Genomic DNA, 72,089 nt, shown 5'->3' on the forward strand with positions numbered 1-72,089 from the left:
TTTTTTATTCCTACTTTTTACATTCTTGTCATTTATTGCTTTTGTTTCATCCTCATTTAAGTCATTTAATCCTTAATTGCTCATCATCCCAATATGAATTGTCTGACTAGAATACTCAACCAATTATTACTTGCTTAATCTCTTCCTCGTGGAAATGATAACCTACTTATCGTGGTATTACTTGATGCGACCAGGTGCACTTCTCGATAGCTCTATGGACATTGAATTGTAAATTTCGTATCAAATTTTTCGTGTCGTTGTCGGGGATTAATTACGATTAACAACCTCCACGTTAGTTGATTACCTAGATTAGACATTTTTTCTTTTTTCTGTCTCTATAAAAAAAAGTTAATTAAGTAAAAAAAAGCGAAAAAATGAAAAAATTATTATTTAATTTCTTTTGTTTCATTTAAATAAGCTATTGCATCATTCATTAGCTTTCACTAGATAATCATGATTATTTATAGTTCCATCACCACTATTGTTCTTTGTTGCTTGAGGATAATCAATTACTTTAAGTTTGGTGTTGGAGGCAATGTAAAACATAGCCTAGAAGGAAAAAAACAAGGGAAAACTCCATTTTGAGCTTTAATTCTTTAAATATATTTTTGTCTTTGGTTGATAATCATGATTTATTTCTACCCTACTTTTGAGATTGCTTGCACCCAATATCTTTAAATATGCAATAAAGAAATTTCGAATGAAAAAAGTTGAAGAAAATTTTATGATTTAGGATAAACAAAGATTAAGAGAAATGGAGGTTCTGACAGTGTGATTGTGTAATGAGGTTTCATGCTTGTGAAAACTTGCATGAGAGCTCTGAGACATAGAATGAAGTTTAGAGAAGTATTATGGAGGTTCTCAAAAATCTATATAACTAAGAAGCAACAAGGAAAAAAAACAAAGACCAAAGCCCAAGGTTCTGAGCATCAATTACTGTGAAAATCAAGAAAGAAACAAGTACTCAAAGAGTTATTATCCTAGTTAAATACTTGTGGTGAACTTGTGTCAAAGAGAGAGGCTTGAGCAAGTAAATTCTAAGGGGTGCTTCAACAACTAACACCTTGAACCATCTGGTTTGGAAGTGTTGATTGAAAGCTTATCTTAAAAGCCGCTTTGAGACGGAACACTTAGAGTCAAGGGCAAAGTGCAAAAAAATTAAAACAATGATGCAAAAAATTGGAATGTTGCTTCAAGGTGATAATCTATAAAGAGACCTTCATAATATTATCCGAATGAAATTCCTAACTTCCAAGACTTCCAATGTAAGGACTAATAAGCACTGGAATCTTTACATAAGCATACGATTTGGAGCTCACCCCACTGTTACTTTATCACTTCACCCACTAAGACATCATAAGAAATTCTTCAACTGCTTCAATCAAAGGAATCCTTTATGCATAGTTTTCTTCTTGCTTGGGGACAAGCAAGATCTTAAGTTTGGTGTTGTGATACATGAGCATCTTTAGTTCTTTTTAGTTATTATTTTTTTGAATAAAGGTAGTGATATCTTTCTTTCATTAAGATTTCATGCTTTTAATCAATTTTTTTGGAACTTCTCTCTCTGAACAAAATTAGTGATTTTCTTGTTTTAGTTGAGATTTTTGGTGCTTTAATCAATGTTTCTTGGAGTTTCTTTGTGCTTTGATTATTATAGGAAATTAGTGAAAGATGTTAGATATAAACAAAGGAGGAGATAGGCAATCAAAGAGGCCTTTGGAGAAGCAAAAAAAAAGGGCAAAGTTTGTAAACAAGCCCAAAAGAAATTCAAAAAGAATTTGCAACCTTAACCTCTTCATACTTAAACACGGATAGTATGAGGTATAAAGCTCTAAATGAGGTGATTCCAATACTATTAGAAAGCTGACATCTAGCACTTTTCAATGATATATAATAGTCTATAGTGGACACTAAATCTGAGGATGCAATTCATCATTCTTTGCCATGGGAAGAAAGCTGAGCATAGTACCAACCGTCACCTTGACCTCTTCACCTTCAAAGGGACATAACTTGAGTTACAGAGATCCAAATGATTCGCTTTTAGTAGCATTAAAAAGATAACGTTCAGGGCTTTCGAAAAATATATAATAGTTTATGATGGAGATTCATTTGGGCAACGAACAACAAGAATCTTACATCTCATAAAACTCACCATGAAACACGTCCAAACCTTCATCCAAGTCACAATTTACAATCAACCAAAGCCACAAAGGACCCACTAACAAGCAAGAATCTTCTAGAAATAGTTAGAAAATTTGAATTTGATGTAATTTGAATTTAGTTTGCATTTGAATTTGACTTCTAGAGTATTATAAAAGCCCAAAAATGATAATGTTAGGGGCACCTCTTTACCCATTTCTTTGGGCACATTCTTCATACATTCTCTTCTTCTTTACCATTCTTCCCTTGTACATACTCCATACCCATTTTTCTTTTCTTTCATTGTGAATAATTAACTCCTCTATTAAGGAGAGGAGCTCTATTGAATAATAATGAATTGATATTATCTTTCTCTTCTTCTTCATTCAAGCTTTGTTGTTCTAAGAGAGAGTTTCATTCTTCATTACAAGGATTCAAATCTATTAGAAAATAGTTTGAATCTCACATGAATTTTATGAGAACTTGAAAAATGGATCATAGGAATTAAGCTTGAAACTCTTCTCTCATCATTCTTTTGATTTTGGAATTAGAATTTGATACGTGACACATAATCAATCTAAATCTAAATCTCAAGAATGATGTGGTTTTAAATTAGAAATCAAGCTTCACCTCTTCTCATGAACAACTTATCAAGGAATTGGCAATTGATCAAGTCAAGAAAACTTGAATCACCAAGAAATTGGAGTTCAATTACTTATTATTTGCCATAGATCTAAATTTGCATGATTGAGAAGGGAGTGGGTCTCATTGATTCATGAAGATTCAATATCTCCAATCCTTAATGTTTTAATTCATATTACTCTTCTAATTCATTTATGCTTTCTTAAGATTCATGTCATTTACTATCTTTCATTTAATTCTTATCCTTTAATTCTTGTCCTTTACTTTTTATCTTTAATTCTTGTCATTTATTTATGCACATTTATGTCTTCCAAATATTTGTAAAAATGCTTCTCTTATTCTTACTTCAAGTCATTTAAATTCCAATTATTTAATTTATTTCTAGTTATTTACTTTAATGCCAAGTTATTTAGTTTTATACTTATGTTCTTTGATTAATTCTCACTTTCATTCTCTTCTCTTCCATTTTCTTTCATATCTATTTTGTAATTTCTAGTTATAAATTTCTAATTTTTTTTATTAGGGGAGAGAGCTCTATTGTATTTCAATGGATTAATATGATTTCTTCTTCATCTTTAATTTATCTTTCATTTGCTTTTTTACAAAGAATCTTCGTTCTTCATCTCAAGGATTCAAATATATTGAAAAAGAATTTGAATGTAATTTGAATTCTATGAAAATTTGGAAAAAAGACCAAAGGACTTGAGCTTGAAGATCTTTCTCCCAATTATTGTGATTTTGGATATAGAATTGATACGTGACATATAATCAACCAATATTTGGATTCATGAAATTGTATGACTCTAAATCAGAGAGTATTCTTCATCTCTTTTCAAGAACAATTGATCAAGTCAATAGAAATTGGATTGCCAAGGAATTAGAATTTAATTACTTATGATTTACCAAGAGATCAATGATTGCATGATTACAGTGGAGATGAGAGCTATTGATCCGAAGAATGCAATATCTCTTGATCCCAATGTTCTTTCCATTCTTAATTTCTATTATTTACTTTACAGTCATTTACATTTTTACAATTTAATTTCCAGCAATTTATAATCCCATCATTTATTTTCTTGTCATTTATTGCTTTCATTTCATTCTTTACAAGTCATTTAGATTCTAGCTTTCGTTTACTTGCTCATTACTCGAATATGAATCGTCTAATTAGAATAATCAATTAATCATAGTTGCTTACTCCGTTAATCCTCGTGGATCGACATTCACTTACCGTGTGTTTATTATTTGATATGACTCGGTGCACTTGTTGGTAGTTATGCAAAAATTTCGTATCATCAAATAGTCAGCTCACTCGTTCGTTTAAGCGAGTACTGTAGGTTCGAATTCCATTTTGTATATGTAGCAACCTATTATTCATTAATAGATCCTTAAATAGAACTCAAATTCGCGACGAATTAGTTGTTAACCTGTTGGGTTGGAAAATATCGTGACCAACAAAAAAAATATGGTAAACAATCAAGAATGGATGTGGATTGGGAAGAGAAAAGCTGGCGCTGGGTGAATATGGTTGTAAAATACTGAGTGTTGACGCTGTCAACTTGGCAGAGAGGGGGTACACGCTTAAGGATTGCTACTACTTGACCCAAAAAAAAGGATTACTACTATATTTTATTATGCCAATTTTATGGTGTCTATGAATTGGTGGTTAAATTTTGCTTAACTTACCTTTTGTAGTAAGTTTTGATTTTTTAAAAATTATTTATTATTATATCTTTTAAATTAAATATTATTTTTTAACTTTTTTTAATAAATAAGCAACATCTTTTAGGCACCATAACATTTACCATTTTATTATCAAGAGATTAATGGCCGCTTTTGTTTTATATAATATGATGTGTAAAGTTATTGAACTGGGTTTTATTTCGTTAATAATAATAATAATAATAATAATAATAATAATAATAATAATATGTTTGAATTGCTAAATTGCTACGTAAGAAAATATATAATTGGACTCTAGTACAAGATCACATAAATGGAATGTTGTTGATTTAGTTTATAAAATATGGAAGAATTTAACTATTTAGAACGTTCGCTGTGTATGCTAGATCTATTCATTCTACCTATCATAATGAGGGAAATGATAAAATGGAATAGAAGAAAGGGAAAGCATCGATATTTTATCAGCATCTTAAATATCTTACATTATCATATGATAATGATATAGCATGACGTTTGTAGTGTACTACTGTACATGGAAAATATCGGATAGGTGCATGTACTCATTTGTCCCTCACTCTCACACTAAATATCATATCCAGTTTTCTACCAGCTACCTGCTTGCTTGGCGTTCTGCTAAGTGGGCAATGTGGTCCATCGTTGACACCTATGAAGTGTGAGTGGAATCATGTTTTTCTTTATGAAATCCTTCCTTCGTTCATCTGATAAGAGAAAAAAAAAGGAAAAGGGTTTGGGCTTCGATCAAAGTGAACTGCTTTCGTGAGAGTCAGAGACTACTAGGCCTTTGTTTCATGAACTGTTTTGTATCATGGTCTTTACTTGTTTATCTCCTACTTCATGGGCCTTATTTGTAGAGGATCTGGAATTAAGAAAATTTTGATATGGATTCAGATTTCATACAAATTTTTAAATTATCTTTTCTAATTATTGTTTGACCAAAACATGGCACGTTGTTGCCTACATGAGGGGAAATGGAAATTCTCTCTCGCTTGGAGAGGTTCCAGAACACCAAGTTCTATTGTTCTAACCGTTTTTGTCCTCCTGTAGTCTGGTTTTCTTTCAACATCTTCTTTTACATCTTGTAATAAAAATCAGCACATACTTTAATAAGTTTTCTATTGTCACTATATTAACACAACCTTACTCTCATAAGCTTTTCCCAAGTTTAAACCTGTAACATAAAAGATATTAATCAAAACCTCAATTGTTACACCAAGTCTTTCACATAACCAGCTAGTAATATGTAATTATAGTTTTATTTTTTCTGTTACAGTCTGATCCCCAACATCCTCTTAGTTTTTTCACCTTAACCAAGATCTTTTGCATCCTCTTTCTAACCCTTAGCCCAACAACCAAATCTTGGAAATTACATCATGACTATGCCATACATGGGAATCATCCCTATTGATGGCAAAACCATCACTTTAACACGAACCCAAGCCTAGAATTCAAAAAAGATTATTTCAACATAGTAGGAAAAGTTATCTCTGACAGAAATCAATTTCAAAGTCATAAAAAATTCAATCCTTGGCATGTGGAAAAATCCTACGGATGTCTCAATTTCAGAAGTTGGAGGGAACAAAGTCCTTATTAGTATCAAGGATAAACAAAGAAGAAAAGAGATACATAGACAATGGACAATGGAATGTCAAGGGAAGCTTACTAAACCTTTAACGATGGCTCTATGGCAAATCCATTTTGGACATTAGCCACGACCATATGATTTTTGGGGTATAATTTCATGGTATTCCAGTTGAATATTTAAATGCAGAATCCACAAGGGCAATAGGAGACATGATTGAAATCTTGGAGGAGGTTGAAAACTCCATGGTGGAAGAAACTCTAGAGAGGAATTTCCTCAAGTTTAGAGTTGCCATTGATGTAACAAAACCACTCAAAACTAACTTTTGGCTTAATAGAGGCGAAAACTCAACTACATAGGTGCACTTCAAGTATGAAAGGCTTCAAGACCGTCATTGTTTCAACTACGACATTCTTGGTCATGAGAAAAGAAACTACTGCAGACCAACAGCTATGCCTCACTGGGATCCCTCCATACCCCAGTATAGTGATAGAGTTGGAGCGAAAAGCCTTAGGCCACTAAGCATGGGAGAAACAAAAAAAAGAACAAAAAGTTGGGAGCAGCAACATAGAGAGAAAGAAAGTCGCACATACAGTGCAAACTTTGTAGAAAAAGTGCGATAACCGAGGTGGAACAGAGGATAGTAGTAATAACCAACAGTTCCTAGGTTTATTCGAAGAAATTTCTTGTGGAAGGTTGAGAATACAAGAAACGGGCAGTAGGAACGGTGACATGATGAAAGAAGATACGGAAAGAAATCTGCTGCAACAAGTAAAACTCTCAGATGAAGGAAACTTAGACCTCACCAATCTCATCGATCCTATCATTAAAAATCTAAAAGAATGCAAAGCAAGGGTAAGAAAAAAAGAAGGAAGTAAAAGAAGGAGACAAAATCATATATTGATTAAGAATATCAATCTGGACCTTCAAGGATTAGGCCCAACCCAAACCAACTAGAGAGAGAGAGAGAGAGAGAGGAAATTAAAAAATTAATAAACCCAAATAAAGGAGAGAAGCGATTGACTAAATACAATATCCTAAGAAAAAGTTATGATCCAGCTAAAATCAATGACCTAGGAACAAACAAAAAAGATGCGCCATTAATTAAAGAAAATCAAGAAGAGGCCCAAAAGAACAAAGGCGACATCTCTGAAAATCACAATATAAGCCTAGTTGCAAGAAAAGTGGTGGAAGCTATGAAGAACATAATCAGCAACACAAAACAGGGACTAGGGAAAGAGCTTGAGCTAAAATGCGCAATCAGAAGCCACAAGAACATGAAGGAGAAATAGGTTTACAAGGATGGAAGTGGGGAATTGTATTATGTAGAGCTAGCACCTGATGATGAAGATAAAGAGTCCAATACAAGTAATCATCCTGACAATAGTCGAAATTATTGGGAGAAAACTCTCAATAAAGAAATTTAGCACAATTTGAATCTTAAAGAAAAAGAAGTAATGATGAAAGACCGAAGCTTACTGAATTTATCTAGAAAGAGGAGCAGGAGTCAAGAACAACCAAGAGAGGAAAAAAATGTGAGTAACAAATAATTCCATCTGTCACAGCAACTGCTGCAGAGTACAATTTGGATATGGAGGGGGCCTTACCATGCCCTACATTAGCCATGATCGTCCTAAGCTAGAATTGTTACGAATAGGGGCGGCCACAACTGTTGTCGAACTGCAAATAGAACAAGCTCGCAATAGTCTACCTTATATAAACTAGAGGTAAGAAAGATAGGATTAGTAAATTAGCTAAGAGATTGTAGTTTGAAAAGTTTCATGTAGAATCTCAGAGCATGTCCTGAGGTCAATGTATTTTATGGAAAGAATATATTAATATTTTCGTTTACTCTTGGTGTCAAAATTTTATTATGACCAATATAAAGAAAAATAATAAATCAAAGTGGAAATGTTGCTTCACATATGACAATCCAGTCTTTAAACAGAGAAGGAAAACTTGGAATTGATAGATCTCTTATTAATTAGATGTGGAGGCAAACATTCAAATATACCATTCCCACAGCTCTTCCTGCAATCTCTTCCAACCATTGTCTACTCGTCCTCAACTTCAAACTAGAAAAGAAGGGATAAAAATTTTTCAAGTAAAGAAGACGAATGGTTAAGAACGAATGGCAAAAGGAAAGTAACAATAGTGGAGATTAGGCTAATTTCATAAGCAAATCCAAAAGATGTACCAAAAACCTAAAGAAATGACGCAAGCATAACTTTGGAAGGACTAATAAGGATATAGCAAAATTACAAAACAAAGTCCAACAACTCCGAAATTCCAGCACACAACCTACTAGTAGCACCAATTATTTAAAATAAAACAAAAAATCAAATAGTTATGGAAGCGGAAAGAGAAATACTAGGGGCAAAGAGCAAGAATCAAGTGGCTTAAATATGGGGATAGCAATACTGCTTTTTTCCATGCCTCAACCCTTGAAAGAAGACACATAAATAGTATTGAAAAGCTAAAAAATTCGCAGGGCGAATGGATCCAAGATCGGCGGGGCATTCTAAACCTCATTGAAGAATTAGAATACTATTCTTAATTGTTCAAAATAAGGGAATAGTGGACGTAAATAAATGCATCCAGGAAATCCCAATAAGAATCTTAGAAGACATGAATAGAGAACTTATGAGAGGGATGTAACCGATGAGGAAATTAAGAGCACAACATTCAGTATGAATAGTACCCGTTCCCTAGGTCCAAATGGCTTCAATGGTCAATTCATCAGCAGCACTAGAACACTATTCAGAAAGAGGTGTGCGCGGTAGTAAAAGATTCTTTGAGGAAGGTGTTATCCCGAAAGAGATAAATGAAACCCATGTGGTTCTCATTCCAAAAATTAAGCAAGTGTAAGTATTAATCATCTAAGATCTATAAACTGTTGCAATTTCATATACAAGATCATCTCTAATTAGGGTAACTAGGTTGAGAGGGATCGTGAACAAAGTGGTTTCTTCGGTGCAGAATGATTTTGTAAGTAGAAAACTAATACAAGATAATATCCTAATTGTCCAAGAAGCATTTCACATGCTAACAAACAGAGGAAGAGAGAGCTCTCAAGACTTGGCGATCAAGCTAGACATGACTAAATCCTATGATGGAATGAAGTGGGACTACGTATGTAGAAGAGGTACTCAAGGCATTTGGTTTTGACCAGAAATGGATAAAGCTAATTATGGGATGTGTCAAAAATGTTAGTTATAAATTCCAGATAAATGGCATATTATGCAAGGAGGTTAATCCATAAAGAGGGCTTAGACAGAAAAGATCCATTTTCCCCTTATCTCTTTATAATACCTTCTGAAGTTTTTTCTATTTTGATGGAAAACGTTCTTAGAGAGAAGCTCATTTCTGCGGTGAAATTAGCCTCTACCGCTCCAACTATAATCCACATATTGTTTACTGACGATTGTATTATTGTCTCAAGTGTGAAGGAAGAATAAATATTTCACCTCATTTAAATTTTGAACAACTAAACTATTGATGCATGAGCATCTTTACTTGTTTTTTTATTAATTCTTTAAATAAAGTTAGTGTTTTTCTTATTCTTAATTAAGATTTAGTACTTTAATCAATATTTTTTGGAGTTGCTTTGAATTCTTTAACTGTAGGAGATCTTAAAAGAAAATAAGCAAAATCGAGGATGAAGAGAAGCAAGCAAGAAAAGCACTAAGAACAAGGATGGAGAGAGAACCAAATAGAAAAGCCATGCGTTCAACGCACAAGCACCTGCGTCCAACGCACTCAAACAGAGACCTCCAGGGCAGCCTTGCACACCCATGCGTCTAACGCAGCATAGCTTGTGTCTAACACAGAGCTCCAGTCTCCATGCATGCATCTAATGCATAGCACCATGCTTCCAATGCATGAGCCAATTTCACTTCCAGTAGCTTCACCAAACCATGAGCTAGGAGCACCTCCAGTAGCTTGTCTTCAATCCAAGCATTCTACTTGAGATACCATACGTCTAACGCATGCCTTGGGCCACCACCCAAGGACTCCACAATCCTTCACTAATATCTCCAACTTCAAGTGCTTGTTTTATTTGGCCAAGATTAAGTTACAAATCCATGATTTCAACAAAAGCAACACACTAAGTTTGGAATTTCAATTACAAAGAAGATCATTAGTTAGTTAAGAGTTATCAGAAAAGATTTGATTTAATTAGATTCCATTCTATTTTGATTTAATTTTGGATTATAAATTCTAGGTTTAGGTTAGCATTTTAAAAAGGAGAGAGACACACTCCTGGGAAGGTTCTTCCGCTAGCTGTTTTGAATTTCAAGTTTTTGTTTTCTTTGCATCATGAGCAACTAATCTCCTCTGTTAAAAATTAGGAACTCTGTTTATTCTAATAAATTAATATTATAATTTTTCTACTTTTGATTAATGCATTAATGTTTTCTTAAAAAATAAGTTTTCGTTCTTCATCACAATGGTTTGGATGTATTGGAAAATAGTTCTAATCCGAATTGAATTCTATTATTGCCATGGAAAGGTTAGTTATTAGAATTAAGCTTGAAAACTGCTTCTCATAATTCTTTAAGTTTTGAAACTAGTTTTGATAAGTGATATTGAATCAACTAGGGTTAGTTCTTAAGAATTGTGTGGCTTTAAATCACTAAATGTACCTCACTTCTTATCATAATTGATTGATCAAGGAATTGATGGTTCATTAGGTTAAGAGAAATTAAATCATCAAGGAATTGGGGTTTGATTAACTATGATTTTCCATAGATACATCTTTGCATGATCAAAGTAGATAGTGAAAAGCATTCTTACTGAAGTTTAAACATCTCCGAAACCTTAACGCTTTTATTTATATTACTTTCTCAACTATTTAAAATTTGATTTCATTTAATTCTCTATTTTTGATATTGAATACCTCAAAACCTTAATTTTTAATTGTCTCACCAGAATAATCAGTTAACTATTGTTTGCTTAGTCCATTAATTCTCGTGAGAACGACAACCCACTCACCGTGGTATTACTTTATACGATTTGGTGCACTTGTTGAGTTGTGGCTTTGAAAAATTTGCATCAAGTTTTTGGTACTGTTGCTGGGGATTAATTGAGATTAACAACAAACTAGTTAATTGATTACCTAAATTAGAGCCTTTTTCTTATTTTTGTTTATCACCTCACTAGAAATTTCCTTCATTTTGACGTAGGAAATCCCAATTTTTCTTGTTGTTTATGTATTTATGCAAAGCAACAAGGACACAAAGCCTTTCCACTTTGATCCAGAAATGGAAAGAATACTTTTTCGAATAAGAAAGAAATCAAGAGATCAAAGAAAAGAGGTTGAAGCAGTGGAAGAAATCAAAGAGTTTGAGGAGTTAGGCACAATGGCACAGACAATACCAACAACAATACCAATGATAGGAGGACTCTCGGGTCTTTCACTAAACCCACTTCTAAAAATTATGGTAGCAGCATAGTAGCACCTGCTTTGCAGGCCAATAATTTTGAATTGAAGTTTCAACTCATCTCCTTGGTGTAACCAAGTCAATTTAGTGAGAGCCCTCAAGAAGATCCGAATCTGCACATCTCCACATTTCTTCATATTTGTGACATAATCAAGACTAATGGCATCTCTGTTGAACCTTATCAACTAAGGCTATTCCCATTTTTTATGAGGGACTGAGTGACGGGAGAATTATCTTCTGTCTAGAATTTTCTCAATAAAAGAATCTCTTCGTTGCAAGTATAGTTTGAAACCAACAAACAACTCTCCGTCAAAGTTTAGTTTATTTGTCACAATTCAAACCAATAAAAACTGAGAGTATTTAAACCTCAGTTCGTCTCTCAAAGGAATTGCAGTGATGTATGCGTGTTATCGGTTATGAGTATACAAGGCGGGTTTGCGGATAAACGGGTGAAAAACTAAATGACAGGAAAGTAAAAACTAACAACTAAAGAAGTATAAATGCTAAAAGACACTCCTAGTAAGGATTGAGAATTAAAGCTTCCTTTCCAAGTCATTGACCATGAACATGGTGATTATCCAGAGTTAATCACATTTAGTCATCTCCAACATCCGGAAAAAGTCAAATAGGCATAGTCAGTCTTAATCTGTAGGTCTTACTCGTCAATGAAAATAAGAACAACTAACAACCCTCAATCACCAATCAATATCGGACATCAAAGACATCAAGGTCACCATTACTCAATTCCAAGCCAAGAGTGTAGAAATCTGCTCTAAAAGTAAGAGAGACATTTCTACAAACACTTGGAAGGCATAACCTGGAAGCATGGTAAAATTGCAATAATAATAAAATCTAACACTACCAAATGCAAGATAATAATAATAACAACTCAATTAGGCAACAATAAACATAGAAACATCAAATTGCATTAATAGAAATCAAAAGTAACAAAATTTCACAAGATCAAAAGTAGCAAAATAAAGGAAATAACAAGTAAAATTCTAAGAATTAAAGTGCTAGAACTATTACAAGAAAGGAAAACTAAATCAAGACAAGATCAAGAGAAGAGAGAGCTTTTCTCTCTAGAAAATAACCTAAAACATGATTCTAAACTAAGTCTAATTGCTCTTCCCTTGTTCCTTCTTGTATTTGGCCTTAAATACTTCAGAAATGAGTTGGATTTAGGCTTGAAGAGGTCTAGAAATTGCCAGCCACATTTTCTTTAAGTAAATCACGTATCACATGTCATGCGTACGCACAACGTTACGAAATCCCAAGGCATATGTACACGCAAAGCATGCGTATGCATGACTATGAATTACTCCAAATTCTCATTTCTTCATGAATTCTCCAATTTACATGCTTTTTCTTCACTTTTTCAATCTAATCTTTGTCTTCTAAGCCTGAAATCACTCAACAAATATATCAAGGCATCGAATGGAATAGAAGTGAATTAAATTTAGCAATTTAAGGGCTTAAAAATCATGTTTTCACTCTTAAGCACAAATTAGGAAGAATTCACAAAATTATAATATTTCATTGAATAAATGTAGAAAAAGTTGATAAAATTCACCAAATTTAATACAAGATAAACCATAAAATTGTGGTTTATTACTAAGCCAAACAATAGCTTCAAACCTAGCCGTTGGAGAGTATATCAACATGGGATGATTTGGTCAATAAATTTCTCACCAAATTCTTTCCACCATAGAAGTTGGCAAAGCTGAAACATGATATTCAGACTTTCACATAAAAAGATAGAGAATCTCTCTATGAGACTTGGGAGAGATACAAAGAAATGCTAAGAAGGTACTCCCAGGATATGTTTAATGATTGGGTTTAACTCCAAATCTTTTATGATGGAATCATTCATGCTTCAAGAAATCTATTAGACTCCTCAGCTAAAGGATCCATGCACATGAAGATAATTGAAGAAACCTTCAAATTAATTAAGATAGTGACAAACAATCAATATTTGTATTCCTCCGAAAGAACCATGAAGAGAGAAGTGGTAGAATTAGATACACTTGGACACTATTTTGGCATAAAATAAGGCTATGCTTTGGGAAATCAGTGCACTCACTAAACAACTATAATATATGCAAGTCTCAGCAATGAGGACACAAGGCATTACATGTGACATAAGTAGAGGAGCCCAACAAAGTAAAGTCTTTTAATGTGAAGGTTGTGAGCTACTCAATCAAGATCAACCCTCATAACCCCTATTTTAAGTGAGTTAATCCAATTTTAAGCCCTAAAATGAGTATGAAATTGTACCATGAGTTGAATTAAATCATTCTTGAATAAACGCTTAGTTAAACCGAATGACTTTGTTAAGGGGATGATGGTTTGTCCTGCCTGCTGTGTGGACGGTGTTGTTATCCTGCTCACGAGTTAATAAGAATGAGAAATTGATAAGAAAAAAAGGGTTAATGAATTGGAGTTTGATAAATAGATAACGGATTGGGGTTAATGAGCATAGTAACATATGAAACAACTAAAAGACATTAATGTTAATTGAGTTGAGTTATCCTAAACAAGGACGGTAGTTAATCTCCTTATTCGTGGTTATGGTGTGGAATGAGGACGATGGTATTATCCTGCTCATGGATTAATGAGAGCTAGGATGTGATAATGGAAAGGATGATTATGATATTGAGATGATGATGATGATTGGTTTTGATTAAGATATGATGAGGAAGATTATGATGTTGAAAGATGATAATGATTGATTATGATTATGACTATGAGTGAAGTGAAATAAGATTGAGAATGAATCTGATAGTGAAAGTGAGTCTGATTAAAATAGACCTGCCTAGGTAGATGCAGTGGCCTTGTTCTACTTGCTCCAGGTTAAGGATTGAGCCTTTGAAGTAGACGCAAGGATTGGGGTGTGTCTCACTTGCTCCCAATAATTATTTGAGCTTTTTGGATAGATGTAATGACATTGTTTTACTTGCTCTGGATGTGGTGAGATGTATTTTCCTGGGTAAGATACAAGGGTTGGGCTTTGTTCTACTTGCTCTATGTTAAGCGAGGATGATGGTTTTATCCCGCTCGTAGAGATAATGAATTTTGTCCCAACAAGGACGGTAATTTAATCTCGTTTGTTCGTGGTTTCTCTTGGATGTCAGGAGCATGGGTTATTCTGCCTGCAAGGTGTACAGGGTACTCACCCTGCGAGAAATACAGGTTATTCTACAAGCAAGGTGACAGGGCACTCACCCTGCGAGGTTCTCTCTATTTACGAGGTGACAGGGCACTCACTCAGTGAGAAATACAGGTTATTCTGCCTGCAAGGTGTACAGGGCACTCACCCTGTGAGATACATATAGTGTACATATATGCGAGATAACAGTAGTAGAGAGACAATGTCCGGGTTAGCTACCGGATATGTCGGGTTCTGGGAAAGTAATCGACAAGCACTACAAAAAAAAGAGTTTAAAATGGCATTGACATTACGGCGGTTTTAAAGAACCGCCGTAATACCCGGTTATTATGGCATGTTTGGTTGCTGCCATAATTAACTTTGCGTTTGGTGGTGGTTCTGGTGATTATGGCGGTTTTAAATCGCCGTTTTTACATGTATATAAAACCAAAGAACTGCAACCCTATCTCATTAAACGAAACACATTTCGGCGCTCTTGATCTCCCTTCTCTCTCCTTCGTCTCCTCTGTGCTCCGACAACGCCGTTCTTCCCTCTCGGGCTTCTCCTCTCTCCGCCGGTTACGATTTCTCTAGGTACCTCTCCCTCTCCGCTAGTTACTGATTTGTTTCTCTGCAACTCACTCTCAAGTTCTCTATGTACCTCTCCCTCTCCGTCAGTTACTGATTTCTTCGTTTTTGCTCGGGTTTTGGTTTCAAAATTGTTTTTGTTGTTGATTTTTGGGGGTTTTTATTTCTCTGCAGCTCCGCGATCGGGTCTTGTGTTGAAGCATTCGATTGACGTTGGTGCGGGAGTGATTGACGCCGATCGGATCTTGTGTTCAACCAGTCGACGATCTCAGATCTTGGATCTTGGATCTTGGATCTTCCTTCCTCACATCTGCCATCGACACTGCTTGCAAAGCCGGCGAAGTTGTTTTCGTAACCTTACCCCCTCATCTCTCTCTCTTTCTCTCTCCCAGATCTCAGATCTAGTGCCAATGTCTAGTGTTCTGAACTGGTTATGTTGATTAAAGACCACTTCTTATCTGAACTGGTTTTGTTATGTTGATTCAAGTATTTAGTGTTCTAACTTGTTTAAATTTGCATCTGTATCCGATTCTGATTTAGACAAGTTTGGGTTTGTTAAATTATCTTATAAAACAGTGGCTTAATTTTTGTTAAATTATCTGATTTAGACAAGATTTATACATGTAAGACATAGCTGTTGTCCCTCTTCTAGTCATTCATCTGTAATTAATATTGACACTGATTCTGGGAGATGTAGCTGGAGGAGGGTGCCTAAATTGCCATCTCCGATGAACAAGTTTCATAAAGTTATTAGTTTTTGTTCCACTCTTTCCCTACATAGTATTCTTGGTGATGAAGATGAACATCTTCAAATTCACTCAACTTCCAAGCACACTCAACTTCAGTTTGCACACACAAAATCCAAAAGCGAGGGGAGGGAAAAAATCTAAGATAAATACACTGAAGATTCATGAAATGGCAATCTTATCTTCCACTCCTATAAGATATTTAATTGAACAATTTAAACTAAATTATTTCCCTTGGTACAGGCCATAATTATGTCTTAAAGGGGAAAAATGTAGAGTAGAAAAATGAACTACTATGTTGTTTATGTAAATAATCTATGTTTACTTGATCACCAATTTTTTAGTGTTGTTTCTGTTTTACAATTATTTGTGATCATGAATGACAGTCACAACTATTTAGGACATGTTCTGTTTTACATTGCCTGAAATTTGGTTTCTTTGAGAATTCAACTTGCTCAAGATTCTTGAAAAAGTTGCAGTAACTAAAGTGGAATGCTTATCCACATAACAAGACTAAAATGACACTCTTATAGGTTTTTATCTTTTTTTTTTGGAAATTACTTTTTTCGACCATTACTACTACTGCTGATGTATGCATTAAGAATAGAAAATTGTCATGTTTCTAGAAATCCTTTTTGTTCGACTCAGCTGCTATTTCGATGAATTCAAGTTTCATTCAACTCCTGATAATTAATTTCTTAATAAGGGCCGGTCTTTGATAGTTCATGGGTATGGCATATTTACTATATATTTGGTGAGTTGTCTTTATCTTATAAGAGAATCTATTTATTATTGTGGGATAAATTTTAGATCTTTTATTATTGTGGTATATATATTATATATTTATGTTGATGATTATTGTCTTCACATGTTTTAGACTTGATTATTATGAATGGTAATTAGTGTTTTAGACTAATGTTAATCATGCTTTTGCGTTTCAGCTCTTCACAACCATCACTGTTAATGAGCCTGCTCCTGGTCTCAAAACCATCTTTAACTTTAGAGTTCCTGATCAAAGGTCTGGAAAGGTAAGACATTCATTTGCAGTGTAAACCTTACATCTCCATAGACAAGAGTGGATTATAAAATTTAAGAAATGAACTCATTGAAACTATACTAAACCTTGAACTATATCTTTCATTGGCAATAAGTTGAGTTTTGTCTCTGTTGGTGAACAGGTGGAAGTTCAGTATGTGCATGCATAGTAGGGTATATAGATATCTCTTATTCACCACTTTTAATTTCTTGCTACAATAATAATACATCATCATCAATCAATATTCAATTGGATACTAACTATATATATATATATATAGCTGTTTACTTAAGCAGCAGTAGTCCACATGATCAAACCATCATTAACTAATTAATTTTTACCATTCACTATTCTTTCATTCCCTTTTGGATTAATTATAATTATCCGGTGATTATTAATTATACATTATTATTTCAAGTTTTTCCTTCTTGCTAAACTTGGTCCCCTTTTACAATATCTGCCTGAAATGTAAAATAACTAGTACTAAATTAGAACAAATGTCCAGAATGTACACAAATAACTAGTTCAGTTTTGTCTCTGGTGTTGTAGGGACTGACGTACTTGCAATTGGTTCTGAGCTCTCTTACGACACCAAAATTGGGGAGTTCACAAAATACAATGCTGGAGTGAACTTCACCAAAGCTGACTTGGTTGCCTCTTTGACTGTGTGAGTGATTGTTTCTTCATTATCCATGTTCTTTTTTGTTTCGTCCCAACCCCTACAGTTAGCCTTTTACATCTATGTGCTTGGGAGTTTTGAAGCTAGTCTTTAATACAAGTTGTTCTTAGCTTGCTTTTTCACATTATTTTTTAGAAAAATACTCTTATAACTTAATCCACAGCTGATTATTTAACATTGTGGACTCAATCAAGGTCCCTGCTTTAGCATCTCCCATCCCCATTGTTCGGACTTATTATTATTGTGTTCTCCCATCTCTCATTATGTTCTCTGAATTAGCTAGCTAAGTTAAGAGAAGTTTCCCTATAACACTTATTATTATTATACATCGAAAGTTTTCCTTTTCTGCTCTTTAATTTGATCTATTTTTATTAACTAATAATAAGCATTGAAAAGCTCATTTCATTAATGTATAGTTTGGTTGCTCTGTGTAGCATTAAATCTCAACAACTATCAACATTAGGAACTTCAAATCTTCGTATTTTTAATTGCATGTATAGTTTTCCTTTTCGGTGTGAGCATGTGGTTCCTTTATTGCAATTTTGTTCAAACTTTTAGTTGCTTAATTAATCACCTGCTCTTGTTTCTTATTATATTAAAGGTAATATATTTTTGTTTCTTTTAAAACAAATGAATAACTGAAATTGGGACCAAAATAATAACATAGCTTAGAAGGTACAGATATATTCTTCTCTGTTACTTTTGTTTAGGATTTGAAGTAGATCTTATTTATTTATTTATTCGTTTGAATTTATGAACCTGATGAAAAAGCAATGGCCTGTTGCCTCTGTAAATAGGCCTCTCGTTACCTTCAGGGATATATGAATCCAAAGTTATTGGGTGAACCTCTGTTCTTTCTTTATGGCTCCAGGTTCAGTAAACCGTGGGACATTTCTTTCTTTTTTTTTAAAAAAAAATTTCATATTTGAAAATCAAAATATTGGAGTGAGAAACCTAATGAAAAAAGCAGGGGTCTATTGCCTATGTGAGCAGTCCTCTTGTAACCGTCAGGGATATAATTACCATTGTTATTTGTTCCATTAATATAACCTTATAATTAGCTTCATAGCTTGTGTTCTTATTAATTTTATTTTTTAAAAATATTATGTACATATTAAAAATTAGTCATGCATTTTGTCGGATGCACACACATTCTTGCTACTTACTCCTACTTAGCATGGAATCAGAACTCTGATTTTGTAATTTTAACTCATTTGGGTTAAATTGAGATATAGATAAATAATTTGAAAAAAAAACAGATGCTACTAATTTGAGTTTCAAAATTTAAATAAGTTGGAATATCATGTTCCCTAATTTCTCAATCGTATCCAACACATTATATATCTTTGGGCTTAATTAATCAATCCCAATAACATATAAAGTTGAATTTAATTACTGATTGTTTCATCTAAATAATATATTTGCTTTATTTATTTTTTTTGTTTCTTTTTATCTTGTAGAAAAAAATTAATTTGCATATATACAACTACCTGAGAAGGAAAAGTTCACAAAGCCACAGTTACAGCTACAAAATTATCATTTGAAAGAGGTAATTATAATTTTTTTATAATTTTTTTAGAATACTATTTAAGTATTTGTTTGATATCTAATTTGCATACAAGAATTTCTTTTTATAGTAGCGCCTGCTGATATATACTAGTTAGTTGCCTAGTTAATATGAGAGAGAGATAGAGAGATTTTTAGTTGCCTAGTTAGTTGCCTAGTTAATTATTGATTTGATCCATTATGCAGATATGCCAAAGCAAAAGAGGTACAAGAATCTACTTAAAGCAGCAGCCGCAGCTGCAAATTCTTCACAAGACAAGTCCGCAGCAGCTGCAAATACATCACAAGTCAAGTCCGCAGCAGCTGCAAATTCCTCCCGGGACAAGTCTGCAGCAGCTGCAAATTCCTCCCGAGACAAGTCGGCAGCTTCAAATTCATCTCGGGACAAGTCGGCAGCTGCAAGTTCCTCTCGGGACAAGTTGGCAGCAGCTGCAAGTTTCTTCCAGGACAAGTCGGCAGCTTCAAATTCCTCTCGGGACAAGTCGGCAACAGTTGCAAGTTCCTCCCGGGACAAGTCGGCAGCTTCAAATTCTTCTGAGCCATCATCAGTTGCTGCAATTATATCTGAGTATCCATCCAAACCTAAACGTAAACGTGGACGTGAATCTAAACATTATTGGACTGTTGATGCCATAGGTATGTATAGATTCTGTTCGTTCTATTACTACCTCATATGCTGGTCCAGAATCCCAAAAGAACTACCTCTTCTATTTTCTTATTTATTTATCATTTTATAGCACTACTATACATTGTGACAATAATGTTCATAAAGTATATATGAGTAATTGACAAGAAAACAATAATTTATGTGATTGATACAGTTTATTGTTATAGCTTTTCTGGTCTGGTCTGATACTCATTTATTTATACTCGTTTGTCTATTTTAGATGAATACGGAGATAGTACACGTCTTCATTTATTAGTGAAGGATGTGCATAATTTGCCAGAAGGTTTGCGCATAGTTGTCAATTTTGATAAAGATTATGCAGCAATAAGAGAAGCAGCTGGACTCCTTGCAGGAGTTTGTGGGCAGTTGGCCACTGATTGTGTTGCATTTCCAATTAGTTTTGATAAGTGGTCAGACATTTCAACAAGCTTTTTTGAAAATCAATGGAATATTTGTTGAATGTCACCTGGCAAATTTGTGGTGAGAAATTGATATGATTTTTTTTACCCCCTAGATGATCTCTGCTAGGGATATATTATTGAAAACTAAGCATAATGGATTGTTTTACAAATGTAACCTTACTTTATGTATTAGAGATTTAGAGCATCAATTAAAGACTGAATTTCTGAATGATTGGACTGGCCTTGTATTTTAAATGTTTTCAAGTGGTTAGTTGGCTCTATAATTTTAAATTGGTTTCATTATTGTATCAATGCTATGTAATTAGACATGATAAATGTATATCAATATATGTCATTTTCTTGCATTTCTTGTGCTTATAATAGTTATATGTTTGTTGTAGGGATTGGATCAGGAGAGTGAGATTCCATCACCAAAAGAGTTAGGAAGTAGGTCTTCTGGAGCAAGCAATAAGGAAGCATGACCTTACTTGATATGTTAAGACGTATATTAAGAATTATATGTTAAGACGTATTATTGAAAAATGTTACTTTGATACTTTGTTTTTGGATTATGACTTGGATTATGACTTTTGGATCATGTATGAATTAAAAATCATCTAATGATGTTTGATTTATGATTATGCATTTTGGTTATTACGAGATTTTTAAGTGAGTTTCGAAAATATCACTTTAAATTGGTAGTTTCAATCTTATTTTAAAAAGTATAAAATTGTCATCATAATTAGGTACAAACAGCGATTAGAAACCCCCATTTTAAATGAAAACGATGCCATTATATGCTGGTAGAAACAGCGGTTAAAAACTGCCATTTTAAACACAAAAGATGCCATTATAACCTGGTAAAAACAGCGGCTAGAAACTGCCATTTTAAACACACAAGATGCCATTATAACCTGGTAAAAATGGCGGTTATAATGGTAAAAACGGCGGTTAAAAACTACCATTTTAAACAGAAATGCTGCCACAACATCCTGGAAAAAAGGCGGTTATAGCCGCCATTTTAAACAATTCAGAAACCGCCATTTTATACGAAAATAATGGCGGTTGCAAACTGCCATTTTAACCCTCAGAGAACCGCCGTATTATCCTCAGGTAATTGTGGCGGTTTTTTGAGAACCGTCGTAATAACCAGAATGGCGCCCAGAATAACGGCGTTTCTTGGGGGCGCCATTTTTGGTAATAATAGCGGTTGCCGTAATTCCCCAAAATAACCGCCGTTTTAACCCCTTTTTTTGTAGTGACGTAAGCTCATGGCTAGTAGGACAGGCATACATCATCTGCATTTGATTGATTTTTTTGGGTTTGCTACTTGTCATTGCTTGTTTATTTGTGTATATTAAGTAACTATGTGCGAATTGCTTTACTTGAGTTTACTTGTGTATTATTTGTTTGTCTTGCTTGTGTTTGAATATCTTAGAATTCTCTCATGCTAGTGTTGGTTGATGCTGAGGGCTATTATGTTTGGAGATTGTTACCACTACTAAATAAAATGGTTGGATATCTGAGTTTAAACCATTGTGACAATAATAGAACTCATGACTCATGTTGAAGAGAGTTGAGAACCTAAAATCACTAAATATCCTGAAACTAAATATTAAGAATAAAATAAATACTATTGAAATGAAATTAGTTTGATAATGACTTATTTAAAGTAAATGAGATTGAATATATATGTATAGCTGAGATTAGCATGTTTAACCTGTAAGGATTTAGAGAAGACCCTAGGCTTGGATCTTGTCTGCTGGAGTTTTAGGATTGCCTAATAGATTTGTGTAGTCTTTACATCGTTTCTATTTAGAAATTTTACCTTATTGAGAACCCTATAAAGGATGATGTTCTCAGCCATTTTAAAAATTTCTATTTTATAGATATAGGACGTGACGTACCTCACTGAGCGTGTAGGATCTGCTCTTAGGATGCGAAGTTTGAGATTTATATTCTGTATTTAGATTATATATATATTCTCTACTTTTATAATAAAGATATTTCCTAAATTAGTATAATTATAATAAAGATATTTTTCTAAAATAAATTTAGAAAAGAAAATAGTGCATCCATTTTGGCGAAAAAATGGATTAATGAGGAATCGACACCTCACTTCCATTAGCTCGGGAAAAATCCAGTTTTAGTATAATATAATTAATAATTAATAATTAATAAAAAAAATTCTCGTATAATCTTCATAAATTACAATAATTTCTTTATTTATGTATACGTATATATTATTTTTGTTAAATAATTCTAAATATTTCCTTATTTATACATACATATATATTAATTATACATAAAAATATTTAAATCACATATATTAAATATTTTTTGTTATAATTATTTTCTTATATATATATATATATATATATATATATATATATATATATATATAGTCTCCAATCCCAACCACATTCATATGCAAACTGTATATAATTTTTTTAATAGAGTAATTTTAATTTTTAATGGAGATACTTGCTACAATTAGATAAAAATTATGCTATTATCTTTTATTAACCTTTATAATTAATTCAATGGAGATAATTGCTCAATATATATGTTATCTACATTAATTATGTGCCAATATTTTTAGGAAAGAGCTAAAAAAAGAGATATATAATATTATTACTATATAGAAAGCAGATATAAATTGATACGTTCTATTTTATTATATTATACAACTTAAAGTTATATTATCATGTTACTATTAATTATAAATACTTGCTACAATTATATCAAATTTAATTATAAATCTAAATAAATAAAATAGATAACAATAAATAGTATTTTTTTACATTCAATATTTACTATAAATATAAAAAGTAAAATAACTAATGAATAAAAATATGAGTAGAAAATAAAACAGAATAATTAAAATTCACTTTGTTAACTAATTAATCTTGTATCTATATTATTATTATTATTATTATTATTATTATTATTATTATTATTATTATTATTATTATTATTATTATTATTATTATTATTATTATTATTATTATTATTATAGCATGAATTATTGTGAATACAACTATCTATTAATAAAATTGTGGATACAACTAATTATTGTAGATACAATTATCTACTAATAAAATTATTGCACATGAATGAGAATTAAAACTATATCAATTAATATAATTAGAATGAATAAAAATATCGATAATTGATAATTAGTTTAATAATGCATTGAATATTGATTTGATATAATTATAATAAAGATATTTTTTAAAATAATATAATTATATATTATTTATGAGCTAATTGTAATATAATTAGAACGAATAAATTCATTTGAAAGAAAAAACATTCACGTGTAATCTTCATAAATTACAGTAATTTCTTTATTTATGTAGACGTATATATTAATTTTGTTCAATAATTCTAAATATTTTTTATTTATACATACATATATATTAATTATACATAAAAGTATTTCTTGTTATAATTGCATATCCGAGTCTGACACGAATTTAGCGAAACTGAACTTAAATTAAGGGAATTCAATCTCATTATTCGCTCCACTTTGAAGATTTTAGGACAGATGTAGAAAGTATGGAGGAGACAGAACTAAAACTTAGCCTACAAAATTCCCTAGAAATAATTTCTCAATAAAAAATCAAGCTCCTTGGTGCACGAAATTGTGATCAATACTCTTCAAAACATAAACAATCCCTAGTAATGGCTCCAAAGTCTTGGTGCTCAATACCATGGCATAAACACAACTTCGCACAACTAACCAGCAAGTGCACTGGGTCGTCCAAGTAATAAACCTTACGCGAGTAAGGGTCGATCCCACGGAGATTGGTGGTATGAAGCAAGCTATGGTCATCTTGTAAATCTTAGTCAGGCAGACTCAATTGGGTATAGATGATGAACGAAAATAACATAAGAGATAAAGATAGAGATACTTATGTATATCATTGGTGAGAGCTTCAGACAAGCGTATGAAGATGCCTTCCCTTCCGTCTCTCTGCTTTCCTACTGCCTTCATCCAATCCTTCTTACTCCTTTCCATGGCAAGCTCGTGTAGGGTTTCACTGTTGTCAGTGGCTACCTCCCATCCTCGCAGTGAAAGCTAATGCTCACGCACTCTGTCACAGTACGGCCAATCACCGGTTGGTTCCCGCTCCTACTGGAATAGAATCCCTCTTTTGCGTCTGTCACTAACGCCCAGCAGGTTAGGAGTTTGAAGCACGTCACAGTCATTCAATCATTGAATCCTACTCAGAATACCACAGACAAGGTTAGACCTTCCGGATTCTCTTGAATGCCGCCATCAGTTCTTGCCTATACCACGAAGATTCTGATCTCACGGAATGGCTGGCTCGTTTGTCAGGCGAGCACTCGGTTGTCAGGCGATCAACCATGCATCATGCAATCAGAAATCCAAGAGATATTCACTAAGCCTCAGATGCTTGTAGAACAAGAATGGTTGTCAGTCACCTTGTTCATAGGTGAGAAAGGTGATGAGTGTCACGGATCATCACATTCATCAAGTTGAAGAACAAGTGATATCTTGGACAAAGAACAAGAGGAATTGAATAGAAGAACAATAGTAATTGCATTAATACTCGAGGTACAGCAGAGCTCCACACCTTAATCTATGGTGTGTAGAAACTCCACCGTTGAAAATACATAAGAACAAGGTTTAGGCATGGCCGAATGGCCAGCCTCCCAAAGTGAGTTCAATCATCAAAACATGATCAAAAGACTCTCTATCTCAATTACAATAGTAAAAGGTCCTACTTATAGAAAACTAGTAGCCTAAGGTGTACAAAGATGAGTAAATGACATAAAAATCCACTTCCGGGCCCACTTGGTGTGTGCTTGGGCTGAGCAATGAAGCATTTTCGTGTAGAGACTTCTCTTGGAGTTAAACGCCAGCTTTTATGCCAGTTTGGGCGTTTAACTCCCAATTAGGTGCCAGTTCCGGCGTTTAACGCTGGAATTTCTGTAGGTGACTTTGAACGCCGGTTTGGGCCATCAAATCTTGGGCAAAGTATAGACTATCATATATTGCTGGAAAGCCCAGGATGTCTACTTTCCAATTGGGCTTCTGTAGATCCAGAAAATCCACTTCGAGTGCAGGGAGGTCAGAATCCAACAGCATCTGCAGTCCTTTTCAGTCTCTGAATCAGATTTTTGCTCAGGTCCCTCAATTTCAGCCAGAAAATACCTGAAATCATAGAAAAATACACAAACTCATAGTAAAGTCCAGAAAAGTGAATTTTAACTAAAAACTGATAAAAATATATTAAGAACTCAACTAAAACTACTAAAAACATACTAAAAACAATGCCAAAAAGCATACAAATTATCCGCTCATCACAACACCAAACTTAAATTGTTGCTTGTCCCCAAGCAACTAAAGATCAAATAAGATAAAAAGAAGAGAATATGCAATGAACTCCAAAAACATCTATGAAGATCAGTATTAATTAGATGAGCGGGGCTTTTAGCTTTTTGCCTCTGAATAGTTTTGGCATCTCACTTTATCCTTTGGAACTCAGAATGATTGGCTTCTTTAGGAACTCAGAATCCAGATAGTGTTTATTGATTCTCCTAGTTAAGTATGATGATTCTTGAACACAGCTACTTTATTGAGTCTTGGCTGTGGCCCAAAGCACTCTGTCTTCCAGTATTACCACCGGATACATACATGCCACAGACACATAAATGGGTGAACCTTTTCAGATTGTGACTCAGCTTTGCTAAAGTCCCCAATTAGAGGTGTCCAGGGTTCTTAAGCGCACTCTTTTTGCCTTGGATCACAACTTTATTTCTTTCTTTCTTTTTTCTTTTCTTTTCTTTTTTTTCGGTTTTTTTTTGTATTCACTGCTTTTTCTTGCTTCAAGAATCATTTTTTATGATTTTTCAGATCCTCAATAACATGTCTCCTTTTTCATCATTCTTTCAAGAGCCAACATTCATGAATCACAAATTCAAAAGACATATGCACTGTTCAAGCATACATTCAGAGAACAAAAGTGTTGCCACCACATCAAAATAATTAAACTGTTATAAAATTCAAAATTCATGCAATTCTTTTTCCTTTCAATTTAAGCACGTTTTTATTTAAGAAAGGTGATGGATTCATAGGACATTCATAACTTTAAGGCATAGACACTAAGACACTAATGATCATAAGACACAAACATGGATAAACATAAGCACTAAAATTCGAAAAACAGAAGAATAAAGAACAAGGAAATCAAGGAACGGGTCCACCTTAGTGATGGCGGCTCTTCCTTCCTCTTGAAGATCCTATGGAGTGTTTGAGCTCCTCAATGTCTCTTCCTTGCCTTTGTTGCTCCTCTCTCATGATTCTTTGATCTTCTCTTATTTCATGGAGGAGAATGGAGTGTTCTTGGTGCTCCACCCTTAGTTGTCCCATGTTGGAACTCAAGTCTCCTAGGGAGGTGTTTAGTTGCTCCCAATAGTTTTGTGGAGGAAAGTGCATCCCTTGAGGCATCTCAGGGATCTCATGATGAGAGGGGTCTCTTGTGTGCTCCATCCTTTTCTTGGTAATGGGCTTATCCTCATCAATGGTGATGTCTCCCTCTATGTCAACTCCAACTGAATAACAGAGGTGACAAATGAGGTGAGGAAAGGCTAACCTTGCCAAGGTAGAGGACTTATCCGCCACCTTGTAGAGTTCTTGGGCTATAACCTCATGAACTTCCACTTCTTCTCCAATCATGATGCTATGGATCATGATGGCCCGGTCTAAAGTAACTTCGGACCGGTTGCTAGTGAGAATGATTGAGCGTTGGATAAACTCCAACCATCCTCTAGCCACGGGTTTGAGGTCATGCCTTCTCAATTGAACCGGCTTGCCTCTTGAATCTCTCTTCCATTGTGCGCCCTCTTCACATATGATTGTGAGGACTTGGTCCAACCTTTGATCAAAGTTGACCCTTCTTGTGTAAGGATGTTTATCTCCTTGCATCATAGGCAAGTTGAACGCCACCCTCACACTTTCCGAACTAAAATCCAAGTATTTCCCCCGAACCATAGTAAGATAATTCTTTGGATCCGGGTTCATACTTTGATCATGGCTCTTGGTGATCCATGCATTGGCATAGAACTCTTGAACCATCAAGATTCCAACTTGTTGAATGGGGTTGGTAAGTACTTCCCAACCTCTTCTTTGGATCTCATGGCGGATCTCCGGATATTCACCCTTTTTGAGTGAAAAGGGGACCTCGGAGATCACCTTCTTCAAGGCCACAACTTCATAGAAGTGGTCTTGATGCACCCTTGAGATGAACCTAACCATCTCCCATGACTCGGAGGTGGAAGCTTTTGCCTTCCCTTTCCTCTTTCTAGAGGTTTCTCCGGCCTTGGATGCCATAATGGTTATGGAAAAACGAAAAAGCAACGCTTTTACCACACCAAACTTAAAATGTTTGCTCGTCCTCGAGCAAAAGAAGAAAGAAGAGAGTAGAAGAAGAAGAAATGAGGAAGAGGGAGATGGTGGTGTATTCGGCCAAAGAGGGGGAGAAGTGGTGTTTTGGTTGTGTGAAAATGAAGGAGTGAAGAAGGGTATTTATAGGAGAGAGGAGAGATGGGGTTCGGCCATATTGGGTGGGTTTGGGAGGGAAAGTGGTTTGAATTTGAAGGGTGAGGTTGGTGGGGTTTTATGAAGGATGGATGTGAGTGGTGAAGAAAAAGATGGGATTTGATAGGTGAAGGGGTTTTGGGGAAGAGGTAGTGAGGTGATTGGTGAATGGGGGAAGAAGAGAGAGAGTGGTGGTGGGGTTGGTGGGGATCCTGTGGGGTCCACAGATCCTGTGGTGTCAAGGAAAAGTCATCCCTGCACCAAATGTTGCTCAAAATCACGTTTTGAGCCATTTCTGGCGTTAAACGCCGGGCTGGTGCCCATTCCTAGCGTTTAACGCCAGGTTCTTGCCCTTTTCTGGCGTTTAACGCCAGTCTGGTGCCCCTTTCTGGCGTTAAACGCCCAGAATGGTGCCAGACTGGGCGTTAAACGCCCAACTGCTAGGTTTACTGGCGTTTAAACGCCAGCAACATCTTCCTCCAGGATGTGCTGTTTTTCTTCCTGTTTTTCATTTTGTTTTTGCTTTTTCAATGGATTTTGTGACTTCTTATGATCATCAACCTACAAAAAACATAAAATAACAAAAGAAACTATATAAATTATAATTATTGGGTTGCCTCCCAACAAGCGCTTCTTTAATGTCAGTAGCTTGACAGAGGGCTCTCATGGAGCCTCACAGATACTCAGAGCAATGTTGGAACCTCCCAACACCAAACTTAGAGTTTGAAAGTGGGGGTTCAACACCAAACTTAGAGTTTGGTTGTGGCCTCCCAACACCAAACTTAGAGTTTGACTGTGGGGGCTCTTCTTGACTCTGATTTGAGAGAAGCTCTTCATGCTTCATCTCTATGGTGACAGAGGGATGTCCTTGAGCCTTAAACACAAAGGATTCTTCATTCACTTGAATGATTAACTCTCCTCTATCAACATCAATCACAGCCTTTGCTGTGGCTAGGAAGGGTCTGCCAAGGATGATGGTTTCATCCATGCACTCCCCAGTCTCTAGGACTACGAAATCAGTAGGGATGTAATGGTCTTCAACTTTTACCAGAACATCCTCTACAAGTCCATAGGCTTGTTTTCTTGAGTTGTCTGCCATCTCTAGTGAGATTTTTGCAGCTTGCACCTCAAAGATCCCTAATTTCTCCATTACAGAGAGGGGCATAAGGTTTACACTTGACCCTAAGTCACACAAGGCCTTCTTGAAGGTCATGGTGCCTATGGTACAAGGTATAGAAAACTTCCCAGGATCCTGCCTCTTTTGAGGCAGTTTCTGCCTAGACAAGTCATCCAGTTCTTTGGTGAGCAAGGGAGGTTCATCTTCCCAAGTCTCATTTCCAAATAACTTGTCATTTAGCTTCATGATTGCTCCAAGATATTTAGCAACTTGCTCTTCAGTGACATACTCATCCTCTTCAGAGGAAGAATACTCATCAGAGCTCATGAAAGGCAGAAGTAAGTCCAATGGAATCTCTATAGTCTCATTTTGAGCCTCAGATTCCCATGGTTCCTCATTGGGGAACTCAGAGGAGGTTGGTGTACACCCATTGAGGTCTTCCTCAGTGACGTCCACCTCCTCTCTTTCCTCTCCATATTCGGCCATGGTTATGGCTTTGCACTCTCCTTTTGGATTTTCTTCTGTGTTGCTTGGGAGAGTACTAGGAGGGAGTTCAGTAATTTTCTTGCTCAGCTGACCCACTTGTCCTTCCAAATTCCTAATGGAGGACCTTGTTTCATTCATGAAACTTTGAGTGGTCTTTATTAGATCAGAGACCATTGTTGCTAAGTCAGAGGTATTCTGCTTAGAACTCTCTGTCTGTTGCTGAGAAGATGATGGAAAAGGTTTGCCATTGCTAAACCTGTTTCTTCCACTATTATTGTTGTTAAAACCTTGTTGAGGTCTTTCTTGATTCTTCCATGAGAAATTTGGTTGATTTCTCCATGAAGAATTATAGGTGTTTCTATAGGGTTCTCCTAGGTAATTCACCTCCTCCATTGAAGGATTCTCAGGATCATAAGCTTCTTCCTCAGATGAAGCTTCCTTAGTATTGTCAGGTGTATTTTGCATTCCAGACAGACTTTGAGAAATCAAATTGACTTGTTGAGTCAATATCTTGTTCTGAGCCAGTATGGCATTCAGAGTGTCAATCTCAAGAACTCCTTTCTTCTGACTAGTCCCATTGTTCACAGGATTCCTTTCAGAAGTGTACATGAATTGGTTATTTGCAACCATCTCAATGAGCTCTTGAGCCTCTGTAGGCGTCTTCTTCAGATGAAGAGATCCTCCAGCAGAGCTATCCAAAGACATCTTGGACAGTTCAGAGAGACCATCATAGAAAATACCTATGATGCTCCATTCAGAAAGCATGTCTGAAGGACATTTTCTGATTAATTGTTTGTATCTTTCCCAAGCTTCATAGAGGGATTCTCCATCCTTCTGTCTGAAGGTTTGGACTTCCACTCTAAGCTTACTCCATCTTTGAGGTGGAAAGAACTTTGCCAAGAAGGCATTGACTAGCTTTTCCCAAGAGTCCAGGCTTTCTTTAGGTTGAGAGTCCAACCATATTCTAGCTCTGTGTCTTACAGCAAAAGGGAATAGCATCAGTCTATAGACCTCAGGGTCAACCCCATTAGTCTTGACTGTGTCACAGATTTGCAAGAATTCAGCTAAGAACTGATGAGAATCTTCCATTGGAAGTCCATGGAACTTGCAATTCTGTTGCATTAGAGAAACTAATTGAGGCTTAAGCTCAAAGTTGTTTGCTCCAATGGCAGGGATAGAGATGCTTCTCCCATAAAAATCAGGAGTAGGTGCAGTAAAGTCACCCAGCACCTTCCTTGCATTGTTTGCGTTATTGTTGTTTTCGGCTGCCATGTCTTCTTCTTCTTTGAAGAATTCGGTCAGGTCCTCTAAAGAGAGTTGTGCTTTGGCTTCTCTTAGCTTTCTCTTCAAGGTCCTTTCGGGTTCAGGGTCAGCTTCAACAAGAACGCCTTTGTCTCTGCTCCTGCTCATATGAAAGAGAAGAGAACAAGAAAATGTGGAATCCTCTATGTCACAGTATAGAGATTCCTTGAAGTGTCAGAGGAAAAGAAAAATAGAAGAAAGAAGGTAGAAGAATTCGAACTTGATTAGATAGAGTTCGAATTGTGCATTAAGAAGGAGTAGTACTCCATAAATGGAAGGATGTGGGAGGAGAGAAGAGAATTTTCGAAAATTAATTAGAAAGATGTTAAAAACATTTTAAAAATTGATTGATAATTTTCGAAAATTGAAAGTGGAAAAGAAATCAAGTGATTTTTGAAAAAGATTTTGAAATTAGAAATTAAAAAGATTTGATTGAAAACTATTTTGAAAAAGATGTGATTAAAAAGATATGATTGAAAAGTTATGGTTTTAAAAAGATTTTGATTTGAAAACAATTTTAAAAGATATGATTTGAAAACACTTTTAAAAAGATTTGATTTGAAAAATCAATGACTTGCCTAACAAGAAAAGATATGATTCAAACATAAAACCTTCCTCAACAGAAAAGGCAAAAAATGTTCAATCAAATCATTAATTGTTAGTAAGTATCTTTGAAAAAGGAAAGAAATTAATTTTGAAAACATTTGATTGAAAAGATTTGATTTGAAAAAGATTTGATTTTGAAAAACTTTGAAAACTTGAAAAAAAATTTGATTTGAAAAACAAAATCTTCCCCCTAGCACCATCCTGGCGTTAAACGCCCAGAATGGTATACATTCTGGCGTTTAACGCCCAAAATGCTACCTCTTTGGGCGTTAAACGCCCAACCAGGTACCCTGGCTGGCGTTTAAACGCCAGTCTGTCTTCTTCACTGGCCATTTTTGAATGCTCAGCTTTTTCTGTATAATTCCTCTGCAGTATGTTCTGAACCTTCAATTCTTTGTATCATTGACTTGAAAAGACACAAATTAAAAATATTTTTGGATTTTTTTAATAATCAAAATGCAACAAGAATCAAATAACAATGCATGCAAGACACCAAACTTAGCAGTTTGTATACTACTGACACTAACAAAATGAAAATGCTCATGAGACACACAAGATACTCAAGTCAATAGAATTCAAAGATCAGAGCAAGTAAATCATCAAGAACATCTTGAAGATCACTAAGATATATGAATGCATGCAATTGACACCAAACTTAAGATGAGACACTAGACTCAAACAAGAAATATTTTTGAATTTTATGATTTTGTAATTTTTTTTTGTGTTTTTCGAAAATTAAGTGGGAAAAGATATCAAAATTCTTAATGAGAATTCCAGGAATCAGTGCAATGCTAGTCTAAGACTCCGGTCCAGGAATTAGACATGGCTTCACAGCCAGCCAAGCTTTCAAAGAAAGCTTCGGTCCAAAACACTAGACATGACCAAAGGTCAGCCAAGCCTTAGCAGATCACTGCTCCAAAAGCAAAATTGATGAAAATCAACAAGCTCTTGTGGTGATAAGTTGAAACCTCGGTCCAATCAGATTAGACATGGCTTCTCAGCCAGCCAGATTTCAACAAATCATCATGAAACTCTAGAATTCATCTTCAAGAATTTCGAAAAAAATAAATGCCTAATCTAAGCAACAAGATGAACCGTCAGTTGTCCATACACAAGAACAATCCCCGGCAACGGCGCCAAAAACTTGGTGCACGAAATTGTGATCAATACTCTTCAAAACATAAACAATCCCTAGTAATGGCTCCAAAGTCTTGGTGCTCAATACCATGGCATAAACACAACTTCGCACAACTAACCAGCAAGTGCACTGGGTCGTCCAAGTAATAAACCTTACGCGAGTAAGGGTCGATCCCACGGAGATTGGTGGTATGAAGCAAGCTATGGTCATCTTGTAAATCTTAGTCAGGCAGACTCAATTGGGTATAGATGATGAACGAAAATAACATAAGAGATAAAGATAGAGATACTTATGTATATCATTGGTGAGAGCTTCAGACAAGCGTATGAAGATGCCTTCCCTTCCGTCTCTCTGCTTTCCTACTGCCTTCATCCAATCCTTCTTACTCCTTTCCATGGCAAGCTCGTGTAGGGTTTCACCGTTGTCAGTGGCTACCTCCCATCCTCGCAGTGAAAGCTAATGCTCACGCACTCTGTCACAGTACGGCCAATCACCGGTTGGTTCCCGCTCCTACTGGAATAGAATCCCTCTTTTGCGTCTGTCACTAACGCCCAGCAGGTTAGGAGTTTGAAGCACGTCACAGTCATTCAATCATTGAATCCTACTCAGAATACCACAGACAAGGTTAGACCTTCCGGATTCTCTTGAATGCCGCCATCAGTTCTTGCCTATACCACGAAGATTCTGATCTCACGGAATGGCTGGCTCGTTTGTCAGGCGAGCACTCGGTTGTCAGGCGATCAACCATGCATCATGCAATCAGAAATCCAAGAGATATTCACTAAGCCTCAGATGCTTGTAGAACAAGAATGGTTGTCAGTCACCTTGTTCATAGGTGAGAAAGGTGATGAGTGTCACGGATCATCACATTCATCAAGTTGAAGAACAAGTGATATCTTGGACAAAGAACAAGAGGAATTGAATAGAAGAACAATAGTAATTGCATTAATACTCGAGGTACAGCAGAGCTCCACACCTTAATCTATGGTGTGTAGAAACTCCACCGTTGAAAATACATAAGAACAAGGTTTAGGCATGGCCGAATGGCCAGCCTCCCAAAGTGAGTTCAATCATCAAAACATGATCAAAAGACTCTCTATCTCAATTACAATAGTAAAAGGTCCTACTTATAGAAAACTAGTAGCCTAAGGTGTACAAAGATGAGTAAATGACATAAAAATCCACTTCCGGGCCCACTTGGTGTGTGCTTGGGCTGAACAATGAAGCATTTTCGTGTAGAGACTTCTCTTGGAGTTAAACGCCAGCTTTTATGCCAGTTTGGGCGTTTAACTCCCAATTAGGTGCCAGTTCCGGCGTTTAACGCTGGAATTTCTGTAGGTGACTTTGAACGCCGGTTTGGGCCATCAAATCTTTGGCAAAGTATGGACTATCATATATTGCTGGAAAGCCCAGGATGTCTACTTTCCAACGCCGTTGAGAGCGCGCCAATTGGGCTTCTGTAGCTCCAGAAAATCCACTTCGAGTGCAGGGAGGTCAGAATCCAACAGCATCTGCAGTCCTTTTCAGTCTCTGAATCAGATTTTTGCTCAGGTCCCTCAATTTCAACCAGAAAATACCTGAAATCACAGAAAAACACACAAACTCGTAGTAAAGTCCAGAAAAGTGAATTTTAACTAAAAACTGATAAAAATATATTAAGAACTCAACTAAAACTACTAAAAACATACTAAAAACAATGCCAAAAAGCGTACAAATTATCCGCTCATCACTCCTCCCAAGAAAACTAATTTTACCCACATTCGATTAGGTTGGTCAAAATATGTGAGTAGATACAACCATCCTTCGGTAAAATAGAGTTTAGTACCTCTTCTTTGAACGCTTACACCCATGTAGTTAGAACGCGAATCAGTGAATAGAACTCGATGAGGTATTTCATGGATGTGATGCATTGTAAACAATTGTGGCAAAAAATAATCGCATTGGAACATTAGTCGAAAAGATAAGTTGCAGTAAGAACAATCATTAAATTATCAAAAAAATAATATAATAAAATAAGTATATAAAAAATATTATATAAAATTATAAATTATACCTTAAAAGGATCAAATTCGATGAAATACAAAGAATACATTCTATGAAATAGTAAATAAAAATAATAAATTTACAAAAGTGAGTTGACTCTCAGATCTAGGCTCATGTACACAAAAAATTCTATATATAGGCTTTATTAAAAAAATAAATATGTAAATTAGTTATTATTAAGGTAATTTTTTATTATTTACGTTAGTTATACATTATATATTTGTTTTTGTTAAAGTTATATGATTTTATCGTATCATATCATGATTAGAATCATTATTTTTTTATTATGAATAGAGTAACTGGGACCAACTTCATATATTGATAAACCACTATTTTATGGTATATTTTTTATTAAATTCAGTAGATTTTATCAACTATTCTCACACTTATTCATGTAAATTGCATGCTTTTAAGTTTCCTTCCCAATTTTGTGCTACAATTGAAAATATGCTTTTTTGACCTTAAAATTGCTAATTTGTAGTCTTCTCTAATTACCATTCGATGCCGTGATATGTGTGTTAAGTGTTTTCAGGTTTTATAGGGTAGGAATGGCTTAGAGCATGGAAAAGAAGCATGCAAAAGTAGAAGGAACACAAGAATTTTGAGATTTGAAAAGCTGGCCTCGATGCGCACGGATCGATGACGCGTACACGTGGCAAGTTCAATATCCAGCGACGCGTACGCGTGGCTGACACGTACGTGTGACAAACGTCACGTGCCTCAGTTACAAGAAAACCATGGGGGTGATTTCTGGGCTACTTTTGACCCAGTTTCAGGCCCGAAATTGAAGACAAGCGGCTGCAGAGTGGAGATGGGATTCATTCATCATTTATTCATTCACTTTTACACTTTAGGTTTTAGATGTAGGTTTCTAGAGAGAGAGAGGCTCTCTCTTCTCTCTAGGTTTTAGAATTTTTAGTCTTATTTCTTCTTAGCTTCAGAATTTCATCTTGCTTTAATTTAGTTTTTTTACCTTTTATTGTTCTAGTATCTTAGTTTATCTTCTGTTGTTGATTTCTTTATTTTTTCAATTTAGTTTATGAACTCTTCTTGTTAAATTCAATTTTCTTTTAGTGTAATTTGAGGTATTTCATGTTTATTGCTTCTTTCTTTAATTGTTGGTTATTGATTCCTTGCATTTGTTAATCTTAGATTTTACTATTTCTTGTTACTTTTCTATGCTTTTATTTTGTGCCTTCCAAGTGTTTGATAAAATGTTTGGTTAGGTTTTAGAAGGAATTTTTATGTTCTTGACTTGAATTGATTAATTAGATACTCTTGAGTTATTAAAATTCTTTTATTGATTGGTGATTAAAAGTTGCTAGTTTGCTTGAGCCTCACTAAATCTAGTCATTATTTGATTAGGACTTGTGAACTTATGTCAATTTTGCTCGCTTGGCTTTCTTTCATTTGTTAGAGGATAACTAAGTGAAAGCGATTCGCACTTACCATCATAATTGATGATGATAATGAGGATACGAATTCCAATTCTCAATCCTTGCTAGGACCTTTCTTAGTTATTAGTTTATTTTTCTCGCAATTTATATTTTCTTGTTCCTTATTTGAAAACCCAAAAAGAAGTACATCATAACCAATAATAAATATACTTCCCTGTAATTCCTTCAGAGACGACCCGATGATTAAATACTTTGGTTTATTTTTATTGGGGTTTGTACTTGTGACAACCTAATTAAACGTTGATTGAGGATTAATTGTCAGTTTAAATCTATACTTGCAACGAAGTTATTTTTAGAAATTCTTTACCGACATTTTTCTTCCGTCATGTTTTTGGCGCCGTTGCCAGGGAGTTGCAAATGTGTGCCTTGTTATTGGTTATTGTGAATATTGTGAATATGTTTGCCTTTTGTTTCTTTGTTAGTTGTTGCTAGTTTTAGGAGTTTAATTTCATTATTTCTTGTTAGTTTTTATTTTTATTTCCTCTCATTACTATGAATTCTCACCACTTTGGCTATGAGTTTGGTTTAAATTATGTTGTAGGGAATGGAAGCTACAATGAGAACATGCATCAAGGATGGGACAATCAAAAGTGGGAGGAGCCTCAAGCTTATGGACAACCTTCATAACAACAACCCTCTCCAATGCACTATGAGCAAGAGTCATTCCAAGATGCATATCAACCCGACGGCTATGGTGGAGCTCCTTGTGACTACCAACAACCACCACCATATGCCTATGAACCTCCTCCACAACATAGCCTTCAACCATACTCACAAGCCTCATACCACCAAACACCTTCATATGATCCTAACCCTTATCCACCGTACCAACCACCATATGAACCATACACAGAGTCACAATAATTCCAACCCAGTTACTCTCAAGAACCACCACCTCAATATACACCATCTCCATATCATTCTCAAGATGAACCACCACAACTCCAGCATCATTACCTTCACAACCCTTCTTTTCCCTCCAACCAAGCTCCTATGGATGATACACTTGGTGTCATTCTTCAAGAGCAACAAGAGCTTTAAACCACACTCACCTCTACCCTCACCGGTTTCACCTCTACCTTTCAAGAGCTTATATCCTGTCTACCTCCACCTTCTACCAACAACCAAAGCACCTTCTAACCTTCAAGCTTTAATGCAAATCCTTTTCAACCGCAAGATGAACTCTCTTTTCCACCACAATCCTCCATGGAAGAGTATTCATATTCATCATCCCAAGAGCAATATGATCCTACTCATATTAGCCAAGTGGAATAAGATCCAATGGATCATCTCAAGGAAGCAATGGATCGGCTCCAAGCAATCATCCATCGAAAGGAGCAAGAGGAAGGCCAAAGGACGCGCAAAACTATCATGGCTAACATTGCTAAAATTAAAGCCACTGTGAACTCATGGGATACATGCCACAAGCAAAGTAGTTCCACGGACGAATGTGAAAAATTAACCGAAGAGAAGAGCATGAAGGAGATTTTTGAATCTCAACATGAGAACAAGAAAATAGAGTGTGTTGTGCAACAAGTGGAAAGTATAGAGATTGTTGAAGAAGAAGCAGTGGGTGAAAGCCTAGGCGAAGTTGAACAAAAGGTGGATTCCAAGCTTGAGAACACTTCCACACCAAGTGATGTTATTGATGATTTTGTGAAAGTTGTTGAACCTTCTTCAATTGAGCATGAATTTGATGTTGAAGAGAATAATGTGCAACCTCTTAGGCAATATTGTGAATGATGAGAGATTGGAAGAGGTTGAGCAAGTGATAAATCCTATTATTGAAGATGATTCCACACCAACTAATGTGCTATTTGAGATTGTTGAACCTTTCTCATTGTGTTGTGAAATTAATGTTGAGGAGGCTAGAGCACAACCTCCAACACATGACTTGAACAATGAAGAATGTATAAAAGAAGTTGGTGAGCAAGGAATTGAAATTAAAGAAAGCTACCAAAAGGAAGTGGTTGAAGTTGACGAAGCTTGCCAAGAGGTGGAACTGGTCAAGGAAGAGCACAAGGGAGTGGAGCTTGTTTAATAATATTTGGCATTACTTCGATAGCTTTTTAATAAAAAAAGAAGGCACGACACGTGTGCGCGTAGGCGACGCGTACGCGTCACTAGGATACTACTGCTCTCTGGTACAAAAACCAGAGAGTTTTGCTGGAACTATGCTCGTTGGGTGCGAGGCGTATAACCAGGCCCACGCGTACGCATCGCCGATGCGTACGCATCACCCAAAATTTCTACCATCCGACACATGTGTGTAGACGACGCGCACACGTCATATCTGATGGTGTTTTTGTGGAAAAACGAATTCCCAACACACAAATCTAACCGGCAAGTGTATTGGGTCGCATCAAGTAGTAATAACTCACTTAGAGTGAGGTCGATCCCACAGGGATTGATGGATCAAGCAACTTTAGTGGGTGATTAGTTTAGTCAAGCTAACATTGAAGTGAAATTGGATGAAATGTAGCCAACAGAAAGTAATTTGACAAGAATTGTAAATGACAGAATGTAAATAGGAAGAAAACTTAAAGAGCAAGAAATGTAAATTGATAGAATCTTAAATGACAAGAAATATAAATTGCATCAAATGTAAAGGGGGCTGGGGTGTTGGAAATTAAAGAGAGCAATGAAGTAGAATTAAGAACAATTGACTGAAAAGAAAATTGCAGGAAAGTAAATTGGAAGCAATGTAACAGAAGAGTTGAATTCAAGCTCAATGTAAATTGACGTGTATAATTGCAGAAAAGTAAAGTTGCAGAAGAAGTAGAAGTGTAGAAGAGCAAATCAAGTTCAATGAAAATGAAACTGTGAATTTTGCAGAAAGGAAAACTTGCAGAATAAGAAAAATTGAAACAGAAAGGAAAGAAAACTCAGATCTGATTTTTAGTTCTCAAGTTCAAAAAAGAAAATGTAAACAAAGAGCTCTCTATTCTACTCCTAATGCTCCCTAATGGAGCCAGCCTTCTTAATGAAATGAAATTGATGCCTTTATATAGGCTTTACAAGATGAAAATGAAATTGAAATTGAAAACAAATTAAATGAAATTCCTAATCTAACTATTTCTTGTGCCTTTGAGTAATGTCAATGAGTCTTGCTTGCTTTGAGGCTTCAAAGGGCTTGAATTAATTGAGTCAGATTGTACTTATGGTGGGCTCTTTTGGTGTGTGAAGGAATGGATCTAAAATGGCAATTGAATAAAAATTCAACCCATGGTGCACCTCCCAGGGGAGCTTTCAGTTAACTAAGTTAACTGAGCGCTCCAAGTCTTGGTCCCAGGGCTCAATTTGTTGCGTGCATTGCTCTAGAGTAGCGCTCAGTTGGAATTTTCTAACTGAGCGCCCAAACTTGTGTTCTTAGCTCCTTTGTATTGCACACCAAGCTCCTTGTGGCAAGCATCAGGGTAGCGCTCAGTGAAAATGTTTTAACTGAGCGCCCCTTACCTTAATATAGCGCTTTCTTTGGTAAATTCAAGGTGCTTGGTTCGAGCCTTAATGAAGACAATTCAGAGCCTATTTTCCTTGGCCAAGTGGAGTACTCCTTCCTTGCAAGAGATGAGCTCCTTGGTTCGAATCCTACTAGTTGCATTTTGTGTACTGCGTCTTGCATTTTCTTTGGGAGATAGCACGATAAAGTTAAAAAAATTAACTGAGCGCTCCTTTGAATCAAGCTTCCTTGTAGCGCTCAGTTTGGTTTCTCAACGCAGCGCTGTGGCCTTGCTCCCTTTCTTGGGCATGCTTCCTTGGATTTGTAGAGCGCTGCTTTTCCTTGGCCTAGCAATGATGTAGCGCTCGGTTATTAAAGCCAACGCAGCGCTCCAATTGGTTCCTTCATTGGCCTTTACATGCTTTTATTAATAATGCTTAGTAATGCAATGCTTTAATCGTTAAAGCCAATGCAAGCATATAATACATTATCAATTGCCAATTAGCTTTAATAATGCATGCTTTCATTAAATGCCGTAGCATTGCATTCATTAGCTTTACTAATTAAATATTTCATGCATGCATTCATTAAATTCATTCGGCCATAATTAAATGCATGCATGCATAAGTATTAACGCATGTGTATAAGGCCAAGGCTTCATGGTCATGGGCCACGCTTTTAGCCTAAGACATCAAAGTGTGTTCTAACTTTAAAGGATGTCCAAAATTCTTCTTTTCTTCTTTTTAGTTTATTTTGTGCTTTTTTGCTTCTTTTTCTTCTTATTTATTACAAAATTTATAAAATCAAAAGATCAAGGAAATATACCATTTAAGCACAAAAGAATGCAATATTTGAGCACAAATCATAAATTTCTTGTATGAAAGAGCATAGAAAAACATGACATGATGACATGTCATCAATATCTCAATGCTGTAATGCTAGTACAAAAACCAGAGACTTGTGATGGAACCGTGCGGCTACTGTGCGCAGACCTCACGCGTACGCGTGCCTAACGCGTACGCGTCGATAGCATTATCATCAACTCACGCGTAAGCGTGATGGATGCGTACACGTCACTTCTCTATCCCTCTTGGTCACGTGCACGCGTGACCCATGCGCGGGCGTCGCGTTCGCACCCTGTTTCTACCTTGTTTCTTTTCCTTTCTTCTTCTCTGTTCTTCCTTTCTTACTTTCTTCTTCTCCCTCTCTTCACATTTTCACTTCTCATTTTTATCCTCTTTCTCTTCTTTTGTTTATTACATTTTAACTTTGTTGTTTGTTCCTCTTTTATTTTCTATATTTGTTGTTTTAACATTGGTGTTGAATTTTCTTACTCAACTGTTGAATATTTCTTGCATTGTTTTGGTGCTTCTTGACTTGTTTGATATTGTTGGGTGCTGATACTTTTAAATCAATATCTAATCTCTTGTGATACTTGCATTCTTTGTGCATTGATATGGACTCACATTGTCTTTCATACTCCACTTTTTCTTAGTTATTATTTGCAAATTTTGCCCCACACATAAGATTAGTGCTTTAGTCCTTCCTAACTCATTATTCTTTGTTTTTGTGCTTCATTATCATTGAGTTAGGATGGGACCGAATACTCTCATGCTCATCGATCACTAATTTTGTCTGTGTCAATTCTCATTTTAATTTGATGTTTCCGAGTATTCTTTTCATTTACCTATGCTTCGACTTTACTCATTCATCAAGTGTTTGTTGATATGCCATTCGCTTATATTGCTCTCTCACTTACATGTTGTAGCTACTATGTAGTTGAGAATTCCACTCTTATTTGGCATTAGCCCACCTATATTATATTTATTTTGATATCTTTGTTTGTAGACTAGTCTTCTTCCTTTTTCTCTCCTTTCAAGCTGGCCACCAAGACGGAACAGGAAAAGCTTCTAAATGGGGGCGAACCACGAGTCCATCCGCACAATTCTTTGACGAAGTTCATCAGTTGCAGCAACCCACCTGATCCACCCTGCTCATCTTTGCATGCACCGAGGACGGTGCAAACTTTAAGTGTAGGGAGGTCAAGACCGACTTCCATAGGTAACTACTTCCTATTCCAACACCAAATCTTAATTTTCTTTCTTAGCTAGTTATTGCATTGCATGATAGATTGCATGTTCAGTTAGTTGCTTGCATTTATGTTCTACTTGGTTGAAGTGATAATTTCTTGTCCAAGAAAATATTTTAGAGCATTTCACTAATTTGAATTAAAAATTTTGTTAAACTTACTTGAAAAAATTTATTTTTGGAACATGGTTTTAGAGCTCGAACACACAAACCCATTGAGATTTTGAGCCTATTTGATTGATTGCATCTTATCAACCAATATTTTGTTTCGGTGTGTGTTGTTCACTCTAAAATTGTGATCTTTGTCTTGCTTGATTCTATATTTTCATTGTTTGATGAATGAATGCATTTATATGATTGAGGCCCTTGTTTCACTAAGCTCACATATCCCTATGGCCTTACCCTTTTCATCATCTTTTTGCAACCCCATGTTGAGTCTATTTTACCCCATTTGTTCTTTATTTTAGCACATCATTAACTCTAAGAAGAAAACAATGAATGTCCTTATTTTGAATTCTTGGTTAGCTTAGACTATTGAGAGTATATATGAATTAAGTGTGGGAAAATTGGGTTTGGGAACATTTAGTTTAGGAATTGGGTATTGTATATTTTTTTGAAAATGTGAGAAAGATAGTTGAGCACATATTCTTATATTCAATACCTTAATCATATGCATTGAGAAAAATAAAAGCAAAAGAAAAACCAAAAATAAAAGAAAAAAAGAAAACAATAAAAAGGGGATAAAATGTCCCAAAATAAATGGTGGTAGTAATGCATATGTATTGTACTCAAATTTGGGATGTATGAATATGTGGAAAACATAGTTAATGGGTAGTTAGATTTTGTATTTTGATTACATAGAGTATCTTAGGTTAGGTGGGAAGTTTAGGTTAATCAAGATTCGAATTTTAGTCCACTTGACCAAATATATTCTGATGAGCGGATAATTTATACGCTTTTTGGCATTGTTTTTAGGTAGTTTTTAGTAAATTCAAGCTACTTTTAGGGATGTTTTCATTAGTTTTTATGTTAAATTCACATTTCTGGACTTTACTATGAGTTTGTGTATTTTTCTGTGATTTTAGGTAATTTCTGGCTGAAATTGAGGGACTTGAGCAAAACTCTGATAGGAGGCTGACAAAGGACTGCTGATGCTGTTGGAATTTGACCTCCCTGCACTCGAAATGGATTTCTGGAGCTACAGAACTCCAAATGACGCGCTCTCAATGGCGTTGGAAAGTAGACATTCAGAGCTTTCCAGCAATATATAATAGTCCATACTTTATTCGGGAATTGACGACGTGAACTGGCGCTCAACGCCAGTTCCATGTTGCTGTCTGGAGTAAAACGCCAAAAACACGTCACGACCCGGAGTTGAACGCCCAAAACACGTTACAACTTGGCGTTCAACTCCAAAAGAAGCCTCAGCTCGTGGATAGATCAAGCTCAGCCCAAACACACACTAAGTGGGCCCCGGAAGTGGATTTATGCATCAATTACTTACTCTTGTAAACCCTAGTAGCTAGTCTAGTATAAATAGGATAATTTACTATTGTATTAGAAATCTTTGGTCTCAGTTTTATTTTATTATTCATCTGAGGAGACTATTGATCACGTTTTGGGGGGGGCTGGCCATGCCTGAACCTTTCACTTATATATTTTCAACGGTGGAGTTTCTACACACCATAGATTAAGGGTGTGGAGCTCTGCTGTACCTCAAGTTTCAATGCAATTACTATTATCTTCTATCCAATTCGATTTATTCCTATTCTAAGATATTCGTTGCACTTCAACTTGATGAATGTGATGATCTGTGACACTCATCATCATTCTCACCTATGAACGCGCGTGATTGACAACCACTTCCGTTCTATCTTAGACCGGGCGCATATCTCTTGGATTCCTTAATCAGAATCTTCGTGGTATAAGCTAGAATTGATGGCGGCATTCATGAGAATCCGAAAAGTCTAAACCTTGTCTATGGTATTCCGAGTAGGATTCTGGGATTGAATGACTGTGACGAGCTTCAAACTCCTGAAGGCTGGGCGTTAGTGACAGACGCAAAAGAATCAAGGGATTCTATTCCAACCTAATTAAGAACCGACAGATGATTAGCCGTGCTGTGACAGAGCATTTGGACCTTTTTCACTGAGAGGATGGGATGTAGCCATTGACAACGGTGATGCCCTACATACAGCTTGTCATGGAAAGGAGTAAGAAAGATTGGATGAAGCAGTAGGAAAGCAGAGATTCAGGAGGAGCACAACATCTCCATACACCTATCTGAAATTTCCACCATGGAAATGCATGAGTAACTTTATCTTTATTTTATGTTTATTTACTCTTATTTGATTTTCCAAATTCCATAATTTATTTAAATCTGCCTGACTGAGATTTACAAGATGACCATAACTTGCTTCATACCAACAATCTCTGTGGGATCGACCCTTACTCACGTAAGGTTTATTACTTGGACGACCCAGTACACTTGCTGGTTAGTTGAACGAAGTTGTGACCACACATACCAAAGAGCTATTATCTCGAATTAAATTTCATACAAGTACAAAGAGTACGGATCACAATTTCGTCCACCACATTCCTACCTTGACTCTAACCCAATTACAACCCTTGGAAAGACCTCTTGATATATGTAGTCATGCATTAAATTTATGTTGATTGGTAGAAGAAGACTAAGTCTTACAAAACAAGATTAGTAGAGAATCGAGAGAATCGATCCTCAAACACTAGAGTGATCAAAGTGTATACACTTTCGGTGAGGGATCGATGCTTAATTCTTTGTTCCTGACTTTCACGAGTTTTCTTCTTGCAAATCTAACTATACTTTATTTTATGATTTCAATTAGTGGAATCAGTTCATATTTGTTCTTAAAAGATTTATTTACTTTTAACCAAGTATGTAGAAGTATTTAGCATGTAGTTGCATTTATATAGATAAATTACATTACATAAATCTCACCATTTTTCCTTCACTCTTTTGGTTCCCTTGAGCTTAGCATGAGGACATGATAATGTTTAAGTGTGGGGAGATTGATAAACCACTATTTTATGGTATATTTTAGATTGAATTTAGTAGATTTTATCAATTATTTTCACACTTATTCATGTAAATTGCATGCTTTTAAGTTTCCTTACTAATTTTGTGCTATAATTGAAAACATGCTTCTTTGGCCTTAAAATTGCTAATTTGTAATCTTCTCTTATTATCATTCGATGCCGTGATATGTGTATTAAGTATTTTGAAGTTTTATAGGACAGGAATGGCTTAGAGGATGGAAATGAAGCATGCAAAAGTGGAAAGAACACAAGAATTTGAAGATTTGAAAAGCTGGCCTCGATGCACACGCATGGATGACGCGTACGCGTGGCAAGTTCAATATCCAGTGATGCGTACACATGGCTGACGCGTACGTGTGACAAACGTCACGTGCGTCAGTTACGAGAAAATGCTTGGGGCGATTTCTGGGCTGCTTTTGACCTAATTTCAGGCCCAAAATTGAATACAAGAAGCTGAATAGTGGAGATGGGAATCATTCATCATTCATTCATTCACTTTTACACTTTAGGTTTTAGATGTAGATTTCTAAAGAGAGGGGCTCTCTCCTCTCTCTAGGTTTTAGGTTTTCAGTCTTATTTCTTCTTAGCTTCAGAATTTCATCTTACTTTAATTTAGCTTTCTTCTACCTTTTATTGTTCTAGTATCTTAGTTTATCTTCTTTTGTTGATTTCTTTATTTTCCCAATTTAGTTTATGAACTCTTCTTGTTAGATTCAATTTCTTTTTAATGTAATTTGAGGTATTTCATGTTTATTGCTTCTTTTTTTAATTGTTGGTTATTGATTCCTTACATTTGTTAATCTTAGATTTTACTATTTCTTATTACTTTTCTATGCTTTTATTTTGTGCCTTCCAAGTATTTGATAAAATGCTTGGTTGGATTTTAAAAGAGATTTTTATGTTCTTGACTTGGATTGATTAATTAGAGACTCTTGAGTTATCAAAATTCTTTTGTTGATTGGTGATTGAAAGTTGCTAGTTTGCTTGAGCCTCACTAAATCTAGTTTTTGACTAGAACTTGTCAACTTAAGTCGATTTCGCTCGCTTGGCTTTCCTTCATTTGTTAGAGGATAACTAAGTGAAAGCGATTTCCACTTACCATCACAATTGATGATGATAAGGAGGATATGAATTCCAATTCTCAATCCTTGTTAGGACCTTTCTTAGTTGTTAGTTTATTTTTCTCGCAATTTATATTTTCTTGTTCATTATTTCAAAACCCCAAAAAGAAGTACATCATAACCAATAATAAATACACTTCCTTACAATTCCTTGAGAGACAACCCGAGGTTTGAATACTTCGATTTATTTTTATTGGGGTTTGTACTTGTGACAACCTAATTAAATGTTGACTGAGGATTAATTGTCAGTTTAGATCTATACTTGCAACGAAGTTATTTTGAGAAATTTTTTTCTGACATGTTTTCTCCGTCAATCATTATCATATCACATTATTATTATTATTATTATTATTATTATTATTATTATTATTATTATTATTATTATTATTATTATTATTATTATTATTATTATTATTATTATCAACATAAATGGATCATCATTAAGTTAACAACTTGCCGTTAATAAAATCATTAGATAATGAATAAGAATTAGAATTGTATCAATATAATTAAAATCAATATAATTAAAATGATTAAAAATATTTTCAAGAGATAATTAGTTTAATAATGTACTAAATATTGATTTTATATAATTATAATAAAAATATTTTCTTAAATTAGTATAATTATGCATTATTCATTAAATACTAATTGCAATATTGTAATATAATTATAATAAAGATATTTTTTAAAAATAAATTTATTTAGAGAAATATAAATTGGTTATTAATAACTGGTGCCGTTATCATATCATATTATTATTATTATTATTATTATTATTATTATTATTATTATTATTATTATTAAAATGATTAAAAATATTTTCGATTGATAATTGATAAGTAGATTAATAATGCATTAAATATTGATTTTATATAATTATAATGAAGATATTTTCCTAAATTAGTATAATTATGCATTATTACTTAAAGGCTAATTATAGTATAATTATAATAAAGATATTTTTTAAAATAAACTTAGAAGAGAAAATAGTGCATTCATTTTGGCAGAAAAATGAATTTATGAGAAATCGACACCTCACTTCTATTAGCTGGGGAAAAACTCAGTTTTAGTATATTAAGTAAATAGATTATATATAACTTTCATATTGACAATTAAATTTCAGTTGCTACACAAATATTATATTTTAGGTAATGGTACTTCTTTTATTATTTTAAAATTATTATATTTTTAAGATTATTTAATTATGTTTATTTTTCTAAAAACATTGTCATGATTAAAGAGTAACTAATATTCGTTTGTGATAGTCTAAAATTAAAAAAATAAAAAATATAACATTAATATTCTGAGTTTTTCAGACCATGTTTGCCTTACGTATTTTCTATTTCTTATTAATTACTATTTTTTTTACACTTAATTATTATTAATTTATATCAATTAAAATTTATAACTTGAAAAAAATAGATACGTATCTAAAAAATAAACAAAAAATATATTTTCTTTTTAGTAAAACATTTATGTTGCTTTAGCTTTTTTCTGCATTATATCTAACATTTTTACTATAGTTAAAAGTTTTACAGATATAATAAACTAATTGTTATACTATTAAATATATTATTATAGATAAATTATTAAATATAAATTTGTAAAGAATATATAATACTTAGTTAGGTATCATAATCATATTTAAAGGTAACTAAAATTTAAATGATTGAAATTATTAAAGGTTAAATATTTTACACTTAATCAATTTTAGTGTTGTTATTGAAATTAAAAAAAAGGACAAGTTGTTAATAAATTCTATATTTAAATTTAAATTTGAGTAAGAAAATAAAAAAATATTTTAAATTTTATCTCACTAATAAGAGTTAATTTTAAGATAAGAAATTACTTTGTATATCATATTGTAGGATAGTATGGTCATTTGTTATTTTTTAACGACAAATATTGTCAAATCAAATGGTGTAAGAAATTAAAAAGAAATATATTTATCAGTTCAGGAAATACTAATTTATTTTTTAATAGAATAAATTATATATTGAATAACAAAAGTTGTTATTGGTTTCTCTTCACACTAACTAATACTCAACGATAATATTTTGGTACACTATGTTACCAAGAATAAATTTGGTAATGACATAAGTCTATAAATTTAAAAATTTAAAAATTATGTCATAAAATGTGAAATTTTAACAAGGAACAATGTTGATCATATTGTTTTGATTTCAAGAATGAATGTGATATCAACAAATAAATTTATCCCAGGTAAGATAAAAGTCCATAAGTATTGTTATTAATAATGAGATATTAATCTATTTTAAGATAAATACATTTTTTTCTACGAATTTTTTTAACTTGCATGTCAAAGACTAATCCACTACACATTGATACTCTATTTATTAAAGGTCTGCTGCTAACTAATGAATTGTTACGCACACATACAAGGCGAGATTCGAATTTCAAATAATTGCTTATGTAGACAAATGAGATGACCATTCAACTAATCCAAATTGATGAAGACAAATATTAATTATTTTTAATATTTTTAAGTTATAAAATATTTATAATAATAATTACTATATATATTTTTTGTTTAATTTTTTAATAAAAAATTTATATAACTTTATGTATTATCTCGTGCAGGGCACAGAAACATATACTAGTTAGATTTTTAAAAATATGGAATGTTACACACGTCATTACTAGAACGGCCGACTCAGCGTCAGAAATATGCTCAGAGACCACTATGGTGTCTTAGAGATAAATTTGGGAGACTATTATAGTGAAATTAAAACTTCGAAAACCAAAAAAATTCTATGAATTTTAGAACCGATAATAGAAATTTACTCCCATACAAAATATTATTATTATTATTATTATTATTATTATTATTATTATTATTAGAAAAATTCTATGGTACTTATGAAAGATTCCTTTAGCAGGTGAGGAAAAGTGTTGGCAAAATGTGAAAACGATACATGTGAGATCTTGAAAATTATGAGAAGACAAATTCTGTCAAAAAGAAAAGGCTATAGAATGTTGTAGGGTAATAGAATTAGATTAATTCTGAAAACATAATTGTAATTATATTATTGGGCCTGTTAGTGTGAAGTTGCGGTCTTTTTTTAGAAGTGTGTCAATGATACGAGTTTTTGGACTTCGAAAAAAATTGAGAATTCAAAAATAATAACAGTAAAAATTATATGGGATGAAATGGGCATTACTTATAATAATAGCATTGGATATTATATTAGAAGTAGTAATAAACATCTAAAACTTTATTATTTTTTCATAAAAACACATTTTTTATTTTATTTTTATATTAAAATGAATATTTTTTTACTAACTAACTCATTAGTTTATATTTATTATATTATCATATAATATGTGTATTTATCGAAAAATAAGATTAATAAATATTATATAATCTTAAAAAATATTATATTGTTATTAATAAAAATATTTGATTTTTTTATACATATTTAATTACATTTATATTAATAATCATGACTAATAAAAAAATATTTAATTTAAATATAAGTGTGTCTAAAATTAAAATAATCAGTAACAGGAATTATTACATATATTGATATATCATATATTTGATCTTCCTTATTTAATTATTCCACAACAATATATATAATTTAGTATAATTACGTATATTCATCCAACATATATCAAGCAAATCTCAAATGATTAATTTAATGTATAAAAATGACAACTGCTGTAATATGATTAATAAAATTATTTATAATTTTATTCTCCACCCTTTTATATGTTATTAAGATATTAAATAATCATTTTAATATTATTGTTTATCGAAGTCCAAAAATAATATATTGTATTTATTTTTTCTTGTATAATATTAAAAACAAGTTTTTTCGATAAATACATATACTATATGATAATATAATAAATATAAATTAATGAGTTAGTTAGTAAAAAAAATGTTTATTTTAATATAAAAATAAAATAAAAAATGTAATTTTATGAAAAAAATACTAAAGTTTTAGATGCTTATTACTACTCCTAATACAATATCCAATGTTATTATTATAAGTAATGCCCATTTCAACCTATATAATTTTTACTGTTATTATTTTTGAATTTTCAATTTTGCTCGAAACCCAAAAACCATATCATTAACACGCTTCCAAAAAAGGGCCGCAACTTCATACTAATAAGGCCCAATAATATAATTACAATTATGTTTTTAGAATTAATCTAATACTATTATTCTACAATTTCTATAGCCTCTCCTTTTGGACAGAATTTATCTCCTCATAGTTTCTAAAATCCCATATGTGTCGTCTCCACATTTTACTAACACTTTTTCTCACCTGCTGTAGGATCCATAAGCACCATATTATTATTATTATTATTATTGTTATTATTATTATTATTATTATTATTATTATTATTATTATGGTGATTGACTGAAATTGTAAATAGTTTAATTTTTCTCCATTAAACTAACAAGTGACAACTAACAAACAGACAGTATCCCCAATGAATGGTCGAATCAATCGGATGTAATTAGCCATTTTAAGAAACGCGTTGCCTTGTGTTGTAATGTTTCTTTTTCACAAAATTAGTGTGCGTAACTACCTACGTACAACGACCCTGCCAAGTAAGAACCTCTACCTCGCAGGTTCAATCTCCGTTTCCCCGATACACAAAACGATTACATTCACAATCATAATCCCAAATCTATTGGCCCTAATATTCTATTTCGTTTCACGACTTAGGGTTGCTTCCTAGATTCTCCTCTGTTAACACAAAAAGCTTCATTTTGTTTCCTTGGTAGCGGAGGATCAAGTTTGGTTTCTTTTCATTGCGGTGAGTAGTGTTGCCTTTAAATGATTCTATTAACATGATTTCATTAATTCCGATCTACATCATTCATGCTAGTGGTAGCTTTATCTGATCCATGTGGCGTTGCTTGCATTTTGCATTTTGCATTTCATGATTTGTTTGTATTTCTTCTTTGGTTGACTCCTATCCTTTCTTTCAAGTTCCAGTGATTGCTTCATTTGTTATAAGTTGTAAACATCTCTTTTACTTTCTAGCTAATTAAATTGTTAGGTATAATAAACTTATTACAGTGGCTTAGTAATGTTATACAATGCAGGGTTCTTATATGGTTGCTACTTCCATATAGCAATCGAGAACAAAAATGAAAGAAACCAAGTGAATGGGTAGCAATGGAGAATTGTTACAAGGCTAATGGAAATATACATAGAGTTTCAAGGCAGAATAAACATCCATTCTCCATAAGGGATCAATCATTGCCCTGCTTTGACATAAGAGTATTTTTAGTCAGAGTTTGCAAATCTGATCTTGATAATTCTGCTCCCGAGGTTCTCAAACTGAAATGTGTTTCACCAAATCCTGGCACACTTCTCAAAGTTAATGGCGTCCGCGCTGCTATGCAATCCGAGGGTGTTTCAAGCCTTCTCAAAAGAGATAGAGTAGATAAGAAATCAAAAGAAGTGACATTTGTAAGCACAGATAGTATTAAGATGAGTAGTAATGTTAAGTTTGAAGTGTTTGACAAAGATGTTCTGTTGGTTTCTGGGGTCTTAGAATTATGCAATAGCAATGGATCTGTTAATGGACAAAGATGGAGCATGAACTGTGAGTCAATTATAATTCCTGGAACTAGTTTCTTCAAGAGCAAGAAATTCATGTTGCCAGGTTCAACTTTACCTACAATAGAGGTCTACATTGCTGGGTCCTTCTTGGATACTCCAATTGTCTTAACAAAGACCCTCCACCTTAGTTCTCAGATAAAACACACAAGGATGGGGACATTCTCTACAAACCTGGAAAACGAGACAAGTGCTCCTTCAACATTTACTTTACAGGTTAACAAGTGAAAGGGGTTTTGCTTTTATTTCCTTCTTTTATTTTATTCTTACTAATAGTTGCATGGCAATTCTTGTACTAATTAAAGGCTGCAGATAACATGAGTGAAAAGCCTGAAGAGGAGGATAACAACATTGATTTGTACCAAAGAAGAGCATATGTTGCTGCTGAAGAAGAAGATGGAGAGGTATCATGGTTCAATGCAGGTGTGAGAGTAGGTGTTGGAATTGGTCTGAGTGTTTGCATTGGCATTGGCATTGGAGTTGGCGTGCTTGTTAAGACTTATCAAGGCACTACTCGCAACTTTAGGAGACGCCTATTATGATATTAATCTGCACATACATACGCAAATATAACATGCTTGATTCACTGATCAACTATCATAATGGACAATTATTTGAAAAGAAAAACTCATCACTTTGTATTGTGCACCATGTTTGTCATTACATATCCAATTGAAGTGGGGTCACGGGTTACTTACACCCAATCTAATTAAATCTCATTAATTACTCCTAAATTTTCCTTGTTGATAGAATTACTTTTTGTTACTTTAATAAGCTCCGTTTATTCCTCGACCTTGTTAGCTTCGGTATATGGCAAAATTGGAAATCAGCAAATAAAGGAAAAGTCTAGAGGACCAGTAACTTTTGTATTTTTTAGCCAGCACTTAATCATAAAAACAAAAGTGAGTGATCTCCTACCATTAAATATAATCTCACACCATTAAAAATACTATTGATGGCCAATTAATGGTTACAAAACACCAAAATTATTGGCCCCTAGCATTCCTCGCAAATAAATGATCTTGGCACTGTCACTCGAGCTGAATGGAGATTCTTATTCCATGAATACAACGGTAGGAGACAGATGTCGACCCAAAAAATTAATAGACAAAGACTTGTATCTTTAGTTGTTCTAATTAGCATACCGGAATTCTTTTGAAGAACAGGGTTAGTTGTTGGTGAAATTCATTATTGAGGGAATTAAAAGCAATATTATTAAATGGCGAATTGTAAAGCAATGGTTTGGTGGTGAGTTACGTTGGATAATCACGTTTACTTGGAATCTCCGTTCAGTCAATTAATCAAATTGACATGTACATATATATAGAGCCAAGTACAGGCATTTCACTAAAATTACAGCGGATTATTACGTGCCAACGTCCATTACAGTACTTCCAAGCTTTTGATGTGAAAATAAGATCAAGACACGTGCTCTCCAACTTCAACGTCAGCCTCAACCCATCAATTCCTTTATATGACTACGGTGGTCCAACAATTGAATCCTGTAATTTCTACGTACATGGTAAAACATAACAATGCATCCAATAAGAATAATAATTACTTAGGATTCCTACATTTGAAATGCGCGCTTTACTCATCAAATTCTTCTTCAGTCGTTCTTTCTTTCATTAACCTGATATGGACAGTGGAATTAGAAAGGATAATGTGTTGATTGATGACTCATTAATTCATAATGGTCCGTCCTAATGGGAACATTGGAAATGGCATTTGGCAAGCAGGGATAGGAGTGGCATTTCGGTAAATAAAGTGTCATTCCAAGCTTAAAACATAACAACTGAAAATGAACTCTGTTTCCATTGGCCTTTTCTTCTTTAGTCTTTATTATATCCGTTGATGATGAAACTTCAAAGTTGAAACCCCACTCTTCTTTTTTTCTTTTCCTTTCTCTTTTCCTTTTCCAAATTCCAACCATTCCGTCTCATTATAGTTTTCTCAGAAGCCAAACGCTCTTAATTAACGACAACTCACACTCCCGATTCCCGAGAGACTTCATTACACCTCCTCACTCGCAGCAATGGCAGCAACCTCCACGGAATCCACCGCTGGTGCTCTGCCGGAGCTGACCAACCGAACTACATTTCTAGGTCTGAAGGTGTACGTGCTAGTGCTGGTTTTTTTGGCGATCGTGGTGGCATTGTTGATCGTGATTTATGTGTGCTTTCGGCGTAGCAGCAGAAGCTCGAAGAAGGGGCAAATGCGAGTGAAGCACAGCTCAGGCGCGATCCCACTGGTTTCAAAGGAGATTGTGGAGGTTAATGCATTGGATCTCGCGGATCATCTCAAAATGGAAAAAGAAGAAGAAGAAGACACGGTCGTTGATGTTGATCCTAATCGGAAGCAAAAACAGAAGCAGCAGAAGAAGAAGAAGGAGGAATGTGAGATCAAGGTTGAGGGAATAATAGAAGGGAGTGAGAAGAGGAGGGAGGAGGAGTCGGTGGAGTCTTCGCCGAACATAGGGTGGGGACGGTGGTACAGCATGTCGGAAGTGGAAGAAGCGACGAATGGGTTTGCGGAAGGGAATGTGATCGGAGAAGGAGGGTATGGGATTGTGTACAGAGGTGTTCTTCGCGACGGTTCTGTCGTCGCTGTCAAGAATCTTCTTAACAACAAGTACGTTCAATTAATTTCATCTCTAACTCGTCAAGCTTCTGCTTATTCTCTTGTGCTCTGCATGGTTGATTTTCTTCTAAGTTTTAATTACCACCTATAAAAGTACAAACTACTATATGATTAATTTATGAGACCATCTTTTGGCAACTCTATGCTTCTTATAAAATATACATTAAAAATTGATAAAAAAAAATAGTTCAATATATAAAATATATGATTGATTTAATTATTGATTATTAATATAAACTTATTAATATTTTTGTTAATTATTATAATGTTTTGTTTATACTCACTTCGTCATTGACATAAAAATCATTTTTTTTCTTGATGCATGTGGTGTGGGACTGAATGGTGAAGTGGTGAGAGTTCCGTATTTACTAGTATTATATATTTATATACGAAGAATATTAGGTGACCATCAATTTTGGTATTTTCTAACCATCAATTGATTATTAATAATATTTTTAATGGTGTGAAATTATATCTAATGGTAAAAAATCATTCACTTTTGTTTTGATAGTTAAGTACTGGCCAGAAATCACAAAAGTTGCTAGCCCCTAGACTTTTTCTTTATATACTTCTATTCAATAGGAAAAAAAAAAAAATTACTTAATTGTATATAAAAAATTAATTCACATGATTTGTTTTCCTTTTTTTCATATAAAAAAGGATTTTTTTTTTAATCATTATACACATGAAACATGTGTGACTATCCTGGCTTTATGCTGTCTATGTTGCATAATCCAAAAGACTTTGGGACTTGTTAACGGAAAAATATAGGGTCGTGTATGGAAATGAATGACTACGGAAAATAATGACCAAGATAATAAGAGTTTAGGTGGAATAGCTATAAGCTATGGATCCCATATATAATTGTTGGTAAAATTTGTTTGGCGGACAGGCGGAGTATGGGGAAAAGAAAATGGTCACTTTGCACTTTGCTTTTGTTTTCTTTGTTACTTTTCCGCTGGCCGGGTAAGGGTAATGTTACTTTCCTCTTTAATCTTTTTTTTTCCCCGTTATATATATAAACAAAAAACTTCTCTTAACTTTTACTTTAATTTTCTTTATTGATCTTTTTTATATTTTTTTTTATTAAAGTATGACAGTACATGATAAAATCAATTTCCCAGAAACATTTAATCAGTAAGATTTAAAACCTACTTTAAAGTGATATATTCTTTGTGTCTTCCCAAAAACATTACCAGGCACATCATTTAATCCCAAAAAACATGTTTAAAAGACTAAAATAAAATAGAAGCAACGTCATCATTGACCGTGAACTAGGTAGGCCAGCTCGACGACTATTGGGTGTAGCTAACTTCATATTACCGCAAGCGAAAAAGTAACACAGAAATTCAATTATTCATGACTGAGCAGACTAAGGGTGGTTTTGGGGGGGTTCAAAATAGTATATCAAACAATTAGTGCTTTTCATGCTGGAAACTTTTACAGTCGTTCGTCTAGCTCTGTAGTATTTCAATACTTCATAATGGATCTGAAATTATTTTTATAATTCAAGTAATCCTATATTTCTAGATTATCTTACCTCCAATAATGCAACATCTATAATGTGCTTTTTCTTCCTCATCACCTAGCAAAGTAAAGGCCAACTGAAATTTATTGTGGTTATTCTGTTATTTTTGTAGGGGCCAAGCAGAGAAAGAGTTTAAGGTGGAGGTTGAGGCCATTGGAAAAGTGAGGCATAAGAATTTGGTACGTTTAGTTGGATACTGTGCACAAGGTGCTAAGAGGTAAAATGTTGTGTCCACATGACTTGTATTATTTTCTTTTGTTGTAATAATGTCTTTTTTGATTCAAATGTAAATGGTATGTCACTTTTGCTGACCACTCAGGATGCTTGTTTATGAATACGTTGACAATGGAAATTTGGAGCAGTGGCTACATGGTGATGTAGGCCCTGTTAGCCCCTTGACATGGGATATACGAATGAGGATTGCTGTTGGAACTGCCAAAGGGTGTGTTTTTCTCGTTTTCCTGTTTCGTTATATTCAAATACCATATAATATCCTAAAGTATCTCCCTTGCATTAATATACAAAAGTGAAAAAATGTATTATTATAACATGAATCAGATTAGCCTACTTGCATGAAGGCTTAGAACCCAAAGTTGTGCACCGAGATGTAAAATCCAGTAACATTCTTTTGGACAAAAATTGGAATGCCAAAGTATCTGATTTCGGACTGGCCAAGCTCTTAGGCTCAGAGAAAAGCTATGTCACAACGCGTGTAATGGGAACATTTGGGTTAGTTCTTCTTCAGTTATATCTTATGGCATAAAGTTTTCTTGCACATTGACGTTAATGAAATTACATTTTGTACAGATATGTTTCACCTGAGTATGCAAGCACAGGAATGCTCAATGAGTGCAGTGATGTGTATAGCTTTGGGATTCTACTAATGGAGCTAATTACAGGAAGAAGTCCTATTGATTATTCCAGACCACCTGCAGAGGTGATTCCATGATTATTTTTCATCAGGTCTTATTTCTGCCCACTATACGAGTTCTTATTGCTTTTTTGCTTGATGTGCATCAGATGAACTTGGTTGACTGGTTTAAGGGAATGGTAACAAGTCGTCGCGGCGATGAGCTAGTCGATCCTTTAATTGAGATTAAACCCTCTCCAAGATCTCTGAAGCGAGCTTTGCTGGTTTGTTTGCGCTGTATAGACTTGGATGTCATTAAGCGACCAAAGATGGGTCAAATTGTTCACATGCTTGAAGCTGACGATTACCCATTTCGTTCTGTAAGTCTTTCTTCTTTCTTATAACAGTAGGCCCTTCTAGTGATTCACTTTGATTAAATGATTTTTTGTAATTGTTTTGAATGAGTAGGAGGTTCATACATATAGAGAGAAAGACCCTTCTCCTTCTCATACAACTGTTGCTTTTCCAACAAGGCAGGTGGAGTCAGTACATAAACCAAGCTGGAGGAGATGATTGCGTTGCCTATAGAGACTACAGGGTTGCAGCTTGTGTAAACTCTGCTGATACAAACTATCAATTTGTTGTAATGTGAATTTTCACTTTTTTATGAAGAAGAAGAACAGGTGAGATGCCATTGTGAATATTTCTATAACAACATAGTTAATATATAGTTATTTTAATTAGGTGTTTAAAATGCGGTGTGGTATTGCATTATCATCATGAGAAGAAATGAGCACTGGCTTGTAAATATGTATTCCTCACGATATACCAATTCTATTAGTTTGTTAGATTGTTGACATTTAGTAAGGAGATTTCTTTTTGTAATAAATACATTAAAAAAAACTAGCCATCAAATGATATTTTTAAATATAAATATATATTTGATATCACATAAAACATAGACTTAACCGTAATCTAATAGCTAATGATTGTGTGTAAACAATTTTTAATCCGATTGAATTTAATATATTAGAAAATGAAAGTGTAGAGTTCTTTTTCAATACACACAACTCATACCACTAAAGTTGAAAGGAAATAAAGCAACAAATTTAGAAGCATTTCCTATCTTTTGTTTCTCACACAAGTTATTCGGAGAAACAAAAATGCCTCTCTGATTCGTAATTTCTTTCTGGTTGCGTTTCAAACAGAGATAGAGACTAAAAGACAGAAAGAGATTAGGAGATAGAGACTGAACTAAGTTTAAATATTATGTTTGACGTAAAGTATACAAAATTGAGTTATGTCTCAGTATCCTATTTAATTTAAAATAAAAACAAAAATTGGATTTATTAAAGTTATTAAAATACCATGTCCTCGAACTACGCCTGAGCAGTGAAGCCCACCTCCCTTCAACCCCGCCCCTGGCTACTCCACGGAGGTCGGCGCAGCAGATGATGTCCTCGTACGCATCACAGTGTCTGTAACGCATCTAAATCGCGCCAGGAATTCCTGAGAGTCGTGATTTCGGTGCCATTTCTTCCCACATCGTTGGAGATCACCACTACTCCATCCCTCTTCGTCGCATTCTTCCTCTCGTCACTCTTCCTCGTGTTCATCCCTCGTTGTCGCATTCTTCCTGCTGCTAATTGTTCTTGCTGCCTCATCAAGTTATCGCCGTCAATCGTTCTCACTGTTTTGCATTGATTGGCCGCTCCTTATTCTGTATCGGCGACTCCTTCCTCCCACAACTCGTGCTGTTTATCAGCGCTTCTCCTCCATTCCTTGTTTAGCGGTGGCGGTGGCTCCTCTTTGTCCTTATCGTCTCCTCCTGCTTCCTTTCTCTCTTCTACCATCTTCTATTCTATTTTTTGTCCCCTATTCTTCAATTTTTTGTATTATGCTTTTGAAATCCTCTTGTTTATGAGATTATTGAATCTAATTTTGAAATATGTTTATGAGATTGTTGCTATCCTTAGTATTATTGTTGTTGGTGGTGATATTAGATACATGATGATAGAGGTAGGGTGATAAGTTTAGGGCCGGCACATGTGTGAAAAAGTGTTGGTGTGAAGGATGGTTAGGAGTAGACTTGGACTATAAAGTTTTGAAACGAGAGCATGTTAAAAAAGAAATATTATTAAAGTTTCAATCTCTGTCCCAAAATTTCAGTTTCTTGCATTTCCGCTTTCTAGAGGTACTGAAGTGACTAAAATTTTGTATCCCAAGATTAAAATTTTAGTTCCAGTATCTAATCATCAAACACAATACTGAGTCCCAATCCCCAATCTCAATCCCAATAGTCCATACCAAATACTACTTTCCAAATCAAGAAACAAATATATTAGTATCACTCATAAGGCATCCATGACATAAGAAGAGATTCTTCTGGCCCTTGGTAAGGCGAAATCGAGGCAGAGCAGTTATTTTTCTCAATGATCGCCTTGCGAATATCGTCCAAAGAACAATATGAGCAGCCACTTTGTCACAACAAACCAAGCTTATCACTCTTAGTTGCTTGCAATTTCCACTATCCAAGTTATCCTATTGGCCATGATTTTCGGACAACAATCCAGTTTTTCTGTTAACTTATAACATCTATTTGAAATAAGAGAGAGTTATGTGTCCCGAATAAACAACCATGACAAATTCAACACACACAATGTAGGAACTTCAAAGCCAACCCAAAACAGTTCCAATCTTAATCGAGCTAAGTTAGTATGCTGAATCTTACATCACTTCCTCAAAACTTTAAGAGCACCTTCCAAAACGCTCTCACAACACCTCAAATCTATCATCTCCATGTTGGGGCAAACGGAAGCAATCATTTTGACACTTCCATCATTCAAAGATGAATTGTGAGCCAAATAGAAACCTTTTTCTTCCCAACATTTGTTCTCTCCATCCTGATCTCGGTTATCAAAGGACAGTTTTGCATGATGACAAACAAACTCAAATCAGTAAGCTTTTTATTCTCACTAAGTTTCACAATGTTCAAGCTACCAAGAAGCAAAGACAGCTCAATGACACATCGATCATCTAGAAACCTCGAGAGTTGAAGATCAAAATACTGCATATTGTTACACTTTCTCAAAAAAGAAGAGATTCCACCGTATCCATATCCCTAACAACCCCGAAGAGAGAGTTCCCTCAACGAAAGGCCTTCTTCCGCAACAACACTTAAGAACTCATCAGAAAAATGTGAATAAGATAAATCAAAGAAAGTCAAACCCCTCAAACTCACCGATGCATCAATGAGCTCCAATGTCACATTGCCCCTTGTAAATACCCTATTTATAAATAGACCGTGTAAACAGCTAGCAGCCAAAGACCCCAATCCGGGTCTCTCGTGAATCACATTGGCAATGCCTATATGTCTAAGATGGCAGGTTAGCTTCCATTTCTTACAACAACATTGGAACCAAACTTGAAACCAGAGGGGTGAGAATTCATAGTAGCTAAAGAATGGACTTTTGTGTGGTCTAGAATTCACAAATAAAAGCTCATTGAAAGTATAGCTTCTAAACCAACAAAAATCTTTTCGTACAAAAGATTGTTTGTCACAAGTAACAAACCCCTAATAAATAATAATCGAAGTATTTAAACCTTGGGTCGTCTCTCAAGGAATTGCAGGGAGGTGTTCTTATTATTGGTTATGAGTAAGTATCTTTTGGATTTTTTGAAAGGTTTGAACAAGAAATTTAGATGGCAAGAAAATAAATTAATAACTAGAAAAACTCTTGGTAAGGTATGAGAACTGAAAATCTCATCCTAGTTATCCTTATCAGTTGTGATGAGAATTGTTTATTGCTCCCACTTAGTTAACCCTTACTAAATAAAGGAAAGTCAAGTGGACTAATCAGTTTGATTCTTCAAATCGTAGTCAACTCCTATGGAAAGACTAGCGTTAGAGGAATCTAAATCAATCAGCAAATTCTAATTTTGAATCAGCATCGAGTTTGATAACTCAAGTGTCACCAATTACTCAACCAAAGCTAAAGGGGGAAAAATCTAAATTATTTATATCATAAATAAAAGAAAGCAATCATAAATCTGAAATACCTCAAATTATATTAAATATAAAATCAAATCTAACATGAGAATTCATAAATCAAAGTAATAGAATAAATAAAAATAGAAGGGAAACCAAAGTAAAGGAACATTGAACCTGGAATGAAGAAGAAGTAAACATAACCTAAGAGAAATCCTAAATCCTAAAAACTAAGAGAGAGGAGAGAGCCTCTCTCTCTAGAAAACTACATCTAAAACCTAAAATTGTGTGTATGAAAGTTGTATGTATGAATGGATGCATTTTCCCACTTTGTAGCCTCTAATCTGTGTTTTCTGGGGCGAAAACTAGGTCAAAAATAGCCCAGAAATCGCCCCCAGTGATTTCTGTTAATTCTGCGAATCGCGCATGTCACGCGTGCGCGTCGCTGGTCGTTTTGGCATGTCACGCGTTCGCGTCAAGCACGCGCACGCGTCATCTTGCAGAACTCCAATCTACGCTTACGCGTCAGGCACGCACACACATCGATGCAAATTTCTTCATGTCGCGCGCACGCATGAGCCATGCGTGCGCGTCAATGCTCGCTGGTTATCTCCTTAGTTTCTTGTGTTCCTTCCCTTTTTGCAAGCTTTTCTCTCCATTCTCTAAGTCATTCCTGACCTATAAAGCCTGAAACACTTAACACACATATCACAGCATCGAATAGTAATAAGAGAGGATTAATATTAGCAAATATAAGGTCAAAGAAGCATGTTTTCAATCATAGCAAAAAATTAGGAAAAAAAACGTAAAACATGCGAATTGTATGAATAAGTGTGAGAATAATGGATAAATTCACTAGATTAAGCACATGATAAACCCTAAAAATGGGATTTATTAAATTGGCATCTCCAACTTCACCCTTGAGGCACACTTTTATGACTATGCTTTGAGCTTCAGTTTTGGTCTTTAAGAAAGCATATGAAATGTCACAATTGGAGCTTGAAATTGACAAATAATTGACCAAGTCTAATGCTCATCAAACCCAACTAATCAAGCCCACAACCATAAGAATAATTCACAAGGCTCAGGATCCAAAGGAAGCAAGGAAGATCACCAGTGATAGCTTGTTAGGAAATGCATTTGAATGTAATTTAAATTTCATTTGAATTTGTAATTTAGGATATGTTATAAATAGAGGTTGAGAAAGCCTCAGGGGGGACATCATTCCATTTACTTCACTTTCTACTTCTTTCATATTCTCATACTTTTTTGTAATTTTTTGAGCTATTGGTAGCTGTTTATCTCATCATTGAGGAAAAGAGCTCTGTTGAATTTCAATGTATTCATGTAATTGATTCTTTAGTTCAATTCTTCTTTCAATTATTTCTTTAGAAAGAGTCTTCATTCTTCATCAAGGATCTAAATCTATCATAAGATAATTTATATCCAAACTGGATTTTATAATCATTTGGAAAAGTGAATTTGTGGAATTATGCTTGGAAACTCTTCCTCTCAAATCTCATGATTATAAATCTGGATTTGATATGTGACATTGAATCAATCCTATCTAGATCTTGAAGAATTGTGTGGTGATAAATTAGAGAATGTGCTTATCTCTTTTCACGAGCAACTGAATTACCAAGAAATTGAAATTTAATTACTTATGATTTACCAAGAGATTATTGATTGTATGATTGAAGTTGAGACGAGAGCTATTGATCCTAAGAACTCAACATCTCTCTACCCCAATGTTCTTCCCATTATTATCTTCTTATCATGCTTTAGAATTTTTTTTAATTAATGCAATTACGTTAATTCTTTTCCTTGCATTTTACTATTGCTTTTAATTCTTATAATTTACATTTTAGTCATTTATATTCTTGTAATTTAAGATTTCAGTCATTTACATTTCCGTTATTTATATTCAAGTCATTTATAGCTTTCATTTACTTCTTTATCAATCCATTTAAATTCCAATCTATTCTACCAAATGTTCATCATCCAAATTTGAATTGTCTAACTAGAATAATCAATTGATCATTGATTGCTTAATCCATTAATCCTCATGGGAACGATAACTCACTCACTGTTTTATTACTTGATGCGACTCGTTGCACTTGCTGATTTTCTATGTATCAAAACTTGACCCTATGTTACCAAAAGCTCAGAATCTTTAGCAAACCATGACAGAACACCGATTTCAATGGTTTCAGAAGCAAAAACGCTTACCAAGAAGGTAGGGGCTCCAACGGCAATTTTGATGACAACAATGCCACACCTGTGATCAAAATAGCAGTGGTGCAACTCAATAGCGAGGATGGCCAGGCTCTGACGGAAAGCAAATCGGCAACAACACCAGCAGCGGATATGGATCTGACAGTGATGGAGCTACATAGCGGCGCAGGTGGCGATGAATGGAAGGCAAAATACGACGCCTTTCCCTCTATCTCGTCTGGCTCTTCTCACGGCAGCTTGACGGTGACGGACCATCGGCAGCGGCGGCAAGGAGCATGACGGTAACGGGCTCGATAATATCTTTAAAACTCATTAATTCAAAACCTAATAATCAAACTTAATTAAAACAAAATCAATAATATCTTTTCCTTAATTAACCTCCATAAAGCAAAGATAATTTAATTGAGGCCCACTCTTTTAACAAATATTTATTTATTCATGATTTTACTCTCCTAGAAAACTTGGAGGAACCCACATGCAACGTGAAATAGTCCGCGTGCAACATGTTCAAGGAGGAGGCTTGGACATTGGAAGACTTGACTTTGTGTGCAACATGGTGGAGAAGAAGGGAGGCCCAACATGTAATGTAGACCTCCCACATTGCACATGTGCAAAATCATGGAGGGGGGACTTGCTAGCCACGGGCCCAATGTGTAACATGGCCTTCCCACATTACACGTGTGCGATCTAAAGAGGGGGAGCCACTAGCCTTTGGTCCAATGTGTAATGTGGCTCCTCAACATTTAACTTCTTTGTGCTTCCTTAAATGTGATGGCTTCACATGTAATATGGTAGTCGAGAGGGAGGCCTTCACGTTGCACGTGGACTTTCCACATGTAACGTATGTGAATTAGATGGAGGGGGAGGCATTGGCCTTTGGCTCAATGTGTAACATGGCTCCCGTACATTTAACTTGCTTGACCCCGGAGGCTTGAATTGCTTGGACGTGTAACGTGAATAGTGCATGTTACATGTCTTCGATGGCTAAGTGCTAGGAGGCTCCTGGGGGTTGGCCCAACATTGCACATGGATAGAGCACATTTAACATAGATGCATGCATGGAGGAGAGTAGGCTTGGATGTGTAAGATGGCTTCTCCATGTTGAACGTCCATGAAGAAAAGTGACTTAAAGCTGTTCCTGGAGCTAGGCCCAACGTGTAACGTGGCTTCTCCATGTTGCACGTTCTTGTTTGTGTCTTTTTCCTCTATTTTTCTTTTTCTAGTTCTTTGTTTCCTCTATTTGCTCTCTAACTTCACTTTGGTTTGTGACTTGAGCTTTTGTTTGAATTTTTTTTTGTTTTTGGGAAAATCTTCACTAATCCTCTACAACACGTAAAACAAAAGTATTCAAAGTATTGGTGCAGAATTTGAAAACCACAAACTAACCGGCAAGTGCACCGGGTCGTACCAATGAGGGTTGATCCCACGAGGATTGATGGATCAAATAACAATAATCGAGTGATTTGCTTAGTCAAACAAGCAAAAATGAGTGTTTTGTGTTCAAATGCATTAAACAGTAATTCAGGAATTAAGAAAGCAAACAATGACTTGGGTGTAAAAAGTGTATGAGAAACAGTTAAGGTTTTGGATATATTTATTTTTCCGAATTAATAATTCTTATCAATTACTTTAATCATGCAATATTCAATTCATGGAAACCCTAATTCCTTAGTGATTTAATCTCCTCTAACCTAATCAACTGCTAATTCCTTGGTCACTTAAGTTAGATTACAACTTTAAGTCCAATTTTAGTTTATTAGCCACACAAACCCTAATTACCCAAAGATAAGATGATTATATATCACATATCACGTTAAGTCCAGATAACCAGAAAATTATGAGAAATTAGTTCTAAGCTGTTATTCAAGTGAGTTAACTTTTTCAAGATTCAATAAGAATTCAAGTAGAAAAAGAGTTATCTTCCAATATACTCTAATTCCTAGGATGAAGAACGAAAGTAATTCTTGAATATAAATAAGTACATTGATTAAAAGTAAGATGACAATAGTATTAATCCATAGAATAAGCAGAGCTCCTAACCTTAACAGAGGAGGTTTAGTTGCTCATAGAGAAAATAAACCCTATCAGAGAAAAGTGTGTAATTCTGAAAAGTACAGAAGAGAGGAAGAAGAAACCCTAGGCTAAGATATCTTCTCCTTTTATATCTAATCTTAATTATATAAAAAATATTTTCTAAAAACTAATTATTCTCTCTCTAATTGTGAACGAAAACTCAATTTAAATAAAAAATATATGGAGATCACGTTACTGGCTTCTCAGAACTAATTTAAATAAAAAAACTAATTCTAACCATTTTTTATGAAGAACAAAAACTGTTTCTTAAAGAGGAATTAATTACATCAATTAGAAATAGAAAAATTATTGCATTAATCCATAAAATTAACAGAGCTCCTAACCTTAACCGAGGAGAATTAGAAACTCATGCTTGTTCTTGAAATCCTTAAGAAATTAAAACTCAAAATTGCCAAAGAAGAAAAAATGTCAGAACCCCCTTCCCTTATATACTAACCCTAAAAGATAGATAATTCAAATTCAAACTTCTAAATCAAATTCAAAATCAAAACAGAATCAAATCTTTTCCTAATTATTTTCTATTGAGAAGATATCTTCCTTGATTGTTTGTGATCTATAATAACTGTCAGTATTAATGAGCTTGTGAATGATCCTTCAAAGGGCTGAGAAGTTGAAGAAAAAAAGGTCTTGGTTGAGATTCTGGAAGAGGCAACAAGGCCTGCATAGTACTTGGCTTGTTCCAAGTTATACGTGATATACAAATTTTAACTCTGGAGTGTCTTTTGTGGGCTCATGTACAACGTGAAGTGGGCTATATTGTACGTGAGCCAATCTCCCTCAATTTGGCCTTATGAGGTGCCCTGGCGTTGTACGTGGTAAATTCCAGATACTACGCGAAAATCAACTCGCGCGTACGCGTACCTCACCCGTACTCGTGACGTCCAAAAATCCCTTGTTGCGCATACACGTAATGTAAGCGTATGCGTGACAACTACTTTATACGTGGGATTTTCAACGAACTACGTGAAAAGTGATGGTCATACGTACACGCGCTGCATAAACACACGTGATATGGAAATTGTCCCCAACGTAGTATGTGAATGCTTCAGCGTACTACGTGAAATGATGGTCATGCATATGCGCGCTGCATGCGTACGCGTGACATGAAAAATGTGGGGGACGTAATAAGTGAGATTTGCAGCGTGCATACATGTGACATGTAAAATCTGGGGGACGTAGTACATGAGACCTCTAGCATTGCACGCCCTCACTTCTCTTTCTTCCATAGAGCTTTCTGCACCTTCTAGGAAGCTTTCTGTATTTTCCAGGGGACTTTCTGTTTGTTGCCCTCTAGCCTCTTTTTTGTTTTGTTTCTTTCTATTTTGCTTCTAAAATTTCCTACAATCAATGAAATTCAACTAATCAAAGTAATATCTATTTCAATCTTAAATTCATTGATTATTCAAAGAAATTCTTAATAAATCAATTAAAATAAAGAAAGAAAAACACTAAACATGCGCATGCATCAAGTGGCAGAGTTCGTTACGAAATGTCCACCCTGCCAGAAACGTGCCAACTTCCATGTTGCACTTTCGGAAGAGCTCATTAGCATTACATCTCCATGGCCATTTGTAAACTGGGCGTCTTGACTTACTTGGGCCATTTTCCTAAGCTCCAAGACAAGTCAAATACCTTATAATAGGGATTGACTATTTCACTAAATGGATCGAGGCAGAGCCGTTAGCAACTATTACCGCCCAGAGAAGTTAAAAATTCTTGTACAAAAATACTATCACGAGGTTTGGAGTTCCTTACTCCATCACCACAGACAACGTGACTCAATTCACCGACTCGACTTTCAGGAACCTGGTGGCCGGCCTCAAGATAAAATACCGATTCACGTCAGTAGAACATCCCCAGGCCAATAGATAGAATGAAGCCGCGAATAAAGTCATATTGGCTGGATTGAAATGCCGATACAAGACGTGAACGGAGCTTGGGCTGACGAGCTCCCTCAAGTCTTATGGGCATACCGGACCACCCCACATTCTACAACAGGAGAATCACCTTTCCGACTTATTTATGGAATGGAAGCCATGATTCAATAGAAGTTTCTGAAGAATCACCTAGAGTCATATTCTATAATGAAAGAGATAACACCCAGGCACAAAAAGAAGAGCTTGATCTTCTCTCAGAAGTCCGAAAAAGAATTCGGATTAGAGAGGAAGCCCTAAAATAAAGGATGGCTCTAAGGTACAATAAAAAGGTGATCAAGAGGAGCTTTTCCACCAACGACCTTATCCTGATCCGAAATGACATTGGAATATAGAAGTCAGGTGAAGGAAAACTAGCTGAGAACTAGAAGGGACCTTACAAGATAGTCGAGGTCTTAGGCAAAGGTTACTACAAAGTGTCCGACCTCCAAGGGCGGGAGCTCCTGAGGTCTTGGCATGTGTGTAATCTAAGAAAGTATTACAGCTAGATAGCGAACATTGTCCCCTGGTGTACTCTTTTTCCCAACCTTAGGATTTTTTCCTGAAAAAAGGTTTTTTTCTAAAAGAGGTTTTAATGAGGCACCACAGCAAGGGCTGAGGGTAAATACCCTTGGTAGCCAACTCTATATACAGGAATTTATCATTCATCAATAAAGTTCCATTATTTCTTCAAAAGAGTTTTTTGCTTAAACGCATTAATTTAAGCTCGACAAACCACGAAAATCATTGCTTGACCTAAAGATGGTTGGCAGGATGAAGTAACGAGGTACAAATTAATGTAATAAATTATAAAAATAATTCGTACAAAATCGAACTTTATTGAAGGACGGCCTAAAAATGAAGTGTAGAAGTAACTTAATAAAGTCCGACTACCCGAAGTCGGAACTAAAAAAAAACTCATAAGTAACTTATTCGTATTTGGAAAGGAAGCAGCGTTACAAAAGTTGCTAAGGTACAAAACCAAGTAACTATATAAAATAATTCCTAAAGACCTAGCTTTATCTACATAAAAAGCAAAGGGTCCAAAAAAGTAATTTGAATACTATTTATAGAGTTATGGGAAAAGGAACTATAACAAAATAAAGTATTAAAAAACTAAGCTATTACAAAATAAATTTGTCCAAAGAACCACAATATCAGGCCATTCCAGAAACAATCTACAAAAACTAAGAAGTAGTGCCAAATAGCAGGGTAAGGTTATCCTCGTATTTTTCATCTGTACCCTGGGTTGGAGGGGTCAGAGGATGAACCGAAACCAGAATAACGGTAGAAGGCAAAGGAGAGGTCTCCACGTTAACAACCTCAAAGGGGACCCCGGGAGAAACAGAGACTTTACCGCCTTGTAGAACCAATGTCTTAGGGTCGGGCAAAGGCTCTTCATCGTCTTCAGAAACCGGGACTTGTCTTGACTGAACAGGGAAAGTTCGACCCTGGGAGTAAGGACTTCGACTTAGGCCTTCAAGTTATTAAACATCTCATCCATCCCTTCGACTACGAACTCTTGAAGGGAAGCATACTCCTCCTTAGTAGTCTTTAACTCCTCCCTGAGGTCGAGGAGTTCCCCATAGGTCCAGGTATAGCTTTCTTCTGCCCTCTTCTGAATCCCCTCCGCCATCTTTACCAGAGCTCGGGCCTTTTTCAAGTCGGTATTCAGCATGGCTTTCTCCTCCTCCAACTGCTCTCTTAGGCTCTTCAGTCTCTCCAACTCAGCTCGAGCAGCGACAAGAAAGCTTTGAGTGGCGCTGACAAGGGTCTTTCTCAGCTCCTTAGCCAGGGCAATGCACACTCCCACCATCTGAATACTATTACAGGCCATATGGCTAAGTGATGCACCACTATTTCGTGGTACATTTTGTGCTCAATTTAGGTGGATTTTATCCACTTTTCTCACATTTATTCAATGAAATGGCATTGTTTCATAATTTTCTCCTAAATTGTGTTTAAGTGTAAAAATATGCTTTTTAGGCCCTTTAATTGGTTAATTTTAATTCACCTTTGATTTCACTAGATGTCTTGATATGTTTGTTAGTGAATTCAGGTTGAGAAGGCTAGGAATGGATCAAAGGAATGAAGAGAAAAGCATGCAAAGTGGAGAAATCATGGAAAATCAAGGATTTGGGATGCATTCATCGACGCACACGCATAACAGACATGCACGCGTGGAATTGGAGTCACATGGCGACGCGTACGCGTATATGATGCATACGCGTGGAACGAAAAAGGCCAAGCGACGCGTACGCGTCGATGCTCGCACGTGACCCGCTTAAAGTGAATTCGCTGGGAGCGATTTCTGGGCTTTCCAGACCCAAATCCAACTCACTTCTGATGCTATTAAACCCAAGGATTGAAGGAGGATTAGGGTGGGAAGTTACCAATTAGTCATTGTTTAGTTTTATGATGCTTTAGTTACCAATTACTACTTTTTTTTCTCTTTTGCTTTAATTTTCCTTTTTCATCTTTAATTGTTCTCTTGTAGTTGTAGCATTCTACTTCTCTTGTACTTCTCTTGTATTGTTAGTTGTAGTTCATGCACTCTTTTGTAGATCTCCTTTCCCCTTCAATGCAATTTATGATTTCCTTGTCGTTATATGTTTGCTTTAGTTTTCTATTGTTGATCTCTTGCCTTGATTAGTTGTAGTTCCTTTAATTCTTGCAATTCATGTTGTTTACCTTTATTGCCTTCTATGTGTTTGATGAAATGCTTCTTTTAGTTATGAGTTATATCTTTCTCCTCTTGGCTTTGGTTGAGTAATTGGTGACTCTTGAGTTATCTAATGTTTTTGTTGATTGACAATTAGAAGTTGCTAATTGAATTGCATGTCACTAAAGCTAGGCTTTTCCTTTGGATTTGACTAGTGATGGACGAAATTGTGATCACTATTCTTTTCAAGTTGTTTGTCTTTGTATGAAATCACTATTATGGAACTGGTTGAATTCACAACTCCGTTCAACTAACCAGCAAGTGTACTGGGTCGTCCAAGTAATAAACCTTACGTGAGTAAGGGTCGAATCCACAGAGATTGTTGGTATGAAGCAAGCTATGGTCACCTTGCAGATCTCAGTTAGGCAGATTAAAGGGTAATTGTGATTATTGGAATAAAATAGGAAATAAATAATAAAAAGGATAGAAATACTTATGTAGATTCATTGGTGAGAATTTCAGATAAGTGTATGGAGGTGCTGTATGACTCACGGACGTCTGCCTTCCCACTGCTTCTACTCAATCCTTCTTACTCCTTTCCATGGCAAGCTGTGAATAGGGGTTCACCATCAGCGGTGGCTACTTTCAATCCTCTCGGGAAAATATCCTATGCGGCTGTCACTCGCACAGCTAATCATCTGGAGGCATCACCCATGGTTGATGGCTACATCCCATCCTCGCAGTGAAAACTAATGCTCACGCACTCTGTCACAGTACGGCTAATCATTGGTTGGTTCCCGCGCCTACTGGAATAGAATCCCTTGATTCTTTTGCGTCTGTCACTAACGCCCAGCACTTGCAAGTTTGAAGCACGTCACAGTCATTCATTACCGGAATCCTACTCGGAATACCACAGACAAGGTGAGACTTTCCGGATTCCCAGGATCCTACTCGGAATACCACAGACAAGGTGAGACTTTCCGGATCCTCATAAATGCCGCCATCTATCTAGCTTATACCACGAAGATTCTGTTGGGGAATCTAAGAGATACACATTCAAGCTCTGTTGCATGTAGAACGGAAGTGGTTGTCAATCACGCGCGTTCATAAGTGAGAATGATAATGAGGGTTATCTAACTCATCACATTCATCATGTTCTTGGGTGCAAATGAATATCTTGGAATAAGAATAAGAGAGATTTGAATAAAAGAAAATAGAACTTCATTAATACTTGAGGTACAGCAGAGCTCCACACCCTTAATCTATGGTGTGCAGAAACTCCACCGTTGAAAATACATAAGTGAAAGAGGTTCAGGCATGGCCGAATGGCCAGCCCCCTAAAACGTGATCAATAGCCTCTTAGGATGAAGAATAAAACAAAGCTGAGACCAAAGATGTCTAATACATTAGTAAATCATCCTATTTATAATAAACTAGCTCCTAGGGTTTACATGAGTAAGTAATTGATGCATAAATCCACTTCCGGGGCCCACTTGGTGTATGCTTGGGCTGAGCTTGATCAATCCACGAGCTGAGGCTCCTCTTGGAGTTGAACTCCGAGTTATGACGTGTTTTGGGCGTTCAACTCCGGATCATGACGTTTTTCTAGCGTTTAACTTCAGACAGCAGCATGTACTTGGCGTTCAACGCCAAGTTACGTCATCATTCTTCGAATAAAGTATGGACTATTATATATTGCTGGAAAGCCCTGGATGTCTACTTTCCAACGCCGTTGAGAGCGCACCAATTGAAGTTCTGTAGCTCCAGAAAATCCATTTTGAGTGCAGGGAGGTCAGATTCCAACAGCATCAGCAGTCCTTTTGTCAGCCTTTTTCAGAGTTTTGCTCAAGTCCCTCAATTTCAGCCAGATTTTACCTGAAATCACAGAAAAATACACAAACTCATAGTAAAGTCCAGAAATGTGAATTTAACATAAAAACTAATGAAAACATCCCTAAAAGTAGCTTGAACTTATTAAAAACTACCTAAAAACAATGCCAAAAAGCGTATAAATTATCCGCTCATCACAACACCAAACTTAAATTGTTGCTTGTCCCCAAGCAACTGAAAATAAAATAGGATAAAAAGAAGAGAATATACTATAAATTCAGAAATATCAATGAATATTAATTATAATTAGATGAGCGTGACTTGTAGCTTTTTGCTTCTGAACAGTTTTGGCATCTCACTTTTTCCTTTGTAGTTCAGAATGATTGGCTTCTCTAGGAACTTAGAATTTCGGATAGTGTTATTGATTCTCCTAGTTAAGCATGTTGATTCTTGAACACAGCTACTTATGAGTCTTGGCCGTGGCCCTAAGCACTTTGTCTTCCAGTATTACCACCGGATACATAAATGCCACAGACACATAACTGGGTGAACCTTTTCAGATTGTGACTCAACTTTGCTAAAGTCCCCAGTTAGTGGTGTCCAGAGCTCTTAAGCACACTCTTTTGCCTTGGATCACGACTTTAACCACTTAGTCTCAAGCTTTTTTTGCTTGGACCTTCATGACACAAGCACATGGTTAGGGACAGCTTGATTTAGCCGCTTAGGCCTGGATTTTATTTCCTTGGGCCCTCCTATCCATTGATGCTCAAAGCCTTGGATCCTTTTTACCCTTGCCTTTTGGTTTTAAGGGCTATTGGCTTTTTCTACTGTTCCTTCTCTTTTTTTTTTCACTGCTTTTTCTTGCTTCAAGAATCAATTACATGAATTTTTCAGATCATCAATAACATTTCTCTTTGTTCATCATTCTTTCAAGAACCAACAATTTTAACACTCAT

At 35.1% G+C, this 72,089-nt stretch overlaps 3 protein-coding genes, 2 non-coding genes and 1 pseudogene across 6 annotated transcripts; all 6 read left to right on the forward strand.

Annotated features, from left to right (window-relative positions):
• Window positions 1–15,006: 15,006 nt before the first annotated feature.
• LOC130939865 (mitochondrial outer membrane protein porin of 34 kDa-like) lies at window positions 15,007–17,697 on the forward strand (annotated as a pseudogene).
• A 772-nt stretch (window positions 17,698–18,469) lies between these two features.
• Window positions 18,470–18,599, forward strand: LOC130942744 (small nucleolar RNA snoR74). Its single transcript, XR_009071302.1, has one exon. It is a non-coding gene; the product is annotated as a small nucleolar RNA snoR74 (small nucleolar RNA).
• An 860-nt stretch (window positions 18,600–19,459) lies between these two features.
• On the forward strand, window positions 19,460–20,821 carry LOC130939866 (uncharacterized). The gene is made up of 3 exons (XM_057867931.1): window positions 19,460–19,907; window positions 20,159–20,292; window positions 20,741–20,821. The coding sequence occupies exons 1-3, from the start codon at window positions 19,460–19,462 to the stop codon at window positions 20,819–20,821; spliced, it is 663 nt and encodes a 220-aa protein (XP_057723914.1).
• A 9,450-nt stretch (window positions 20,822–30,271) lies between these two features.
• Window positions 30,272–30,379, forward strand: LOC130943126 (small nucleolar RNA R71). Its single transcript, XR_009071659.1, has one exon. It is a non-coding gene; the product is annotated as a small nucleolar RNA R71 (small nucleolar RNA).
• A 20,567-nt stretch (window positions 30,380–50,946) lies between these two features.
• On the forward strand, window positions 50,947–51,957 carry LOC130940162 (uncharacterized protein At1g01500-like). Its single transcript, XM_057868221.1, has 2 exons — window positions 50,947–51,609; window positions 51,699–51,957. Exons 1-2 carry the CDS (start codon window positions 50,947–50,949, stop codon window positions 51,933–51,935), a joined length of 900 nt encoding a protein of 299 aa, XP_057724204.1. The 3' UTR covers window positions 51,936–51,957.
• Window positions 51,958–53,332: 1,375 nt separating this feature from the next.
• LOC130941665 (probable receptor-like serine/threonine-protein kinase At4g34500) lies at window positions 53,333–57,235 on the forward strand. Of its 2 annotated transcripts, none has more exons than XM_057870224.1 (7): window positions 53,333–54,024; window positions 55,674–55,778; window positions 55,881–56,003; window positions 56,120–56,290; window positions 56,369–56,498; window positions 56,582–56,791; window positions 56,880–57,235. In XM_057870224.1, the coding sequence occupies exons 1-7, from the start codon at window positions 53,429–53,431 to the stop codon at window positions 56,982–56,984; spliced, it is 1,440 nt and encodes a 479-aa protein (XP_057726207.1). In that variant the 5' UTR covers window positions 53,333–53,428; the 3' UTR covers window positions 56,985–57,235. The 2 variants fall into 2 exon arrangements, with proteins under 2 accessions (XP_057726207.1, XP_057726208.1); XM_057870225.1 differs by having other exon boundaries at window positions 56,949–57,235.
• The last annotated feature ends 14,854 nt before the right edge of the window (window positions 57,236–72,089 follow it).

Source organism: Arachis stenosperma, chromosome 7 (assembly GCF_014773155.1).
Source record: "Arachis stenosperma cultivar V10309 chromosome 7, arast.V10309.gnm1.PFL2, whole genome shotgun sequence".
NCBI lineage: Eukaryota > Viridiplantae > Streptophyta > Magnoliopsida > Fabales > Fabaceae > Arachis > Arachis stenosperma.

What these genes read in the sequence shown, in the direction of transcription:
- LOC130939866 (XM_057867931.1), top strand. Translation starts at nt 19,460, where the DNA reads ATGCCAAAGCAAAAGAGGTACAAGAATCTACTTAAAGCAGCAGCCGCA. An exon ending in TTGGACTGTTGATGCCATAG is followed by an intron (nt 19,908 to 20,158) that starts GTATGTATAGAT and finishes TGTCTATTTTAG; the next exon opens with ATGAATACGGAGATAGTACA. An exon ending in CAGCTGGACTCCTTGCAGGA is followed by an intron (nt 20,293 to 20,740) that starts GTTTGTGGGCAG and finishes TGTTTGTTGTAG; the next exon opens with GGATTGGATCAGGAGAGTGA.
- LOC130940162 (XM_057868221.1), top strand. Translation starts at nt 50,947, where the DNA reads ATGGAGAATTGTTACAAGGCTAATGGAAATATACATAGAGTTTCAAGG. An exon ending in CTTCAACATTTACTTTACAG is followed by an intron (nt 51,610 to 51,698) that starts GTTAACAAGTGA and finishes TACTAATTAAAG; the next exon opens with GCTGCAGATAACATGAGTGA.
- LOC130941665 (XM_057870224.1), top strand. Translation starts at nt 53,429, where the DNA reads ATGGCAGCAACCTCCACGGAATCCACCGCTGGTGCTCTGCCGGAGCTG. An exon ending in AAGAATCTTCTTAACAACAA is followed by an intron (nt 54,025 to 55,673) that starts GTACGTTCAATT and finishes TTATTTTTGTAG; the next exon opens with GGGCCAAGCAGAGAAAGAGT. An exon ending in GCTGTTGGAACTGCCAAAGG is followed by an intron (nt 56,004 to 56,119) that starts GTGTGTTTTTCT and finishes AACATGAATCAG; the next exon opens with ATTAGCCTACTTGCATGAAG.